Source organism: Hirundo rustica, chromosome 3 (genome assembly GCF_015227805.2).
Source record: "Hirundo rustica isolate bHirRus1 chromosome 3, bHirRus1.pri.v3, whole genome shotgun sequence".
Taxonomy (NCBI): domain Eukaryota; kingdom Metazoa; phylum Chordata; class Aves; order Passeriformes; family Hirundinidae; genus Hirundo; species Hirundo rustica.
In genome coordinates this window covers 116,718,912-116,789,677 of record NC_053452.1, presented here as the reverse complement: position 1 = coordinate 116,789,677, position 70,766 = coordinate 116,718,912, and the positions used below count along the sequence as shown (strand labels likewise).

Here is a 70,766-nt window from a genome sequence, read left to right as displayed (position 1 = left end):
CGTGGCTTGGGGGAAAAAAAAGGTCATGTCCTTGCCACATTTTTGGATTTGGGGGTTCACTAAATACAACTGGAAGGAATACAGGGGAGTTGACAAGTGCCGTGACCCAAGGCAAGAAAGGAGTTGCAGCACTTGTTTGGGCTGGGTGGCTGGGGTACTAGACACTAGACACCTTGGACTGAATATTTTTTCAAGACCAGACAGCGGTCATGTCATGGTAGGGACAGCAGGAGGCAGCAAAGCTTTAAAAAAGGAAAGGAGAAATGCAGGAATGCCCCACACTTACCCCTTCTAAACACAAAAAACTAAGTTCAACTCCATGCACATGTTAATCAGGGTCATTGCAAAGGAATTTTACCAAAAGAGGACTGGTGCTGCTCTTTCCAAAGCCTTACACCCGCAGGCCAGGGCTTGGCCCCAGCCTCTGCAAAACTCAGTGCCTGATCTGAACGCAGTTCTTACAAAATGATTCCTGCTTCATGGAACAGGACCATTTCAATTTTAAAATGGCCACAAGGCTTGAAACCATGCTCCTGCTCAAACCGCCCTGAAGAGGAAGGGGGGCAGGCAGGGAGAAAGCCAGCACTGCATTCAGCTACATCTCCACACCGGGGCTGCAAAAGAGGCAGCACACATGCCAGGGCCTGAGGGACAAAAGCTGGGCATGGATGGCCCTGCAAAGCTGCTACAAGGGAAACAATGGACAGCATCCTGTATCATAAATGAAATGCAACAAAAGGAGGGCGGGGAGAAGGGGGAAGGGGACCCTCCACCTGCTCAACTCAGAGGCCACAAGGAGAGGCACTCCTCACAGCCTCTCTAGGACACCACAATCAGACATGGAAATTTTTTTTTACTGACTCAAAGGAGGCAGATGGGGTGATTCGGGCATTCCATAACTCTGCATCTCTCACCTACTGGACGTGCTGATGGATCTTAGCAAAAAGGCGAGCTGTGACATATGGGAAATAAAAAGACACATACCCATCAGGAGACTCGGAGGAGGAAGCCGTAGGAAACCGACGGGCTGAAAAGCTCCCAAAGATGCACGGTGGCCCAGAAGCTCAAACATTCTCCCCTTCCTTCAAGGAATGGCATCACAGGCAGACAAACTCTCTTTTGCACACAATGAAAAAAAAAGTGGGGTTAGACACAGGAAAAACAACAGTCTTTGCTTTAAAAAGGATGGTAAGCTGTAGATGCAAAAAGCTCTGGCCTTACACTTCCTAAAACAACCCCATCCAGGGACTCCCTGGAGCTCCCAACGACACCCACAAGCCGCCCTCCAAATGCCTGCTGCCCTGGCTCTCTTCACCCTGCCAAAGCGAACTATGGAACAGGCTTAGACAGCTGCTAAAACCAGGAACACAGGGACAACACTGGCCAGGGAACTAGAGGCAGGCCTTGACCTACACGTGCCTTCTAGACGTGCCGGGTGCATTGTACCAAAAGGCCGCCAGTGACAAAGTTAAAACACCTTCTGGTCCTAGCATGTCAGTCCACAGGGTGGACAGAGGCATGGCCAGACATTTCGGCACCAAACACATGAGGGATCAAAGTAGTTCTGCAACAAATAAGCCGAGCTAGGGGATCATACAAGCCATGCACAGAGGTACAGGTACTCGTGGCACGAGAAAAATGCTACAAGGACTTAGGATAGCTCTAGGAAAAAAACACAACCTGCCTAGCCCCTGACATCCCCACAGTTACAGCCAGGGGCACAGGAGGAAGGGAGAAATCAAGAAACACCTTTGCAAGGGGCTTCTAGAAAGTAAGGGGCCGTGCGTACAGCTCTTGCCCCTGGCTTCGGCAAGGACAAGGGCTACACCCAGGGGACAGATGGAAGGATCTCCCTTGCAACAAAGGCTTGCACTTCCTTACCCTTATATTAGCCAGCCTGTTAGGGGGGGGAGAGGCAAGGGATGTCTCTTTCAAACCACAGCTAACCACCGTACTGTCTCTTCTCAAATCTCTTCCACAGCAACCTCAGCTGCCACACGTGCTACCCTGGCACCTTGCTCTTCAGCATCTCCAGCCACAACGTGGGGTCCTACTTGAGGTGCTGCAAAGAACCACCACTCCTGCTCAAGTGCCCTGCACCTGTCCGAGTGTGGGGGACCGCGGCAAGAGGCGTCGCCACGTCTGCACCCAGCACCCTCGGCACCAGGCCTCAGAAGCCCCGCAGATTGGGACGCCTCTGCTGAAAGGACAAGGGTGGTAAGCCGTGACTGCTGCTCAGCAGGAGTGGGCAGCATGACAAAACCTTCAAAAACGTAGCCTTGAAAATCACAACACACCGACACCAATACTCCATTCAAAACCAACCTCATCAACAGACAAACACAAAAGAAAGAAAAAAATAAACTTTATCCCTTCTCACGCACCCCTTACAAAGACAGGCAACACAAGGATTAAAAACCACCTCCAAACCGCTCCACAGAAAATACATAGAAAAAACCTGCAACAAAAAAAAAAGGGGAAACCTCCAGCAGCCACCCACGCTGGCCCCAATTCAAACACAAACACCTCCCAAGGATGCACAAGGGTGAAAGACATATGGCCGTCCAACAAACCAAACAAAGAAAACCCTAGCGTATCGTAGACAACAATCCAAGGACAAATAGGACAAAACCTGAACAAATGAAACACATCCTACCTCAAACACCACGTGCTCACCAGAATAAAAAAAATAAAACAACAAAAACTCTCATGCACCTCAAGCGACAGCCCGTTGCACCTTGCTAAACCTTAGAAAACATTCTTTGAAACAGAACACACCACCAAAAAAAAATTTTATATATACATATAATTAAAAAAATCTCACCAGCAAAACTCAATTCAGTAACAACCTGATTGACATGCAAACTAAGAAACACAAAATGAAGTCAATCAATAAACTTTATCCCTTCTCACACACCACTTACAATCAAAATAAAGAGACACAACGACAACAAATGAATGACATCACACCACCTCAAACACAAGAAAACACAACACAACGTACCAAACTGAATAAAAGGGACCGCTCCGTGAATAAAAACCTCTTACGCTTTAAGCGATGGCCCTTCACGCTGTCATAAACCTCAGAAAACAGCCTTGACAAACACCTGACACCACCAAAAAAAATTCAACAAAAAACTCAAAACCGACCTGACCGACATGGAACTTAAGAAAGGCAACAGGACGTACGCAAATAAACCCTATCCTTTCTCACACGCTGCTTGCAAACAAAATAAAGCAACACCCTTACTAAAGAACACAAAAAAGAGAAAACTTCCATTTAAAAAACATCACACTCCAGCGGCCAACGGGGATAGCCTCCCCCACGGAGCCCTAAAAAAGAGCTCCTAAAGCATGCGCAACAATAAAATACACACTGCAATCCAACAAAACAAAGAAATAAACCCATCTCCTGTCACAAACAAGAATACTAGTCTAAAGATTAGAAAACACGGCCAAATAAATGACAGGACACAACCTCGAACCCAATAAAAGAAATGCAACAGACTCAGCACAATAAAAGGGATCACCGAATGAAGAACCACCTCTCCTAGACATCAACATGTAGACCGTGCCACTGCAGTAAACCTTAGAAAATACGGCCCTTAAAAACAGGATACGCCACCAAAAACAAAATTCAACACCAAAACAACCACAAAACCCACCTCATTCACGTGGAACACGAGAAACACGACGTGAAAGAAATAAATCCCATCTCACTAAACATTTAAAACCACCTTCAAACCACTCAAGGGAAAAACTTAGACCTTTAGAAAAAAGCCATCTAACACGACACACAAGCCTCCACCGGCCAGCAACGCTGGCCCCGTTAGAAACAAACAGCTAGCCACCAAATTCTCCACAAGGATAAAATAGACACTGCAATCCAACAAGCCGAAGAAAGTAACCCCTATCACACGATAAACATCATGCTACCTCAAACCCACTAACACAAATGCTACACGCTCACCACAAGAAAAACGATCCACAAACACCTCTCCTACACCTCAAGCAACAGCATCCTGCAGCACGGTAAACCTTAGAAAAACACATCCTCTAAAAACAGAACACCCCACCAAAAAACCAGAAAGATACAGCACCAAAACTCAACTCAAAACCAATCGGATCAACAGGAAACATAAGAAATGCAACATGAAATAAACAAATAAATGAATAAGCCATATCCCTTATCACACACCATCCACAAAACATCATTTCAAAACCACCCTAACACCCCTCAACAAAAAAAAAAAAAAAAAAAAAAAATTAAAAAAAAATAAAATTAAAAAAAACCACAAACACCCACAACACACTGCATCTAACAAAACACCCTAGCTTCCACCAGACAGCCACGCTGGGGCCCTACCCCATCTCAATGCTCACATCCAAAAAACAAAAACAAAATCACAACACCTGCCAGACACCTATTCAAAGTAAGACTCAAATCCACTCCACCTCCAATACAAACACACCCACCCATCGAGTGATCCTCACTTTAAAAAAAAAAAAAAAATTGGACACAAGAAACAACATCAAAACACAACATACACCACCAAACAAGATCCTAGGGAATAGAAACCTTTCCCATGCTGGACAAGCTGGCCTTTCCTGCAATTTCAGCCCTCCAAGGAAAGGAAGCGGCAACAACGGGCATGAGCCCCACGTGAAACCCATCCCGTGGCAAAGGTACGTACGCTCCCCTTCTATTTACTCCCTGAGAACAACAAAAAAATAAACCAAAGCTCTCAAACGACGACAAAAGACAGCTTGACATCTTTTTATACAGACAATAACACAAGAGGTCTTCCTTCTCTCCAGTCAAGCCACTTGGATCCTCAAAACCTCATTTTTTCTTTCCAGGGCCATTGGGGAGGGAGGAATGACACAAAAATGCAAAGGAAAACACTCCCAAAAACCCACCCTTGCTGCTGCTGCTACCTGGCACAAAGGTCTCTGGCTTAGCACCTCCTTGAAGCCGTGCTAGGCGTGCAAGTGCATCCAGGGGCCCCCCCAGAACACTGGATATCGTCTCACAGCTATTCTGTGACACGTGCCATGGACACCCAAAAAGCCCCTCTCCTCCGGCAGCCCCACGCCAAAGTGAGCGGCCCTGGCACCGGCCACCCCTTCATCACCCACACGCTTCTCACCTGCCTCTGCTCTGGACCCGGGCTCTAACACCTCATCGTGCTGAGGCCTCACACCAGGCAGCTGGGAGGGCAGGGGCACGGCAGACCTGCTGCTCATGCCAGGGACAGCTCCTTGCCTACACCTGACACACTGGGCCACCAGCCTTCCCTTGCTAGCCACAAGAACCCCGCTTCCCCTGCATGTGCCCGAGGCTGAAATGGGGAGGCCACCTCCAAAAGGACACGGGCCTCAGGTTCACAACTCCAAAAATTCCCCAAACATCATTTCCCTTCATTCGCAATTCTGCCTTTGCCATCGTGAAGACCTTGACTTTCTCTGCAAAGATTTCAAACATCCCTTGACTGGGATGTTCATCAGCTGGCCTGCTGTGCTGTGCCTAGGGCTTAGCAGACAAGCCCGGCCTAAATCCAAACCCCCCACAAGTCTTGGGAAATACACAGACGCTTTACAAATACTCCCCTTCCTTCAACACCCCTGCACACATGCGCACCCTCCTTTTTTGCCCACACCGTCTCCCCGCCACAAATCCCACGTCTCACAAAACCAAACACAAATCCAATACCAGCGTTCGCTTCCAAAGGAAAATTATTGACGCGTCGGCCGACATCTGTAGGGCCTCGGGGACCCTGCCGCTTGTGAGCCCAAAGCTGATTTGAAAAGGGGCTGCAAGGAGCGGCTGCCTGAGGGGCTCCCTGGGAAGCTCTCCTGATCGGGGGTGTGCAGCTTCTCTAGCCTGTTTCGCTGCAGGGACAACGTGTTCGTGGATGCCTGGGAGCTGTAGCATGTGGGACTATGGAGGTGTCCAGAACATGGGACATGTGGATGGCACAACCTCTGCTGCAGCTGCAAGGCACCTGTTCTGGGACGCTCACAGTGGGTCTCACAATGCCAAAGCCTTTTCCTACCTGGGCTGGCGTGGCGTGGGGGAGCTTTTGCCTTCACACATTCTTCTACACATCACAGTGATGCTGGGCCCTGGTGCTTTTGGAGGGGGGAGACACCAGGCACTCTCGTGCAAAGTACACAGCCTTTCCTACCTTCGTTCTTCCCCCTTTCATCTCTTCTGCTCTACGTCTGCTTGGGACAGGACTGACTGGAGCACTTGTGCTCCACAGACACAAGCTGTTCCTGGCCTGGCACCTCTGGCCAGGGGGGATAGGGAGGCACCAGGGGGGTTTGGCATCATTTCAACTCCGGTGGAGGGAGGCCACTGGAAAACTCTTGCAGGGAAAGCTGCCTCACCTTTCAAACCTGCTTACGTGATGTGAGTGTGGGATAGGGCCGGGGACCTGGGCTGCATAGAACACGGAAAAGGATGGGTCCCCTTCAGCTTGCAAAAACCCGGGGCGAGAAGAACCGACAGGTGTCCTTTGTGCTCTTCGCAGATGGAGGAACACATTTCAAGAGGAAAATCTACAGGGAACTGGCCAGCAACTTGCTGAGACTTACTTATTGCACAAACACACCATTTTTCACTAAGGTCTATCACTTAGGCAACATCAAGCTCTCCTTTTCAAAGCATGCACAACTCCTAACACCGGGCCACACGCATGCTGCAGAAAGGGAAGGGAAGCAGGCTTATAGGGCTGGCAAAAGCAGGCAGACGCCTCACTACCACATCCAACTGAAACGCCCAAATGCCCCCTACTAAGGGGGGCAGGGGAAGCAGACTTTATTGGCCCACCAAAAAGGGCCGCTCTTCATCTCTAAGACCTCGTGCGCCAGGAAACACATTTCTGACAGATGAAATTTAAAACACAAACCATCGGCTGCTGAGACAAGTTCGGCATCTTGTCTAAAACTCATCACCCATAAGCGGCTTAAAAAACTCCTCCTAACAAAGTCACAAAAGCAAGCTTATCCAAGCGCTTGTTTTGAAAACACTTGAAAACCCACAAAAAAACTCTGCTAAGTGAGCCTTAAAATCCACAACGCTAAAAAATACTCTTCCCCTAATAAATGACAAAAAGACTAGGCTCAAACAATAAAAGGGACTAAAAAGGACAAGTTTGGGCTCTTGATGCTCTTTTGGAAAAAAGTCTTCTTCACATCCCCCATCAAACAAGGTTCAAATCCTTCCTGCTTCTCAAGTAAACCTTCCAAAAAATAAAACTCAATTCAAAAACCAAAGGCAGGCAAAGACACAAATTGGCAACGCTCAACCCGGCGCCGCCAACAGCAACGCCCTCATTTGCAACACAAAACCAGACAAAAGACTGCCTTCCAACCGAGCGGGGCTGGGCGCCCACCGGGGACCGCTCCGGCACCGCCCCGAACCGATAAGCACTCCAGGACAAAGGGACACGACACAGCCTTTTATCTCTGACCACAAACTCTTTCCTCAAGTCCACAGAAATCAAAACTGGCTGCGTCAAAAGCCCCAGGGAGCGAAAAACGAGCCTGACAAGACACCAAAAAAAAACCCCACTGCTCCATCCCTCACACCAAGCACAAGAAAATACCACAAAAGCCAAGCGCACGGCTTGCTTTGCTGCAGCCCGCCCTGGGAAAAACCTGCCTACCCCTACATCTGAAAGACAACAGGGTGCAACAGCCAACACACAAGGGAACAGCGTCTAAAGAAATCTCATAGCTAAAAAAAAAATATATATATATATATATATATATATATATACACACACACACACACACATAAATAAATTCAACACCAAAACTCAATTCAAAACCGAAAACATCGACCTGGAACTTAAGGAACGCAGGATTAAGAAAGAAATAAACCCGATCCCTTAGCACACAACATCGACAAACAAAGCAAAACCACACGTTTCTTCAAAACCACCTGAAAACCGCTCGACACAAAAAAAATTTGGAAAAATTAAAAAAAAAAAAAAAAGGCAGCGAACAAACACCCCAGCCTCCATGACACAGCCAGGCTGCTCCCCGTGAAATCCTAAAGCTCCCCAAAAGATTCCACAACCAGAAAATACACATTGCAATCCAATAAAACGAACAAAGAAACCCCTAGCCTACGAGAAACAAGGATACAATTCCAAAGATCACAAAATCCGAACAAATCAACGACATCGCGCCACCTCAAACCCACAAAAAACAAATGCCACAGACTCACCACCATCACAGCCGCTACTGAATAAAGAAAAACTTCTCCACGTACCTCAAGCGACAGGCACTTACACGGCGGCCAACCTGACAAAACCACCTTGCCGAAACGGCGCCTTTTTCAAAAAATTCAGAACGCCGCTCCTCCACCACCACAGGAGGGACGGGGAGCCCAGGACCTTGCACCCTCGGCCACGACTCGCTCGGCGCTGCCCTTTCAGTCCCGGGGACACCACGCCACCGAACACACGGGCGCTGCCCGGCCGGCCCCGGCTCCCCTGCCCCCCGCAAAGGGACCGCGACTCCCGGGGGCAGAGCCGCCCCCACACACACACACACACACACACACACAGCGCCGGGGAACCGACGAGCCATGAGCACCATGCGTACATACTGAGCAGTCAGCGCCGGCTTGCCACTCTTCCTACGCACCGCGGCAACAGGAAAACCATCCCCCCCCCCCCCACACACACACACACACCCCCTTCCCAGCGCCGGCAAACCCACCCGAAACGAGCCATGGGCACCACGTACCCACGGCGCCGAGCTACCCCGCTTCCTTCTCGCCAACACCACACAAACACGAGCCGCCGCACCGCCAGTCCCCAAAGGCATCCTCACTGCCGGCCCCAGACCCGCCCCCCCCCTTCCCCGCCCGTGCGCCATGTGGCCGGGGCAACCCGTAGCTCCTGCCGCACATTCACCCCCGCGGCGCCGCGCTTTATCGCTAGAATGGCAACTGGAAAACCACCCCCCCCTCCCCTTCCCAGCGCGCGAAAAGCCGCCCGACGCCATGCGGTATGGCCAACCCGTACCTTCACCTTCACCTCTACCGCGGCACCGCCAGCACCGGGCCACCGCAAACACCTACGCTCTCCAGGGCCGAGCTCGCCTCCCGCCGATGAACCCGCTCCTTCCCCAACACCCGCCCCCCCCGCCCCGCGCCTCCACGCTCGGGGAGCCCCGCCGCTGCCCGGCCTCTGTCCCCGGAACGCACGCGGCTGCCAGGACACGCACGGACCGCCCCACCTCCGGAAAAACGAAACGAACACACGCCCTCCCCACGAACCCACGCTCACTCAGCCGCGATGCTGCTGCTGCCTCACACAAAGTTCTGGTCCTACGGGCCGCGCCCGCTCCCCGCTCCAGCCCGGCTGCGGAGCCTCTTCGGGTGCTGCGACCATCCGGCAGCGGTCGCCTTGAAAAAGGCGCCCTCTGCTCCGGAGGGACACCGATCACCCTAGCGATCGCTCTTTTAGGAGAGCTGCCGCGGCAACTCAGCCACGAGGCTGTCCGAGCGCCTACAGGCACGGCTGCTCCATCGGCTCGGCTCGGCTGCTTCCTCACGGCGAGGTCTCTTCAGGCGGCGCACGCTCTGGAACCCACGCCCAACTGACCTCCCACAATCCCCTTTCACAGGGAACGAGGTGGCGGCCTTGGACACTCACACCAATGGGGTGAATGAATTTCAAAACGACCAATCGCAGCAAGGATCCAAAAGGGACCAATGGGGAAACGGGAAAACGACCGACTACACAAAGAACCCACGGTGCCGCACGTTTCCCTTGGCCTCATCTCAAAATCACAGGCATGCTGGCCCTTGCTGCTTTTGCAGGGCACAGGGACACAGGCGCTCTCACGGAAGGTACCAAGGCTTTCCTGCCCTCTCTTCTTACCCCTTCAGCTCTTCTCCAGGGGCCTGGGAAGGCTCTCTGTTTGGGACATCGTTTCAGGGGTGCTGCTGCCCCTGCATCCCTGCCTAGGGGGGAGACGGAGGCACCAGGGGGTTTTTACTTATTTTAGACACCTGCTCAGGGCTGCAACAGACAAACTAAAACTGTGCAGGGAAACTTGGCCCAGCTTTTATACGTGCTTACTTCATGGACTGTGGGATAGGCCAAAGGAGCTGCACAGCAGAGGGTACTGGAGCTTAGATTTCACCTACACCTTAAAAAAAACAGGACAGGCAGAAACACCTCTTGCCCTTTGTGTTCTTCACTCACGGGTGAACGGATTTCAATCATAAAATGTCTGGGAGAGTCCCCATCGAGTGGTGAAGAGTTCATGAATGAAAGAAGACACAGACACAATTGCTCAGCAATGTCCATGATTGATGCTAAATGAAACATTCGGTTGCAAAGCATGCACAAATTCTAAGACCAGGACAGACACATGCTGCAGAAAGGGAAGGGAAGCAGGCTTACAGGGCTGGCAAAAGCTGGCAGAGACAACACTTACATGTCTAACTTGGAGTGCCAAATGCCTCCTACAAAATCACATCAGGAACAGGGGAGGGTGAATTGGCATGCCCATGGAGAAGGGACACTGCTTCTGTCTAAGGCCATGGGCCAGCAAAGGGATGGCAGCCAGCTAAAATTCCAAACAGAAACCAGCACCTGGTTTGTGACAGAATCGTGTCATGCAAGCAGACCCCATAAAACACAAAAGGGGATGCTTAGACATGCATGATCAAGTAAGACTTCAGCAATAGCAACTGCTTCTCTCCAACAATCACGGTTCACCTGCTCCGCTTCACCTTGACAGATGACATCTACCATCACTTCCTGAAAGTAAAGAGAAAAAAAGAACTCTTACACAGTCATTATTTACACTACTCCAGCTAAGACAGTGACTTACACCTTCACAGAGGAACCCCCTCACCCAGGATGAGGCGCTCTGCCATGGATTGAATCCATCTGCATCTGAAACAAAGTCAGGAAAATAGTCACACTGCAGCACGGGAATTTGACAGCGACAGACACGTGCTGCCAACCTATGAATGCCCTCCACACCACAACTCCACCTGACATCACCCAGTTCAGGCCCCAGGGGCTTCTTCTATTACCCCTACACCCACCCATGTGGCAGGACAGAGCAGCTCCGGGACAAAGCCACACCAACACCCGTCACATCGGACACCACAAACCAGGGGACACCACAACAACAAAAAGCTCTCCGCACGAAGAACGACCGGGAGGACCGAGAGAACTCAGAATGAGATGACAAACGGAAGAAACAAGGTGAGCTGGCCAGGCTCACAGAATCCTACAAGAAGAGGATGCTAACAAGATGATGCCTTCCGAGAATCACAAAGATGGATGCCCGACGCTCCTCCGCTCACAAGCCAAGACCTAGCTTGGACTTCTAAACAAGTCCTAACCCGCCAAAATGGATCGTGGCGGGGCACAGCTGTCTGTACAGCTCAGAACAAGACCTCAAAAGACATCGCACTGGATGACTCTGAACAGAGATGAGGTTCACATCTAAGTCCCAGCTCTCCAGTCAAAGCCACTGGAGCCAGGAAGGCAGACATCAGAAATGCTAACAGTGATCCCAGGGTTCCCCACAGGCCCCTTGAGGGGCTATGGGAAAAGACGTGAAAGATGAGATGCCTGACACACACAGAGTGGACAACAGACACCACGTGCCTGGGACTGCTCTGCCCTGCCTGTCTCAGCATTACAATCAGAAATGACACTTGCCTTTCATGTGCCCTAAGCACTCACATCCTGCACATCTCCAGATCCATACTGAACTCAATCCCCGCCAGCAACTCCCAACCCAGCACCCTGCTCTCATCCCCTCTGTGCCTCGAGCCCTCCACTTAGCTCTGGGAGGTCCGGTGATCACCGTCCACATCAGTGCCAAGGAACGCCGCCTCGCCCTCTGGGAAAGTCCTGCCACCACCGGCCTGGTGTCTCTTCCTCAGCTACAACAAACAAAACCAAACATCAAAGCATGCACGTGGCAGCACATGGACCAAAACCTCACCATTAGGACACTCACCGTCTCCTAAGAATACCTACGTCCTCGCCCCGCACGCCTCGGCCGCGCTCCGAGCCCCCTGCCGTCGTCACGGGGTGGACCTGGCTTAAGAGGACAGCAGGTGATGTGGCACAGCTCAATCTTGACTGCACCCTCGCTCCTCCTCCCCGACTCACCTCAGCTCCCACTGGGCTGGTGTCTCTTCCTCAGCTACAACAAACAAAACCAAACATCAAAGCATGCACATGGCAGCACATGGACCAAAACCTCACCATTAGGACACTCACCGTCTCCTAAGAATACCCACGTCCTCACCCCGCACGCCTCGGCCGCGCTCCGAGCCCCCTGCCGTCGTCACGGGGTGGACCTGGCTTAAGAGGACGGCAGGTGATGTGGCACAGCTCAATCTTGACTGCACCCTCGCTCCTCCTCCCTGCCTCCCCGACTCACCTCAGCTCCCAGGCTCTTAACCAAAGCCTACCTGGATGGCACCTTCAAATGAAAAATAGCAAGGCTTCATCACACACTCCTCTTCTGCTCCCCACAGGTCTCAGGAGACAGGCAAACCGCATCCATCCTCTGCTTGCTGAGGGCAGCTCCGTGGAAAGTGACATCTCCTAAAAAACACAGTAATGGAGGATTAGAGTCACACCAGCAACTGACACTTCAGCAATACCAACTGCTTCTCTCCAGCAATCACAGCTCACCTGCTCCGCTTCACCTTGACAGATGACATCCCGCTTCAGTTCCTGAAAGGAAACACAAACAAAAATGCTGTCACATACTCGCCATGCACGTGACCCCTGCAAAGCCAAACGGTGACGCACCTCTTCTGGGGACACCCCCTCACCCGGCATGGGGCCCTCTGCCATCAAGTGAATCCATCCGCATCTGAAACACACACAGGAACAAAGTCACACTGCGGCACGGGAACTTGACAGCGACAGACACGTGCTGCCAACCTATGAATGCCCTCCACACCACAACTCCACCTGACATCACCTAGTTCAGGCCCCAGGGGCTTCTTCTATTACCCCTACACCCACCCATGCGGCAGGACAGAGCAGCTCCGGGACAAAGCCACACCAACACCCGTCACATCGGACACCACAACAACAAAAAGCTCTCTGCAAGAAGAACGACCGGGAGGACCGAGAGAACTCAGAATGAGATGACAAACGGAAGAAACAAGGTGAGCTGGCCAGGCTCACAGAACCCTGCAGGAAAAGGATGCTAACAAGATGAATCATTTCAAGAATCACAAAGATGGATGCCCGACACTCCTCCGGTCACAAGCCAAGACCTAGCTTGGACTTCTAACAAGTCCTAACCCGCCAAAATGGATCGTGGCGGGGCACGGCTCTCTGTACAGCTCAGAACAAGACCTCAAAAGACATCACACTGGATGAGTCTAAAGGGACACAAGATTCAGATCCAAGTCCCAGCTCTCCCGTCAAAGCTGCTGGGGCCACGAAGGCAGACATCAGAAATGCTAACCGTGATGCCGGGGTTCCCCATAGGACCCCTGGGGGACCATGGGAAAAGACGTGAAAGATGAGATGCCCGACACACACAGAGTGCGCGACACACGACAGACACCACGTGCCCGGGACTGCTCTGGCCTCCACAGCTCAGCATGGCCAGCAAAAATGACACTTGCCCTTCAGGTGCCCTAAGCGCTCACATGATGCACATCTCCCTAGCCAAACCAGACTCAATAATCCCCCCCCAGCAACTCCCAACCCAGCACCCTGCTCTCATGCCCTCTGCAGCTTGAGCCCTCCACTTAGCTCTGGGAGGTCCAGGGATCGCCATCCACATCCGGTGCCAAGGAATGCCGCCTCACCCTCTGGGAAAGTCCTGCTGTCACCAGCCTGGTGTCTCTTCCTCAGCTATAAAAAAGAAAACCAAACATTAAAGCATGAACTTTGCAGCACATCAGCCAAAAAAACACCGATCCTGGGGCTTCCCCTCTCTTAACAATGCCCAGAGTCTTGGGCAGCTTGCTTTGGCTTCGCTCACAGCCTGACACCTGCACGGACAAAGTCTTGGTGGCATGATGGATGCTAAGCCCACCCACCCACCCTGGCCTCCACTAGGGCTGTGACATCCCTGATTGCAGCAGGACAGAGATACCAGGGTGGGCATCCCACGCTCAACCCCAACCCAGTCGACTCTGCCCCCCCTCCTCATTTCCTGCCTAGCCCTAGCCCTACTGCCTGCCCCCTCAGCGCTTCTGCCACTGCCCTGACACAGCCTGGCTGCCTGCACCTGCTCTCAGGGAAACAGGACTGTTCTCAGGGCTCATACACCTGCACTCAAACTTGCATCCTAGCCTCTACACCTTACATTCATGGCCTGCTCTCCGGCCTGACGCTCCTTCACCTCTCGAGCCCTCCCTCAGCCTCGCTGGGTCTCTCTCAAGTGCCCTGCTTCACCCTACTTCTCTAAGGCCCTATGCTAGCAGTCGAGGATGCTCCTGATCCAGGGTCCCAAGGGTTGTCCTGCGGGCAGGACGAGTCATCCACAGTTTCTCCCTAGCCTAACTAACTTTGGCCCTGAGACAGGGCAGAGGCTGACAGAGCCGCGCTCTTGGCGGTGGCAAAGGCACGAAGCCTTACCAACCGCCGCCTCGAGGAATGGGAGGAGACATCCTCGACTGCGGGGAGACAGGAGATCCCAGGGTGGGCCGGGGCGGGAAACCCCCGGTTAGACCCGGCCCTGCGGACCCTGCTCCCCACTAACGCTTCCTGCCTGCCCCTCCCGGCTCTTCTGCCGCTGGCCTGCCGCAGCCTGGCTGCCTGCACCTGCTCTCAGGGAAACAGGACGCTTCTCAGGGCTCACACACCTGCGCTCAAATTTGCATCCTAGCCTCTACACCTTACTTTCACCACCTGCTCTCTGCCCTGACACTCTTTCACCTCTCAAGTCCTCCCTCAACCTCACTGGGTCTCTCTCAAGTGCCCCTGCTGGACCCTACTTCCTTACAACCCTACACCTTGCAGCTAGGGATGTTCCTGGCACAGGGATCCCAGGCTTGGCTGGGAATGTCTTCATGCACCCTAACCCTGTGAACTCTCAAACACTCAAAGAAGGCTCAAGACGTGAAGCTTGCCAGAACACAGACATGGCTTGGAATTGCCCTGCCCAGCCAAGGCTCTGGTGATGCTGGGGAGAAACCCTCGCCCTTTACTTCTGAGGGGTCTGGCCCTCTAGGGCCCTCTCCCCTAAGCTAGCTTTGAATTGCCTCCTGGCACTGAAAACCTTTTTCCTCTTCTCCTCACCCCCATCCCCGACACTTAGCTTTTGGGAGACGAGCCAACAAACTCTGTCCTGGATGGAAAACGATGCCTCGGCACCATGGACGTCCCGACAGTCTCTGCCTGCGGCTGCTTCCGTAGCCAAACCTGAAAGGGAGACCCGAGCGATAACAGCTGCTTCTGTCCACCGCTCGCCTCACTCTGACCTCTAGGGCAGGTACCCGGCTTTACTTCTGCTCAGAACAAACATACTGCCGCTAAGAAATACAGCCTTAAGTCAACAGACCGTATCCCTTACCATAGGCCATGGACATACAAAATAAAACTGCACCATCAATTGTTAAAGACCACTAAATAGAAAAAAAATCTAAAAAAATTGAATTGAACAAAACACCAAGCAGGATGAAATTGGGACCTTACCCTCCATTCAAACCCCTGATACAACCCTATTTCCCCCACCTTCCATTTAAAATACAACCCAGGGATTCCCTGTCAATGGATACTCTTCACACCCTAGAAAACCCAAGTTTTCCTTCAGTCAACACCCTGAAAATCCCAACAGAAGGGGAATTTCCCCCGCTTGAAACACAGACAACAAAGTGAAGGTTCTTCCCTCCATTTCAACTTTCTTTTCCCTGCCAACCCCCATTTTTTTTCTGAGGCAATCAGGGAGGGATGGACAAGACAAAATGGAAAACAACAAAAGTCTCCCTACACAAACCCACACAGACTCACCTGCTGCTGCTGCCTGGCACAAAGCTCTGTCCCTTGCCACCTCCTTAGAGCCCTGCTCTGCATCCAGGGGCTCCCCCAGACTCTATGACATACCCCATGGAAACTCACCGGCAGCCCCTCATCTCCACAAGCTCCAGACCAAAGTGACCTGAGGTTCCCCTCTTAAACCGGCCCTGGCAGGAGCCACCCCCTCCTTATCCTAACACCTCACATCTGGCTCTGCTCTTGAGCAGGGTTCTCAGCCCTCATCATGCTAACAGCTTACACCTACCCCTGCTCTCACCAGGGTTCTCAGCCCTCATCATGCTAACAGCTTACACCTAGCTCTGCTCTCACCAGGGTTCTGAGCCCTCATTAACATAACAGCTTACACCTGGCTCTGCCCTGAGCAGGACTCTGAGCCCTCATTAACGTAACAGCTTACACCTGGCAGCTGCTGCCATTCCCAGGGGCAGGGCAGGGGCACGGGGGACTTGCTGCTCATTCCCTGGACAGAGCCTTGGCTGCACCTGACACCCTGGCCCGCCGGCCTTTCCTTGCTGGGGATAAGGACCCCTCTTCTACTGCAGGTGCCCGAGGCTGAACTTGGGAATCCACCTGCTGATATCCGGTGGTTGGTGATTCCAGAGGCCTCAGCAGCGTTCTCAGTGACTTCCTAGGGAAAGGAATGAAGGCAGAGAGAGTCTCAGCCTGGTAGATCCAGGTTCCCACATCCCAGTGCAGCCACCCACACAGCAGGCACTCGCTTCTCCAGAGTGAATGCTCACTTGCAGCTAGGACTGACAGGGAGGCAGGAAGCTCAGGGCAAAGCCAAAATCCAAGTGCTGCATGCACGGCTCCTCTACCTGGTTTCCAACTAATAATCCATCACATCCAGTAGAGGAGAACATCACCCAGGAGTGCAAAGCTGTTGGCATAGCAGCCATCTGGGAATGACTCTCTGAAAGAAAGTGGAATAGGGGAACGGCAGCATCCGAAGGACTGGCAGTGGAGAAAGGTGCACAGTGAGAAGTCCTGGGAGAGGTCTGAGGAGCTCAGGACCAGGAACTGGGTGACACAGACCTCCCGGAGTCCAGCAGCTGAAGCAAGGTCAGGTGCCTCATCGTGTCCAGATATACAGCAATTACCCCACTCTCCATGGTAATGGAGCCATCCTCCTTGGGAAGAGGCCAGAAACAGGTGTCACAGACCCACACCTGCAGGAGCTGAGTGCCTCCGTTGCAAATTTAATATGTGGATTCCTGAGATTTCTCCTCAAACAACCTGTGATGTGGGGAACGCAGATCTGAGGAAATCTGCCTTGAGCTGACCTATTTCCTCACTACCACAGGCTGAGGAGGCACAGATGGCTCCTGCACTAGAGCATAGCCAATGCTGGGGACCGTCACCAGACCAGAGCAAGAAAGCAAAGGCATTCTGTCCCAGCTCTCGCCACAGACTGAACCCTAAGTCACACGATTGCTGTCCTGCTGCTCGTCTGTCACGTCTACCACCTCCTCCCACACCCTCCTCTTCTTCATGCATGCTTCAGGGGACTATATCCCCCCTCAAGCTGTCCAAAGGAAAAAAATCAAACACTTAATAAAACCCTCCCCAGGGCAGGAAGAGGCAGAATACTTCCCTGTTAGCTGTCTCTGCCCCTGTAAGGAATGCCGACACAAGAGCCCAATCAGACACATCCGAAGTCTCTGTTCCACCTGGCGCAGGCCTGGAGATGAGTCCCAGGGCAGCGTGGTTCAAACCCAGGCTGCTCCGGCTGCTCTACGCGTCCGGGTACGCTGCCCAGGGATTGCACAGCTTCCTCCTGCAGCTCAGCAAGGGGGCACGTCTCGCTCATGCGGCTCGAGGAGGGGGACCCCGGCTCACGACAATTCATTTCCCCGCTCCCCCTGCCGCCGATTCCGGTGTTTGACCGCAGGAACGGGAACGGGCCCGCGGAGCCCCCGGGCTGGGGGAGTGGGGCAGAGCTGGGGCCAGAGCCCCCGGGCTGAGAGCGTGGGGCAGGGCTGGGGCCGGAGCCTGGGGCTGGGCTCAGGGCACGGCCGGGCCAGGGGGAGGATCCCGGGCCGGGCCGGGGGCGTGGGGCAGGGCCGGGGCCCGCTCTCCAATCGGCGCTGCCGATTCCTCAGGGACCCTGCCGATCCCGAGCCGGGCGGGGATTCAAAAGGGTGCCAGAAGCCGCTGCTCTTCCACAAGCTTCGTGTGGAACTCTTCAGATGGTCTGTGTGGATCGGCAGTTTCTCCAGGCTGTTTTAGTGGGGAAAGAATGCATTAATCTGTTTTATTTATAAGGCATGGGATGTGGGACTGTATTTAGGCATCTATAACATGGTGGGTGGTAGGAGGTGAAGCTGTGCCGCAGCTGAGGGGTTGTTATTCTGAGGGTCTGTTGGAGTTTGCCTCAGAATTCCAAGGCCTGTTCCTGTGTGAGGTTGGGAGGCAAGCATTGTTTTAATTTGGCTTGGTTTGGGGGTTTTTTGATGCTGAATTAGGGGGTGTTTTGGGAGTTCTTTGTCAGTTTTCCCTTTTGCTTGTTATTTCCCATGACTCAGGTGGGCTGTGGGGAATTTTTGCCTTGAGAAGCTGTTCTATAAATCAGAGTTATCCGGAGCCTTGGTGTTTTTGCGGGCAGAGGGAGACCTGTACTCTCAGGGAAGGCACACAGGCTTTCCTGCCTTTGCTCTTCCCCCTTTAATCTCTTATGCTGTATGGACCTGGCTGGGATCTGTGTTTGGGACAGCACTTGAGGAGCTCTTTGCATCACTGCTGTCCTGTCTCTTTGTTCTGCTTTTCGTGTTAGGAGAGGGACTTATGCATTTGGGTTTTTCTTTGCAACCCCTGGGGGCTGAGGTGCTTTTGGCTCAACCCGGAGGAGAATTCCCAATAAGAGTTTCAGTGAGACCTGCTACTGGGTGTCCCAGAGTGGTTTGTTTAGTGTTGATTTCATGCAGTAAACAGTTGACCACAATGTTCTCTGAGAATTTTCCCAGGAGAATAAGAAAAATCCTTACCAAAGTCTGTCCTTTGTTTTGATTACTGGAAATGTTTCTGTTCCAGCTCCCTTAGTAGCTGGTGACTCCGAGGTGCCACGTGCTGTCGTCTGGCATTGCCAGTGGTGAGGTTTCCTTTAGGAAAGCAGCTCCTGTACGATGTGATTCAGCTGGAAAACGTCCTTGAGCCAAATGTCTGGGAGAGGTGTTGGGATGACAGTCTCAGTAATCTTTCATGCTTCCCAGGCTTTTTCACCCAGTTCCTTCCAGGCCCTTTCAGTGTGATGCAGAGCAGAACTGCTGCCGTTGGACTGTGAATAGAGTTCAGCCAGAATGGGTCTATGAGCTTCACCATCAGAGGTGTAAATGCTTGGGCACCTGTGAGTCTGCTGTAACTAGTGAAGTGCCAAGGCCTGAAAAAGAGCCCTGAGCTCAAGGTAACCTCGAGATGAAGGTTTAAACCAGGTGTTGTGTTTGTATTCCCTCAGCAGTGAAATAGCCAGGATCATTAATGTTCTGGATTAGGTCTGTGCTCATCAGTGGAACATTTCGGCATTTAGAGGCGGACAGGGCCCTGAAATCAGTCCTGTGGCCTTGCTGGGAGGCGCAGGGCCAAAGGCAGCTCCTGAAGCCCTGGCCAGGCTTTGGGCCCAATCCATGAGGAAGCTGAGCCTGGCTGTTGCCGCACTGGATGTTGTGTGAGCCTGTTGCTGGCTCCCAATTGTCCAAGCTGGGCCCTGTCCCAGCACAGTCGGAAGCGTCTTTGCCTGCGGGTGGACACACCCGTGGGAATTCCCACGGGTTGTGGGAGAGGCTCTCCAGTGCTTGGCTGGGACAGGGGGTTCCCAGCTCGCGGGCTGTGGCTCTGGAGGATGGTGAAGTCTCAGGGTCCCTGGTGCTGTGTCTCAGTCCCTGCTGGCGATCCCAGGTAGCAGAGCTGAGGGGCATTGCTGAGCTTCTCCTTGTGAGAGTCTTTGCTGCTTTGAGCAGTAGCAAGTGACAGGGAATTCCTGAGGCTGGTGTCTGTGTCTTTGGTGCTGACCCTGCCCGCTGGCACAACTGCTGGGAGGGCTTGAAGGGTTTAGGGCTGAGTTCCCTTTGGTCGGTTTGCTGCCAGCCTGGTGTACTCCTGGCAGTGCCACTGAGCTGCCAGGACCGAGGAGCTGCCGGCTGGGTGCTGGTTCTGTTCTGCAGCGGGCACTGGTATTCATCAGGAGGGCTTAGAGAGGAACCTGGAGATAGGCTGGGGGAGCCTGAGATGGGATCTTCTCCTTGGCTGACACTAGATACCAGGGCAGTAGGAAGATGCACATTTCCATCTAGCTCAGGATGGCTTGGGCAAATGAATGTGTGGGGGTTTTGTTCTAGTCCTGGTTTAGAAGCACCTTCTGCCTCAAAGGAAACAAGCAGCACTTGTTGCCACCGGGAGCCTTCAGTTCCTTTCCTTCCAAACGTTTGGGGTGCTCTGTAGCTGATGTGATGCCATCACCATGTGCAGGGTTCTTTGTCTTGGCAGCGTGTTTCATCGTATCCCACATGGACTCGAATGTCCCTGCAGTGGTTTGTGACCTGTTGAACTGTTTTAGGAACCAATGCTCTCACCCAGGAAGGAGATTGGCAGCTTCGGGGGCCTCGGAGCCTCGTGGCAGTTGTGCCCTTCTGACTGTGGAGTGCTCTGGGTGAGTCAGAGACTTGGAGATCTCTGTGGCTTTGCTTGTGCCAGGTAACAGCCACCAACGAGTTCACTTACAGCTTCAGCTGTGCTATTGCTTATCTAAAGCAATCAAGTGTTTTATGATCAACTGAGTCTCTCCTCTCTTCTATCTGGATCTCTCACATTGTTCATCAGAAATTCATCTTTAGTTGCTGAAACTGGAACTTCTTTGGAAATCCTCAGGGAAGAAATTGAAGTCATGGCCAAAACACTGAAGCGCTTGGGAGAGGCAAAGCAGAGCTTTTATATGCAAATCACGTCAAAGGAAAACATCAGACAGATCTGGTACAAGCCTCAAAAACCGTTCAAGTTTTTCTCTAAGGATGATGTCATGGAAATAAAGGAAAGGATTTGGTGGAACTTGGAGATGTAGTCTAGGAAGTACAAATTGCACAAAGTTATCTCAGCAAGGTGGAAGAAATGACTGCTTTTTCCTCAAGTCCCCCTTTTGGGTGAGGTGATTTTTTTTTTTTTTTTTTCGCAGCTTTTCAGGGTGAGTGTAAATGCGGGTGTCCCAGATATGCTGAGATCTGCTGTGACTGTTGGTAGCTCACAATGCCTACAAAATGACCAGCTGTTGCTTAACTATTTCCTTTCTGTTTTCTTAGGGAAGAAATGCCTGAAGTTGTTCTTGTCTCTGACCCTTGCAGGGCGGGCTTGAATCTCTGCTCCGGCTGCTGTGGTGCGTAGGATGGTGGGTTTTCAGGGATGTAAATGGTGGTGATCCCAGCCTGAAGCACTTGTGTGGCTGTGCTACCCGGTTGTAAGGGCCTGCTGGGTTCCTCCTCCGCTTCTGTCCCAGGGAAATTCTGGGTTCATGGAAGGAATGGAATTGGGGTTTCTGGAACTGAATTGGGATAGGTGCTGATCAGATCGTGGGATCATGGGGGTGGTTTGGCTTGGAAGGGACCACAAAGACTCTCTGGACTCCGTTGTCCCATCCTATGGCAAAGAGTGTGTCCAACACTGCCTCCTCACCCTCGTGGAATGGCAATGGCTGTGTTGTAAACCCTCCTGGCTCTCTGACAGAGCAAACCTTTCTGCAATCCCAGAAGATCTCTCTGAGAATCTGTGGAATCATAAGGTTTTCCAGGAAAAGAAAAAAGGACAGAGATGAGATGTTGTCAAACAAACATTCTTGTACGTTTGATGCTCCCCTTTTTGTTCCTGCAATATTTTAAAAATTATTCCTTTAACTTTAAAGTATATGAATTTGTTAACCTAACACATCAGAACAGCAATTAAGTAGAAATAAATTAACCTGGTTTTCTAAAGGTTAAAAATTTAATTTTTATTAAAATAACGTTGATATATTTTCTCATTGTGTATGGGGGTTTTTTTTTTGTTTGTTTGTTTGGAGGTTTTATTTTTGTCTTTTTTGGTTTGCTTCTCTTGGATTTTTTGTTAACAAACAATGAGGTTTGGAGAATTGCAAAATAAAATGTCTACTTTGTTTTATTGCTACCTCTGAAATACACCTCAATATCAAGTTACTGCTGGTAATACTGTAAAGGGGTAGAATGGGACCTATTAGGGGGTTAAAAGGAAGAAAATGGCACCATGGTGTTTACAGCTTTCTCCTTTCAGGTTTTTTTTTTTTATTTTAGCAGAAAATACAGTTGTTTTGCTAACTGCACTCTCAATTATATACAGACAGCCAGTGGACATGGATGTCATTTTTCAACTTTGTTCCCAACAGCCAAACTTCCATATACTCGGGGTAAGAAAGAGTTAAGGAAAAAAATAAAAAAAGGAACAAAGAAAACATGAAAAAAAATTAAAAATATACTAAAAAATAAATAAATAATAGAATTAAATATTAAAAAATTTAAAAATACAAAATAAATACAAAATAAAAATTAAATAAAGTAACATGAAAATAAAAAATAAGCAATAATATAAAAATGTTTTAAAATAACAAAATATTTCAAAGTAAATTTTTAAAAGTAAAAATAATAAAAAATAAATGAATTTGAAAGTAAAAAATAAAAACATCTTTAAAATACCCAACAAATGAAAAAAAAAATTATTAAAATAAACAATACATAAAATACCAAATTAAATAAATGCAGCTTTCACCTCATGCCGTTGTCTAACACAGCTCCAGCAGTAGCCTGGATTATGCAGGGATAGGGAAAACAAACCCAGTGGCTCCCAGAAAATAAGGTTTTCTAGACAATTCCCAGGTATTTTGCTCACTTGCTGGAGTGAGAAGCAGTGGAAGCTGTTTTGCTGTCTGCTTCTTTATCACCTTCACCACCCTCCCCTTGGGGCTGCAAGTAACCCCACCTCACCTTTGCTTTTCCAGTGATCTCTAATTTAAATCCAAATTTAATGCCACTTTGAGTGTGGTATTTCCTCACCGTGGGGCTGCAGGACGGGGTACTTGGCACCGGCTGGCAGCAGCGATTACACTCCCAGCCCAGATCTCAGGCTGTGTTTCACTGAGATAGAAAAAAACTCTGGATAGTCAGAGCTGTTTCTATTGCCTACACAGAGATAGTTTACTTCATGTTCAAGCCCTTTATTGTTTAATTTATAGATACAAAAGTTTTATTTGCTTTTTTAAACCCTGTATACTTATATTTAGAATTTTTTATCCTTCAAGGTCCTGTATATAATACACTAGATACAGGGTTCTATGAAATAAATTGTAATAATAATAAAAAAAATTATAAAGATAGTAAAAGCTGATTCCCCCCCCCCCCCCTCTAAACTTGCAAGCATTTTTGGATGTAACCTGCCTTTTTTGGGAGGATCCAGCTCACCCCTCTCATACCCTGTTCACCTTGTCCTCCACTGCATCTTCACTCTTCCAGTAACACTGGGGTGTCCGAAATGACATCATCATCTCACAGATTCCCACTCCGTTCCTTTTTCTTCGCCCACAAAGCCATTTCCATACATCGGTCCCCCCTCCCAAAGGGACATCTGCTCAAACAAGAAAGGAAAGGCAGCCCACCCCCACCCCCCAAGGGTTGAAGTCCCTCCCCCGCTCCTGTCTTGCAAGCTGGCGGCTGCCCCAGAGCAAAGGGGTAGTGTGTCCAAGGATGGTGCCTCGGCTCAGGCTCTCCTCTGCCTCTGTTCCTGCGCTCCAGCCGGTGCCGGGTGTCTCGTCCCTTCCCCATGACTCTGCTGCACGGAGATCAGCGTGACGCTGCGGGATGCGGCTGCGCCGCGATTGGAATCTGCGCTCACGGACCCACCGGGACAGCTCCGGCCCTCCCGGCGCTGCTGCGCGGCTCGCTCGCTCGGTCAATACAGCTGAAAGTCAAGCGTGTAAGTTCTCCGCTGCGTCATGTCCAATCGGTATGAAATGGCATGCTGACTGCACTTTAGACAATGCTATTGTGGCACTTTTACTTTCATACTACTGAGTAAAATTTTATTGTAATACTAGATCCGCGACAAACCCTGATGACTGGCTTTTCTCGGTGTTAAGTACGATGCCGTGTAGATGAGTCTTGTAGTCCTTTGCTTTTCATCCGGGAGGCGCGTCACCGTGCAAGCTCGCTTTTAGTCATGTAGCGTAAATGGAAATCATTGTGGTGTGGCATCTGGACTTGAGAGCGGCATTCCGCAGCAAATCTGACCCATCCGCTTGGCTGTCTTGGAACTAACTGGTTTCTGCCACTTGCAGGCATACTGGTGTACAATTGGCGTACTCTTCACGGGAAACTCTCAGCAGATGTCTGAAACGATGTCTTACTTTGACGTTTTCAAAGCCGGCATTCGGGAGGGGCGGTGCTGACCGAGGTCCCTCCCTGCACAGGGGCGAAGGACCCGTTCACTCCACTCGCGAGACTGCAGCTCCCGGGCGCGGGGTACAGACGGGTGGCTCGCAGCCCGAGACTACGACTCCCGGCGGGCCCTGCCGGCGGCGCAGCGGGTGACGCAACGACCGAAGCGCCGTGTGAGTGGTTGGCGGGCGGCGGCGGGCGCGCGGGATGTGCGCGGGGAGCTCCCGGCGCCTCTCCCGGGCGGGACGGAGCCGCAGGAGCGACGCCGGAGGGGTAAAGCCTCCGTCTGCCCGCCCGCATGGAGCTGAGCAGCGCGGAAGGGGCGTCCACCCCCTTCCTCGGCCTCACTCAACGGTACCGGAGGCGGGAGCTAAGCTCGGGCGGGGCGGGGCACTCTGCCGACCGGCGAGGGGGGCGGTGCTTTGCTTCTGCGGACCGGGGACCGGCAGCCAGGGCGAGCAGCGCTGGATGCTCCCGCGGTGTGCGGCGGCTGGCCCTCGGGCTAGCGGAGCGGCAGGAGCCGTGGGCGGAGTCAGACAAGCCTCTTCAGAGTCGGTTTCTCAGCGTATTCTGCGTTGCGCTCGTGCAAGCAGATAGCACTGGATGATATCGCTAGAATGACACGATTGCTGACTGCGTTAGTGCTCGTGACCCTTTCTTAAATGAAAACAGATTGACCTATACTGACAACATATAGATGATAAAGAGCATAGCAAGCCCGAGGGGCATGCGGGCTGTATCTTTCTCATCACACAGGTGCGATCTGCAAACTCACCCCCTTCTGCCACTACGCTCCCGACCCCCAAGTAAAGTGCTTTCCAGTGTCGAGCTTCTGAAAGACAAATCTTGTGATTCCACGCTAGGATCCTAAAAACGTAGGCGTTTAGATTAGAAGATGTATTTAGATGTGCTTCTTTGTTCATCTTTCTGGACTGTTTTGTAGGAGTTTCTGTTGAAATGGGAGGAAGCTAGTCCTCTCTCCTCTTTATCATTACTACTCATTTTTACAACTGCACCTGTCTTTCCAGGCACATGGGAAAGGGAGGTGGAGTATACTGGACAAATGCATGTAAACTGGGTAGGTATATTCATGTGAATAAAGGTGCATCTATATTTAAATACTTTGTAATGTAAGTAATTTTTAAATAATTGAGCCCAGCTAATCTGAGGCACCAGTGAACTAACCTCTTCAGTGCTGGCAGTTCATCTTAATAGGATGAAAACTACTCTAAAATTGTCATAACTGAAGCAGCTGTTTTTCTTATATAGGTCAGGACTGAGGAAGTATGTAATTCAATGAAGAAAATTAATATGAACGTTTGATTTTAATTACAGTGTATTTTTTTAAATTAGCAGATGAGATATGTCACAGAGTTGAGTACAAATCTTGGTGGTAACCGGGAATGGAGAGCCAAAGAGGTATGCAGGCAAGAATTCCTTAGGGAGTATACATGCTTACGCAAATAGCGTGATAATGTGAATCTTATCTGTGCCTAAACTGAAGCTAGGATGCCTAATTTTTTTTGAGGTTGTCTCTGTAGCATTTATGTTGGTGTGAGATTCTGCTTTACTGACAAAGTGGGTGACGTGATATAAAGTAGTTAGGTTGCGAAGAAGCAGAGATTAGCTCTTGGGTATAATTCTGATTTTTAAAAGGACTGCTAGAGTTTTCGAAGGTTAGGTATGTTTTAGGTAGTTTGAGTTGGGACATGAATGAGAATATTGATAGTAAAGCAGTCTTGTTTTAATCATTAGCTCAGATATACTCCTGGTTTTTTAGTTATTGAGAGTGCTGTCAGAAAAATGCTTTTAATACCTGTCCTGGTTTGGAGACAAATTTGGGGGAAAACCCCTGTATAGGATCCCTCTGGGAAGCAAACCCAAGTGGCCCCTCCCTCCAACCAGTCCGAAAAAAAACCCTCTTTGGAGAAAAGTGGAAAAAACTATTTTACTAAACAAATAAAGTGCATACAAGTATAAAGAATGAATAATATGAAACAATAAAACCTCTCCTTCTGAAGTGAGATGGCAAATTGAGAAAGTCCTTGCCATGGGTGGAGCTCGGCTCTCTCTCAGTCTCTCCTCAGTCCCAGTCCCTCCGGCGCTGCTGGAAAATGCCGAGCTCCAGGCCCCGGTGGGCTGCAGGTGCAGCCCCCAGTGCTCTCCTGGGTTTTCAGTCCCGAGCAGGTTTAAACAGTTCCAAGAAAAAGGAAAAAAAACAGTCCTGGGAACTTCCCTGCCCTAGCTAGCTGAAACTAACTAAAAGCAAAAAAGATCTCTGTCCTGCAGTCTCTCCAAGCCTCCACCGAACACGCTGTCCGCAGAAGAATGTGTAGGAGTCAGGCAGTTTTCTCAAAACAAACTCCGCGCTTCTCCTTGCTCTTAGAACCAGTCTTAAAGGCACAGGACTCAATATACAGCACAAACAGAACAGACGATTGGGGATACAAGCATAAAGTTACCCTAGGACAATACCAAAGGGTGTGGTTTGTGGTAAGATGGTCTGTGTCTTCAAATTATTGGAATGTAGCTTGTGAAGGGTTGATGCGTAATATGATACGATGGTGTGAGGTCAGGAGTGTCAGGTGGATGTTGAACTTTGTGTTCTAGGATTACTTTTGTTTGCTATCTTTGTTAAGGTGGTGGAGAGAAACCTCTGAAATGCTGTTGCTTTGTTATGCTCTTAAAGTACTGGTTTCATTTCTCGTTGTGTGTAGGCTGAAAAAAGACAGAAAAAATCAGTAGCAACCTACTAAGTGTGGTTTTACTGAGCTATATAGTGCAGTTGTCCTCTTTAAAGCATTAAGTTTACATTTCAAACACGGTTATGAGCTACCACCTGCTTTGGAATTCTGATTGCATCGTGCCTAAGTACTTAATTTAACCGTAGCTTTTGCTTCCAGTCAGGACAAGGACATTTCCTTTGGGAGTAACGTGAAAGCCGGACTGCGATGGCTGCTAGAAATTGTGCGTGCTGTGAGAAGTGTTCCCTGCAGCGATGAGTTTATATGCTGCAAACCTTGTTCGGCAGAAATTACATATTTTTTAACGGCGGGGTATAGCGTTGCGGGAAACGTAAGGCTGGTTGACTTGTGAACACTGATGAAGCGCTTCTATTCCAGCTCTTTCTCTGAAGATCTGGGTTGCAGAGGCAGAGAGTTTAGCAGAAAGCATTATGAATCTGTGGAGCTTGTAAGTATACATAGCCTATCCTTTAGTTTGTCAGCTTATATTGCAGAGCTCTAATCCTTTTCATTTCCAAGTAAAAAAATTGGATCTAGTTTGGAAAACATGCTTTCTCAGCTGGACTTGAAAGTTATAAGCTAATATAAAGCGGCTTCTGAATAGATATACGTCAGACCGGTGATAGGATGTCTTTTTACCACCTTATTAATTAATGTTTCATTGTAACAGGAAAGGAAGTGTTATATAAATACTGTGTTTACCTCCAGATGGAAATGGAGGTAAACATTTCCTCTTAGAAGCTGAAGATGGCAAAATATTAGGGTAGTAGTTAATGAAGTACTGCAGTGATGTAAGTTATAAACTGTATATATGATCACACGTGTACATATGCGTGTATGTAATTTTATATGTACGTGACCCATAATGGTGGGAGAGGGCTTAACATTGAATGAACTAGTCAGATATTAGGATTTCAAAAATGGTTCCCTAGAATCTATCCATTATTCTGCATTTTCTTGAAATTCAAAGGTTAAGTTGGCACTTCATTTTTCTCATATATAAATTTCTTCTCCACTGTGAAAATACATCAGTAGTTAAAACAGTGTCATTCTGATTACAGGGTCATAGTGAAATTACATAAATTTACTGTAGGGTAGCTGAAGTGGGGAGGAGTTAAGAAAATGAACTCCAGCTGTGTTACTGTGGGAAGAAATCACAAGTTTTCTAATACCTCTAGTTGTAATTTTAAACTTCTTGGGTAGTATATTTATCAATGCGTATAGAAATGGGGCATAAATTGGTGGCCTAGTTGCTGGAAGTTGCATTGCGGGAACGCCGGGTATCTTTCTTTCCTTTCCGTACATTGCATATGAAAGATGTGGTGTTTTAGTCCAAAAATGTGAGTAAACTGTTCTCTGGTAAGAAGCTGTTTTATTTCCTAGTACCTAGAGTCTTTTGCTGGAAAATAAAAAGTTATTTATAGCTATAAATTCACATTAAGTTCAAATGAATGGTCTTGTTTCTTGGTTGTTTTTCTTAATTCTGCTAGCATTTTATGAAAATGTGCCATTTTTGGAGTACAGATGTTTAAAGGTTCCTGTTGCCCTTTCAGTTTTCTATATGTTTAATACATGACTTTTCTTGCTTCATGTTTTCCACAGCAGCATGTCATTCATGCCTTGTTAGAGTTCTTACTGGGTCATTCGAAATCTTTAGTCAAATTGGTAATAGCTAGACTGATCCCTTCTCTGTGGGGAGTCACGATGCCTGGAACAAAAAGAAATGGTAGTAAGCTTTGGTGGCTGATCGTATGGCTATTTTTGGAAATAGAACCTCTATGTTAAACTCTCTTATAGCTTATATCTAGTGATGCTGATGGAGCCATTCAAAGAGCTGGATGGTTCCGGATGGAAAATGGCTCCTCTGGTGAGGTAAGTGTTCAAAAATATTCATAGAAAGCTGAAAAAATTGTTCAGCTTCAGTTATTTTTCACCTAGGGAAGATGCATTTGCAGTCATTTACTAAGGAAAAGGACTTTGAAAATTCTGGCATTTTTTTCATTTTGATAACATTTTTGCTCACTCGATCGTGTTAGGAGAAAAATACCTCTGAATGACACTCCCCGGTTTCTAGTTCATCGCTCTATATATATGCTCTCCTGTTGGTACTATGATGTTCAAGGTGACCTCTGTGCCTTAAAGTTTGCTCCTTGGCTTCATTTTTTTGACCCTTAGCTGTCTTTTGGCAGCTGTGTTTATCTTTAAATAAGAGAGAAAGAAGTTGAGCAGAGCCTCAGAGAGTCATTCCCTTCATCTTTCTTGCTGCTAAGCTCACTGTGTGTCCCTGCAGCTACTCCAGTGACGCTTAGGTTTCCACTGACCTTCGTGTTTTATCTTCCTTTGCAGAACTTTTTCATCTGTAAATACCATCTTACTATTGGAAGAAAGAAGACCTCATCTCCTAGAAATATTTGTAAGATCTTGGTAAAGTGCATATTGAACTAATAATCAACAAACTGTTCCTGACCATCTGCTTGCATCAGCACAGGCTGCAGAGTTGAAAGGAATCTGACTATTCTGCATTGATTCTTTGGGGAGTCATGTTTGGTCCTCTGTCTTTTTAGCTCAGTTTCATGCAGTGCAAAAGCTCGTATTGTGGAAAGATCTGTCGAGTGGGTGACGAACGGCCACATGGTGAATGGAGAATGAATATGGAGTATGGAGAACAGCTTTTTCTTTGCGTGTTAATTCATAGTGGGAAAGGACTTGAGGGATGCTTGGGAAGTTAATTTATGAGAAACAGCACTGAAGAACTTCCAAAGCATGCTTTGGTCAAGCAAGGAGACTTTGAGATCACTGAGGACCAGTGCTCCATGCAGCAGAGCAGCTCCGGAGCCACGACCGCTGCGGGCACGGCGCCGTGGTCAGGGTAGCGCGCTGGCAGGCAGCTAGATGCGCTCAGGGTCCTTGATTTTTCCTGCCCTTTTTGCCACCATCTTTAGAAGGTCAGGCACGTTGCGATGAGCTGCCATCTTGGGAGTGGCACCCCTAAGGCACCCCCCGGCTCATCCTTTAGGCGCTGGACTAAATCAACTGCTGAAACTTGCCCCCAGCCCGTGCCCGCGCACTTCAAAACGCCGCGGAAAATCGCGCCCAGGTGGCGTCGGGGTCGCATGCAGGCAGCCGGCTAGACACACCCAGGGTCCTTGCCCTTTTCCCGCCCTTTTTTGCCGACAGCTTTGGAAGGTCCAGCGGCAGCATTGCCCCCGAACTCACAGTTGGGGGCTCCCACACACGGGTGGAGCTGCAGTACCGCGCTATGTCCACGGGGTGGCAGCACTGCACCGAGCTCACAGCCCGGGGCTCCCACGCAAGGTGGGGACGGGCACGGGGGGAGCTGCAGTACCGCTCTCTGTCCACACGGTGGCAGCACTGTCCCGAAGCTCAGCCCGGGCTCGGGGACAGGCAGAGAACGGAGGCAAAAAAGAACGTGCCCAAAAATACCCGACCAAAAATCCTCTAAAAGAAATGCCCCAAAAGACCCCCAAGCTCAACTACCAGAACCCTGCTACTCACCAAATTCAAACCAAAAAAGCCTTGACTGTAGACTATATATCAAATTTTTAGTACTTCTTATGTTTATCATTACAATTTATTTTTTATTCATATCTATGTATGTTATATATATTTGAATACACATAGCATGTCATAATATAGATTGTATTTATTTATATTACTGATATTTTTGTATTTTACATTTTTATTATTTATACTTTCCTATTTTTGTGTTGATTTTTAAATTTTGTGTTTATTTCTTTATATTTCAAATGATATTTTAAATTATGGGAATTTATTAACCTAACACATCAGAACAACAATTAATTAGAATTAAATTAGCCTGGTTTTCTAAAGGGTAAAGATTTCATTCTCATTAAAATAATATTGGCAGATTTTCTCTTTCTGTGGTTTTTTGCAGGGGGGTTGTTTGTGGGGGGTTTTGTTTTGTTTTTGGGTTTTTTTGTTTGCTTTGCTTTGGATTTCTTTGTTACTAAACAATGAGGTTTGGAGACTTACAGAATAAAAAATCTACTTTCTTTTATTGCTGTCTCTGAAATACACCCCAACATCAAGTGACTGCTGCTAACACTGTTCATGGGTAGAATGAGATCAGTTAGGGGGTAAAAAGGAAAAAACGGCACCATGGCATTTACAGCTTTCTCCATTAGAGTTCTTCAATTGAGCAGAAAATACAGAGGTTTTGCTCTCACTCCCATTTATATCCAGACCTTCAGTGGCCACAGATGTCATTTTTCAAATTCTTTGTTGCCAACAGCCAATCTGCCACATATTTGGGGTAAGAAAGGGTAAGGAAAAAAAAAAAAAGGAAAAAGGAAAACATGAAAAAAAATATTTAAATTGTCATGGGTTAGTACAGTTTGGTTTTTTAGTTATAAAAGAATGTAGAATAATTCTCCAGGTCAGGATCTGGGAATTGCTTTGGAAGAGACAGAGACCTATCAGAGAGTTAGTTGAAATATTGGCATCTATTCTGACCACTGAAATTGTTAGCTGCCACTTTGGGAGGTACCATATAAAACCCCATGAATTTCCTGTAGGTGGGTCTTTTTTCTTCTTCCCTTTGGCTTGAGAGAGACAGGTAACATCGAGCTGGGCCTGCTGCTCCTGCCTTTTGTGGGGGAGCTGGCCTGAGGCCTGGCCGGATTCCATCAGCTCCCGGGTGAAGGGGGGGGAAGTAGAGGTTGCTGTTTTGCAACAGCTACTTTGTCTAAATTTCCCTGGAGCAGGGAGAGATCTCTGCTGGGCCCCTGATAAGAGCTATGGGCACCATTTGGGCCGAAGCCACCCCGGTTTGCACCGAGGGGTGGGCTGAGAAGGCATTGATGATCCTGTCTGGGGTTTTTTGTGATTCCAGACTGCCCGGGTGCTCTGATCTCTGATGTTTCTGTGAGTTCTTCCTCCCTCACCAGTGCAGCCTTGAAACATCTAACACCACGAGCTACAGAGGGAGAGACAAAGACTCCAAGCAGATTTAACTCTTTCTTAGCAACATGAAGCTTCCAGAGCTTAGCCCTTCTCTGAGAGAGTAAGAAAGGACAGCGTGAACATAAAGAACAATAACATGAAGTCAGTAAAGCAAGAGTGAAAAGACTATTGGGACAGAGGGTTGAAGTGTTGGTTGTTCTATTCTTACTTGAGCCATGAAAATGAACTCTATATTTAGATTATTCCTTTAAATCATGGGAAAATTATGCATTTGGGGAGATGATTGTTTTAATTTGTGTGTAGATTTGAGCAAAGGTGTTTGTGATGAACTAAGTAATATCCTATAAGATGCTTGAACAGAGATAAAGATGAGAAGCCCCCTGCGCCAGTGAAGAAGTGAGAAGATATCTCTGTACCTTGAGGTGAAGAATCCTTTGCTTTGGAGTTGTTCATCTTTCAAAAGTGACACCCCAGTATGCAAAAGTCTAAGACCCATGACCCATAAGCAGCTCGGGAAACTGCTCCTGGAAGGGTCACAAAGGCAAGTTTCTCTGGGACGTTGTTTTTTTGACAGTTTAAAACCCACAAGAGAACTGTTCTAAGTTGTCAGTGGGATCCATGACTCTAAAAGATGCTCTTCCCCTAATGAATCGATGAAATGCTATTGTCAGATGGTGAAACTGACTGAAAATTGCAAGTTTTGTATCTTTATCTTGTTTTGTAAGAAAGTGAACAGTTTGTAAGGGGAGGGAAGAGTGGTTTTGAAGTTTCATTCTGTTTTAGGGGTTTTTTCCAACTTTCTTTTCTTCTTTCTTTTAGTGTATGTTAATAAAATATTTGTTAATTTTAAGGTTGAGCCTGCTTTGTTTTTCTCCTAGTATCTCTCCCACAGAAAGAGTAGGTACCAAGACCAAAATTTAGTGAACGTGAAACCACTACATTAATTGGCGTTTCTGCCCGGTTTGAAATTAAAACTATGACAAATAAAAGTAACAAAAAAGTAAAAAATAAAGAAAAATATATTTTAAAAATAACAATAAAAAACCCAATATAAAAATAAAATAACATGAAAATAAAAATAAAATAACATTTTAAAAATTAAAAGTAATTAATTAAAATATAAATATAGAAGAAATAAAATACAAAACCTGTGCAAAAATACAAAAACATTAACATAAAAAATAAAACTCAATAAAATAAAAGAGAATGAAAAAAATTACAAAAAATAAAAAAGTAAAAAATAAAATTAAAAAATAAAATATATTAAAAAAAATAAATAAATGCAGGTCTCCCCTCCTGCCACTGCTTAACACAGCTCCGGGAGTATCCTGGACTATGAAGGGATAGGGAAAACAAACCCAGTGCCTCCCAGCAAAGGTTTTTAGACAATTTCCAGTTTTGCTTGGAAACAAATTCTATTTTAGCTGGTTTTTGCCAGGCTGAGCTGAGCCTCGTAAGGAGCCGGGAGGGGATTTGGGCCCGAAGCGGCACCGAAGGCGGCAGCAGCCGCTGCCGGGAGCACCGCGGGCACGGCGCCGAACGGGGCTCTCCGTACGCGGTGCTGCCCTCCTGCGGGCAGCGCCCGGTACTGCAGCCCCGGCGGCGGGCGGGGCCCTGCGGAGCGCGCGGAGCGACTGCGCAGCAGAGAACGCGCCGGAAACCGGCCCGGGTCAGGGGACGCGGAGCTCGTCTAGCCTCTCCGCCGCGGTGAACTCCCCGGAAAACGACATTGCTGACGGCCCGGGCCCGCCTGTGGCTGCTGCGACAGCGGAGAGGCGGATGCCGAAGTTCCTTTGGGATAATGGAGCGGTGCTGATCATGGACGCGAGGTCCGAAGGACTGCGTTCACCTGTGGCTTTCCAGGTCAGCAGGAACAAGAGGAAATGTGGAGGCAGGTTTTGGGGGCTGTGAAGATTCCTCCCCGGAGCAGGGTCACCCCGTGCGGATGAGCCAGACAGCTTCGGTTGTTGGAGCGGGTGAGGATCTATTTCTACTCAGTAATTGTTTTTGCCGGCGTGGAAAAGGGGTGGTACGGGAGAAGGGAAAGCGTTCTGTTGCGCCGAGGTTGTTGTTGCAGGGGGACCCGGTCCTTTATGTGGGAAGTTTTACTGAGGATGCTGTGCAAGGTAAATGGCCCTTTATGGCCGAGGTTCTGCTGCCGCTCCTGTAACGAGGGACCTGCTTCTTTCTCTCTGTGGAACGTGTTACCGAGGATGTTACAAATACCTGGGCTTAACCTGGGAAGTTTCAGGGAGGATATTGTTGCAAGGGAAATTGATGTGCCCAGTTTTGCTTTCCTGTCAAAAAGCCTTGGGAATGCTCAGGAACGCAGCCTGGGATATTTGACCTCTGAAATGGGTCCTGTTTCGTATAAAACACCCATTTGTTAGTGGTTCCTGTTTTTTCTGACCGCAGAGGATGTGAGGCTGGCTGGTCAGCCTGGTGTCTAAGAAGGGGAGGGTGTTCTCGGTCCCAGGGCTGCTGCTTTGGGGCGTGACGCAGAGCCCAGCGATATTCCTGCTGTGCAAATGTGGGAGGGAGTGGAACAGCAAGTGGCAAAGCTGGGTTTTTGCTCCTTAAATCCCACAACACCTGGGTTTGAGTTCCATCAGCCAGAGGAGGGAGTGAACCCTGGTGCCAGCCATCCTCGGGGCTTTGGACGGCTCTTACTGTCTCCTCTATTACCATTTGCATTGTGTGGGTCTCCCTCAATCACAAAAGGCAGCAAATGAAGCAGGAGGGGGAGCTCATTTTGTTTCTGCAAACTCCAGGCTTGGAGCAGCTGCAGAGCAGTTTGGTTTCAAATAATCCTGCCCAAATACAGTCAGCTTGAAGCTGTCAGAAAACAAGAAAATTTTCATTTTGCCTTTCTCACCTTGTTTCCAGGTGCTGCCCAGGATGGACATATGTGGTTTCAGACAGTGATTCCCCAGGAGAAAGGGGAGCCTTGGCCTCGCCTGCACAGCACAGGTGGGTGTGACCTAACCCTAACACCTAGCCCTACCCCAACCCTACCCCAAAATCCTAAAACCCTAAAACTCTAAAATCCTAAAATGCTAAAACTGCAAAACGCTAAAACCCTAAAATCCTAAAACCCAAAAACCCTAAAAACCAAAAACCCTAATCCTAAAATCCTAATACCCTAAAACCCTAAACCTAAAGACCCTAAAACCCTAACCCTCAAATACTAAAATCTTAATATCCTAAAACCCTAAAATCCTAAAACCCAAAAAGTCTAAAATCCTAAAACTCTAAAATCCTAAAACCCTAAAATCCTAGAATCCTAAAACCTTAAAACTGTAAAACCCTAAAACCGTAACCCTAACCCTAACTCTAATTCAAGATGGCAGCCCACATGCTGCCATGCAACAAGATGGAGACCTCCATGTCGCCATACCGCAAAATGGCAGTACCCATGAGATCACATAGTACCGGAATAAGATGGCCATCTACTGGAAGTGATATCATACCGTAACAAAATGGCGGCCACCAATCTGCCGAATAATTTAGAGCCGAAAAAGGGGTTTCCTGCCGGTTTTTCGGGCAAATAAAGGGTGCACCCACGCCTCTAGGGGTGCCCAACACGGGGCGGGGTGTTGGCGCGCGTGCAGCTGGGCACTAAGTGTTTTTCGGAACTGTTTATTTTTCGTATGGTAATGAGGCAAAATGGCCACCGCCGGAAGTCCGGTGTTCCCGGAAGCAAGATGGACATCACCAGAAGGGATGTCACACCGGAAAAAGACGGCAGCCCCCATGCTGCCGTACACAACGATGGCGGGCCCCGTTCTTCCATACAGATAGATAGTGGTGCCATTGGGGTCACATGGTACCAGAAAAAATATGCCCACCAAACAGAAGTGATGTCATACTGGGGAAAAATTGCAGCTGCCGATCTGCCGAACTATTTAGGGCAGAAAAAGGGGTTTCCAGCCATTTCTTCAGGCAAATAAAAGGCGCCCCCACATCTCTAGAGATGCCCGACACAGGGAGGAGTGTCAGTGCGCGCACAGCTGTGCTAAAAGTGTATTTTTCAGGACTGTTTATTTCGGGTATGATAATGAGGCAAAATGGCGCTGGCCAGAAGTCATGGGGTCCTGGAACCAAGATGATGGCTGCCACAGGGCCGATATATTTTGGGTTAAAAAGCAAGCTTTTGGGGGTTCTTTGCAATAAAAATCACAGTGTCCGCCTCTATACAGGTGTGCAATGGGGGTGGGGGTGTTTGGATGTGGGTAATTACGTGGAAATCAGCTTTTCAAGGGGAGCGCCCACATGGTATACAAATGAGGCAGGATGGCGGCTGACCAGAAGTCAGGTGGTCCTGGAACCAAAATGGCGGCCACCGTGCTGCCGATGGATTTCGGGCTCAAAAAGGGGCTTTTTCGCGGTTTTTCTGATAAATAAAGGGTGCAACTGACTCGCCTGCATCACACGACAGCAGTTCACAAATAGAAGTCTTCGTGCATGCTTCCATGCAAGTTTCTTTATGCTGTTTCTTCCAAATCTTCTATTTGTGAAGGTCTCATTCATTTGGGTTGCTTTTTCTCTGGCATTTCATCCGCACATCTTGCATGAAGTTTCTGAAGGCTGGTTCTTCATGACTCTCCTCAGTCACTGGGGGAAGAGACAACAGTTCAGCACTATTCTACTTTCGTTACTGACAAAAGCTAGAGTCAGGATAGTCAGAACAACATTGAACATCTCTTGGATCTTCAACTACATTACAGGGCAAATAAGTGATCCTAAACGTCAGTGGAACAAGAAAAGAATGAAGATTAAGTCTGTGAGCTAGGCAAGAGAAAAATCACCCTTTAAGAACTTAGAAGATTGCTCCAAGACCATAGTCACAACAAAAGCAAAGAGAGCCAGGGGCAGAAACTGTAATTGTCAAAAAGATGATAAAACAGCTGTGCATCATTCAGAGGTCATTGCGTGCCTCAAGCCTAATAAGTTCTCCGGTTTCTGTGTGTTATACATCTATTAATTGCTTAAATAGAAAATTTACAACTGAACTCTCACAAAGGTTGGAAAGCGATAACCCTGGACCAAACACTGCACCTGGGCTTTGGTATGGTATCACATGCATTTAGGTGACTGAATGTTTGCTTGTTTTCTAATCTCTCTTTACAGTCCACCCAGGTAATGAAATACAGAGGGGATTTCCTGACCAGACGGGCAGCTTTCGGGCCTCAGTCCCTTACCTTCGTGGTCAATATCATCAGTATCACTCTCCCTCTCTTCTTCCTCTTCATTTAGAGTCCCTCGTGTTAGGATTAGCTCAGAGGGACCCATTGCAGAAGCATCATCAGGTCCTTGAAGGGAAAAGAAATGGTTGTACACAAACCAGCTTGCTAAAGGTAAGGTATTGTTAAAACTGACAACTTTTATCTGCACATAAACACTTACACTTGCTCTGAAAGGACAGAAAACTGCTTGTGGATCCCAAAGACACGGGACAGACTTAATCAGCACACACCTCACGTAAGGAACTGTGCAACCAACAGCACAGCTTTCCCGTATTCTAATCTGTTTCACCTTTTCTAAAGTATTTAATTATTCTTAGTGTGTCTGCTGCTTCAGTTACACAGAAGGATTTCTTCCACGTCCATGACTGACACAGGAAGAGCTAAGTGTGGTCAATCCCACAGGAACTAAAGCCCCACTCCTCTAACATGGAGATGATTTCACACTTCTGCTGTGTGAACAGAGAAGCACTTCTCAAAGCAAACTCTTCAAAAAACTCCTGTAGTAAACCTAATCTTTCTGGTGAGGTACCTGCCGGTGTGTTGCCCTGCACACACACATTGCCCATGTCCTTCCACAAGTGTTCAAGCTGCTCTCTCTTTTGTTTCTCTTGAGCTTCCTCCTGTAGATAAAGAGTTACATGTGGATTCTGAGAACATTTAAAACATCAGTAGAAAAGTAACCTCACCCAAACCCAGCAGTCTGTCCCCATGCCAGAGTGCAAGTCACTAAGCAGATCTTACATTATAACTAAGGTTACACAGAACTTTTGACCAAATATGGACAGCAACCTCCAGTATTGCGGACTTCTAGAAGATTTTCAGAAGCATCAGGAAGCCAAACACAGTACAGCCATGCCTGCAGAGAACTGTCCTTTGGACAGCCAGGACTCAAGGTAAGCAGAGCTACCGATTTTGGTACTGCAGATCAGTCTCTGTTTCTGTCTAAGTCAAACCAGTACACTTCACTGGTACAGGAAGATACAAAGATATCAACAAATCACTTGAGAATTTATTTTCAAGAACTCTCTTGTCCTTCTGAATGGAAGATACAAAAATATTTCCCAATCATTTTCTCACAACTAGTTCAAATACTAGCACTAAAGCAGCAAACAATATGTGTTTATAAAACATCTTTACTCTTGTAAAGATATGCTCCACCCCATCTAAGAAAAAAAGGCAGATAGCAGACTGAGCATGACTAATAAATGAAATGTTAGACCCTCTCAATATAAAGATAATTGTGTGCATAGAAGTGCCCTCAAGATACACTGTCTGGGTGTACAATAGCTGAAAACACTTACTAATGTTTTTCGCAGGCGCTCATATTCTGGACGATACTCTCTGAAAAGAGAGAGTGCATTCAGTCTGAATCAACACATGATTTATATTAAGTAAGGATCATCTCAGAGGCTTCCTTCTACCCCCAAAAAAGTTTTCTCTAGGCTTTCATGTTTCAGAGACATATCAGAAGGACTTTTCACCCAGCTTTGGATTCTGAAACCAATGGATACAAAATAAGTGAACGTACTTCACTGAAAGAGCAGGAGTTCAAACCTTGATCACTGTATGGAATTAGAGAAAAAAATATTACTTCACGTATTTGATGGCACAGATAACTTTCGCTTTTTCACTGACCAGTGAACATAAAAATTCGCTCTGAATAGTTCCTTTACACTGTCACTTTTTATGCTGATGCTTGAAGTTTATTAGAAACCCTAAACTACCTTGGCTAAGGGTAGTGTAGAATCTTTCAAATCAAAGGAGTTACAAATCAATAGCTTCAGGAAGTGTTCACTGGGTTAACTATCCCCTTACCTCTCATATTCATCTACAGCTTTAGAAAGCTGGATAAAAAACTCATCCAGTCCTGTGCCGAGCACTGCAGAAACACCAACCACCTGCAAAAGAAACCAGATACCAGAACTGCAGAGTGACCGAACCAGTTTCTAACAAAAACCCAAAATCCAACAAATAATTACTAGTCTAAACTTAATGATAGCCATTTAATCAGCACAGTGACATAGGAACATGAAGTAACACTTCTGCTTCTATCCATCCTGCTTTCAAACTCTTTCTCCACTCTTGCTCCACTTCATGTTTGTTATCTCTGGTTTTTGATTGTTGCTGGTTTTCTATTTGGTGAGTTGCTGCAGTATTTTGGGGGGGTGTTTCTTTGGGGAAGGGGGTTTGGTTTTTTTTTAACAAATTGAGCATTTCAAGAGAAAGTCAGGTCTTTCTGTTGCTTACTTTTTATTGTTAATTATCCAATCTGCATCTAGGGTTATAAGTAGTTAGTATTTATCAGTGTACTTGAATCAGACAGCAAAATAGACAACTGACCTTCTGGCTCTGAAATCACAACTAATACTTTGTATTTAGCCCCACATCACATTTTAAAAAGTCGGCAGTCCAGCCCCAGAACAGTAAGAGGTGGAGAATTTAATCAGTTACTGTGGCAACACATTCAACATGCACATCTCCTTCCTAATTAGAATTTGTCTATCATTACACTTCTGGCCATTTGTTCTGCCTGTATTAAATCAATTACCTAAAAATACATTCCATTAGGACTATTACCAGTCAGAATTGATCATCTTCTAACAAAAATTCTTCCTCTTTTTGAAAAGCAAGACAGTCTCAACTACTCACTTTCAAATGCAAGACTTTTTGCAATACAGCCTTGCACTTGATCATTAATACAGCAAACATGAGACAGCTTTCCAAAGGAATTTAAGTATTAACATATGCTGACATATGTTAATACTTATACTCTCCCTGCATTTAAATACAAGCTGCAGTCTATGATACAATCATCATATGACCTGCTCTCCAGGTCAGCATTCTGACATGCAGAGAAATGTGACCTAATTAACAAATAAGGAACAGGAAGTACTTTAGTTCTGTATATGGCACTACTACAAACCCTTCTGAAATTCTGTATATTGTTCCACATAGAACACTTACAATATTTTTGTTCTGGCTACATTATCATTATCTATCTGAATAGATCAGGTATCAGGAATCACTTATTTTCATTGTCTTTATTTTAATACCCATAAATCCAAGAAGGCTTGCTTTTTCTTTAGTAAGAGCTGATGACAAACACAATTAGCTGAAAGCTTTAGCTTGACTAGCAGACTATGGGAACAGTAATGCATAGGGTTTCGTGAGTGTAGTGCTTTCACGTTCGCTAAATTCTGGTTGCCAAATTTAGTGTAGTGGTCTTAGTGTTCGTTGTCTTTTTCTGGGAGAAGATCAGGAGAAAGAAAAGTAGGCTTAAGCTTAAAAATAAATAGTTTTAATAACACACACTAAAAGAATGGAAAAGTTGGAAAACAAACTGAAACAAAACGGAATGAAACTTCAAAATGCTCTTCCCTCCCCCTACAAACTGTTAACTTTTCTACAAAACAACACAGAGAGACACAAACCTCTGATTTTCAGCCAGTTTCACCATTTAAACACTTTCTTTCATCACTTTGGGAGAGGAGTCTCTCTAGAGTACCATGGAGACACTCACCACAAGACTACAACAGTCTTGCACCTCCCAATGTCACAAATCTGCAACCGCCCAGAATTTTTTTGCACGTTGGGCAGTCCCACCCATTAGCAGCCTTTCCTCTGGCTACTCAAGGGCCTCTCAGTGTATGTGGGGTACTGTTTAAGAATGCTTCTTCTAGTACAAAACAAGGATTTTTTTCTTCTATCTCTAAAATCGTCTCTATCTCAAAAGAAACAGAGACCTCCATTTACCCCAGGAGCGAGGGGCTTTGAGATTCTCACTTAAATCTCAATCATATCAATCCCTAACTTGATTAGAACCAGCATTCCCCAAACAACATCAAGATGTTACAAGGAACAGTCCATTTCTCCATAGTTTACCCCAGAGAAGTCCGGTTAAAAATGTCCACATCCTCAATCCCTCTTCTAATAATATTTATCACTTCTTTCACTCTTGCTTCACTGACTTCATGCTGTGTCTTTTCTACGTCCACTCTGTCTCTTTTCTCTCTCAGGGAAGGGTTAGGCCTTGGAAGCTTCATGTTGCCAGGAAAGGGTTAAATCTGCCCAGGCCTGCAGTGGCCATGTGAATTCCGCGCAGGGCAGCAGTCTCCCCCCATGCATCTCAGGCCGGTTTCCTCCTTCCACTCTTTTCCTTTCTCCATCTAGCTCTGCCCACCCCTCGGTGACAATGGGGGCAGCCTCGGCCCAACCAGGCCCAGAGCTGTTATCAGGGGCCTGGCAGAGATCCCTCCCTGCTCTGGGGGTTCCAGGGAACTTGAAAAAGTAGTTGATGTTAAGCTGCAACCTTTCCTCCCCACCCAGGAGCCGATGGAGCCCGGCCAGGCCTCGGGGCCAGCTCCCCTCCAAAGGCGGGGGGAAGCAGCAAGCCTGACTTGATGTTACCTGTTCAGCTGACTCGGAGGAAAAGGGCCTGACCTGCACAAAATCAGGGTTTATATGGGTACTTTCCAAAGTTGCATTTAGTATCCCCAGTGGTCAAAACAGATGCCAATATCCCAAACTAGCCTTCTGATAGGTCCCTCTCCTTTCTAAAACAATTCCAAGGTCCTGACAGGGAAAAACACTCTACATTCCTCCCTAACTAAAAACCAAACTGTGCCAACCTATGACAATGAGCAACTGGATTACTTTGTCCTCTCAAAACCTGGTTAAGTGAGAAAAAAAACAAAACAACCCCAACTTCTTCTTGCCCAACCAAATATGGGGGAGGGGGTGAGGAGGAGAGTGTGTTTGTTTGGGTTTAAGATTCTTTCCATTCTTCCTGTGTGCTAAATTGCACAACTCTACTGGACACTTTCTGAACAAGGAAAATTTTCTCAGACAGGAAATGCTGCAACAAAGTTGCCTCTTACCAGCCTATCCTAGCTTTCTTCTCATGATTAACCACAATTCAGTATTAAATAATTCAAGGCTGCCTCTCAGCATGAAAAGTTACTAAAGTTACTGTGTTCAAATTGGCAAATCCTCAACATGGCTCATCAACAGATTACAGTTCAAAAGGGGAGTGCTAAGACCCTTTACAGAAGGACAGAATGGTTAGGATTGGATGATACCTCTGGAGAGTCCAACTTCTCTGCTCAAAAAGCAGAATTAAATAGGACAGGTTGCTCATGGACTTTGTCTGTCTCCAAGGATGGAGACCTCACAATTTCTCTGGACCATCTGTTCCAGTGCTCAATCAGTAAAAATGAAGTAATTTTTCCACTTCTGTTTAAATATAGTTTCTTGAATTTCACTTTGTGTCTATTGCCTCTTTTCCTTTCCCTGAGCACCAGAGAACAGTCTGCCTTTTGCCTTCCTTACACTCTACTCCCACCCTACATCAAAAACATTATTCCTGAGCTTTCTCTTCTCCAGGCTTTTATGAGAGGTAATAAATAAAAAGAAGATTCTTACCTTCAGTGAACTGTAAAATTCATCCAACACTAAACTCATAGAACGAGTCAGGTTACTGACATAGGAGGTCTCTTGATTCAGGGCATCCTGAAAAGTCTCGAAGTCCTGCATCCATTCCACTGCAAAACTGTGGTCGATTATGTCAGTCTGGAAGGAGAAGGGAAAATATTCAGAAGTAAGAATCTTAGCCGTAGACTGTTAAGTGGACAAATTTTAAAAAATCCATGTTATGCTTATTTTCAAAACGTTAATCTTTTCAAAATTCTCAGCCCTGGTCTGAAGTTTCACAAGTTCTGTTTTTATCAAACCAACTACGTGAATACCTGAAAAGAAGACAAATGACCACACAGGCTTAAGAAGGCAACAACTGTTTAAGGAAACAATCACAGGTCTAAAGCCTTCTATGATTTACTGCACAAGAACATTCAAAAACTGCATACTGTACAATAAAGTTTACAGTGTAACTAGTAGATCAAGTGAATGAGGCCAGACAAGAGCAGCCCTCACTGAAATCCCAAGTTTTCCTGATTGCTTGGGGGGTGGGAGAGCAAGTGCCACTTCCACGCTGGGTAGCAGCCCATGGATGGGGTCTCTATAAACATGAGCTGTGTTCTGACCCAAAGAAGTTACAATCCAAACTCAGTGCAAGAAAATGGACACAAACAGGCGAGATGGTTTCACAATTTTACATGGATTCATATGCAAACACTCTATTAAAAAGCTCCATTAACATCTTACCACAGGCATATCCATTCTTAGCACAATACGAGGTGCCTAAAACTCTTAATATATTTCATTTCCCTGCACCAGTGGAAGGAGAAAGATGAAGTTCTTCCTAGCATTGCTCACAAGATTTGAGACAGAAGTGAACCCACCAAGGGCCAAAGCCTCAGTACTTACAATTCTATAAATAAAATAAAATTGCTTCTACAAATTGCCTTTTTTTCCCCTCTGCAAACCTTGAAATTCTAAAATCTGTTAGGCACTGCACATGTATCAGTTGCCCAGGATTCTTCCATTCTTATCGAGAGTCAATTTTAAAAAAATAAATTTAATTACATTTTGTTAAAAATTCTTAAAATGCTGTTGCCTTTACTCTTTAGCTAAGGCAAAGATGAAATTAAAATGAGGTTTGAAGTTATGAATCCTAAGCCTCAGGTCTACCTTTCCTTACATATATTGATCAAGTCCCACTTTCAGTCTTTCAAAAGGTGTATTTTCTTAAGAGAGAATTACCTCGTGTGGTTTTTCTATGGGGAAAAAAAAAAAAAAACAACTTAGTAGCTTATTCTAAAACTACTGACTAGAGTTAGAGAGAGAACAGCATAGAAAAACCTTGCTCAGTAAACAAGCAGGTCAAAACATGGTTTGGGTCGCTGGGCAGATGGGTGGCATTGGGGCACTAATATCACTTGGAAACGGTGTGTAAGATTCCGTAATAACCTCCCTCTTACGTTATAGGGTCAAGTTTCCTTATAGTCCAGGCTTAAGGTCCCAAATGTCTTTCGAAGTGTTGCTGTCCTCTCTGACTTGAGGGTTTGGGTGCATCTGCCCATCCCTGATTATGCTTGTGCATTTGGATACCAGATTAAAGACCCGTTTTAGATTCAGTTGTCAGCCTGCAGCCCCCTCCCAGTCTCTCTTTTCTAGAAAAACCTATTATTGTGGTAAAACAAAGACACCACACCAAAGAAGCTAAGCAGAACAATGTTCCATCAGGAAATGGAAACCAGAGCTTTAACTTACTTTGTTCATAACTACGATGAAAGGTAGCTTTGTCTTGTACAGGATACTGGGCAAGGAGACACAAAATGAAAATTTAACATGAATTTAAAACTCGCTAGACTAGAAAGCAAGTTAAGCATAAGGCAGACAAGACTTGTGCAAAACTGAATACATTTGACATCAAAAGAATTATTTTCTTCTGCACCAATCAGAATGTAATTTTCACCCAGTTCCTGCTTACAATCATTGAATAAAATATGCCTCTCCAAGATATAAGCACATATCTGTGAGAGAAAATCTCTGACACACCCAGTTGATTTTGGTTATCATTTTCTATGACTCTCAGATCCCAGTTTTTAACTTCCTTTGCATTTGACTCGGACCTCAGGTTCTGGGAGATTGTGAACGGAACAATGAATTCAAATAACACAGATCTATAAAGAAAAACTACCTTGACATAGCTCATACATTCATTTCACTGTATATGTGCTATCACCTTTTGCTCAAACTAATGTCAGAAAATGCAGCACGCAATAAGACACATTTTGTACGCTATTACAGTGATACAGTTCCTGACCTTGATACAAGGATTGCAAGGATTTTTGACAACCTTTTACCAACATTTACCAGGAATTATTACAGCTCCAGCTCTGCTGATCATTCTATAGGTATTTAGTCCCTGATTTAACATGAAAGAAATCAGATACATTCATGTATGAAAAAGAATACATTAAATCAAGAACTCCTTGCTGTGCTGAACTCAAATCTTGAAAAATCTCCTAAAGTATCAGTAATATTAAAAAACTGAATAAGAAACTATGTGTTTACAAGAAGGAACTCAAACTAGGCTATCTTGATACATCTTAGATAAATGGGTTTGTAATCAATAGGCAATGTTAAATCTACTGTAACCAGCATTCATCACACCAAGGTCTCATGGGTTACTGAACGTTTTCAGTGAGAGTTTTCACCCAGCGACCTCCAGATGATTGGCACCTAAATTATTCTGTTTTTTCAATGAGGAAATCACTAAGAGAATAATTGTGTCAGTAGATTAAGTGGATATGAGGCGTCCAAGTGCAAAACTAACCATACCCTGGGCTGCATCAAAAGCAGCATGGGCAGGAGGGTGAGGAAAGTGATTCTCCCTTTTTACTCTGTTCTCATCCCACCTGGAGCACTGCATCCAGCTCTGGAAATCATGGTACAAGAAAGACATGTAGCTGTAAAGTGGGCTCACAGGAGGTCATGCAAACCATTAGAGGAGTGGAAGGACTCTCCTGTGGAAACAGGCCAGAGAATTGGGAGTGTTCAGCCTGGAGAAGGTTTCAGGGAAGCTTTACTGCAGCTTTTCAGTAAAAAAAGAGGTTTATAAGAAAAATGGAGAGTAACTTTTTACCAAGGCTTGCAGTGACAGGAACAAGGGATAATGGTTTTAAGCTGAAAGGGACATGCTGAAAAAATTTTTTCATGACAGTGGAGAGATACTGGAGCACACTGCACAGGGAAGCTGTGGCTGCCCCATCCCTGGAAGTGTTCAAGGCCCTCTTGGATGGGGCTTGGACCAATCTGGTGTGGTGGAAGTTGTCCCTGCCCATGGAAGAGAGCATGGACTAGATGGCTTTTAAACCCAAACCATTCCATGATTCCCCTTAAAAATAATTATTGAAGAGACACAGCAATTGAAGCAGATGGGCTGCATTTACAGCTTTTCTTACCTGCAGGCATACAGCATGTTGGACATAAAAGTGATAGGGTTAGTACTGCGAGAGGTGTCCATCACATAGACAACGACCGAAGGAAAAGAGGAAGCCTGGGAACACAACGTAAAAGACAGTTTAATTAGAACCTCACTGCTCAACAGCCAGGCCATTCACACAACTTCACTATCCAGTCATGTCAAAAGCACTTACCAAGGCCTCAGTTATGATGGTTCCTGATGCTGACCAAGTAAATACCTCAATTTGCCCTGGTGTGTCAATAATAACATACCTAGTAAGAAGTTATCCCCAAACAACAAGGGAAAATTAGTTAGGCACAAGGTCCAGTTCTGACTAGATTTACACCAGCGTACAAAGGCAAATGACATGATTATTCTACAACAGGTGAGAAAAGCTTCTCCCAACCACTAATGAAATTTATGGGCATGCCTGAAAATCTCCTGTGTGAATTTTGTAACAAAGAAGTATGTACTCTCTTGACTTGAAGGCATCAATTTGACAGACAGTTAGTAGTGCAAAATCTTCAGAAAAAGAATTAATTGCTGCCTATTTGAACAGTGTGTGAGAGAAAATGAAAGTTTAATGGAAGACAAGAGAAGCAGGACTGTAATAAGGAGGGGTTTTTTTGATGTATCCAAAGAAAAAATCTAGTTTAGCCGTTCTATGCCCTTTTCCACATAAAATTTACACCAAGGCAGAAAAAACCAACTAGAAAACATTCAGAGAAGCTTTTTAGAATTTTTCAATTTTCCCACAATGATCCTGAAAAAAGCACAACTCAGTAGACTGTACTCACTTGGATGCATTTTGCCTTTTTTCAATAAACTTCATCACCTGATTGAAAAGGCAGAAACATATTTTGTATTTAGACTCACAACAGGAAGCTTTCATCTTCATTTCATAGCAGAAACATTAACTTGCACAACTGCAGGTGATCATCAAAAGTTTAAAGCCTTTATGCTTTTCAGGGTGTGAAAATGCCCTACTAAGGAGGGGTGAAAAATGTTCAGACCCTGCATAGGTCAAAGACAACCTTGATGTTGTTGTGTGTGTTCTAGTACCTGTCTAAAGAAATTAGTACCTGACTAAATGCAGTTGTTCCCTGCCTTTTCTCCAAGAGATGGTCTCAATATCTGACATCAGTCCCCACCCCACAGCTGATTTAGTGCTATGATTTTGGATGCTGTCAACCATCAAACAACCCCGAGAAAATTTAATGGGTTTCCAGAAGTGAGCTTCCCTACTTCAAAACAAGAGCATTCCCCTGAAAGATTTTGTAGGAAACAGTGCAGCAACAGTCCTATGCAAAGACTGAATAATGTTCCGTATGTGTGGCTTCTTAATTTTACTTTAAAAAAACCTGAAAAACTGAAATCTCTCATATAACCACCACCACACCCCTCCCCCCTGCCCCGTCTCCAGCACAGCATCATAGGAACAGCACACAGAAACAACCTTGTTGTACCTGGTCAAATCTTGTGGCAAAGAGATTGAGAGAGGTCACTATTCCACCATTTGGGCCCAGTCCATATCTGATGCCTCATTTAGGAAAGCAGATGGTTATACAGACCCCAGAGGTCATCTTTGTCAACTGACAACAGATGCACACTCGATACCTTGAGATCAAGAGACAATAGCCCTAATACACGATTACATCTTCTAAGTCATTCAGCAGGGTAACAAATACTCTCTTACCCAAACACATGTGATTGACAGAAGGTGGATTCTTGCTATTTTTGCTTTAACTGCACAAGAACCAGCATTGAATCATAACACAATGTCTTCTCCATCACTGCTCTCAATATCCAAACATGAGGGCAAACATCCTCCTGAGGCCCTTATTAACAAGGCAGAGAAACTCCAATAATGGCTAACAGGTGCAGGGAAGCAAACAATGCACTTATATATTAACTGGAAACTTATATTTAGGATGTTTTGCTGGTAACCCCAAATCAAACAACAGCCAAAATCAAGAATCCTATCCCCCCCCACCTTTTTTCCAGTCTAAAATATTACATTTAAGAGTCAAATACTTGCAGGTCAAAACCAAAGACTGTGTATCGCCTCCATCTGCACAAGCTATTAACTAAGAGACCAAGGACCTCCACAGCCCTCTAGAAGTGCAGCCACTTTAGGGTGACGTTACTGCACTACAGTCATGAACACTGAGAGCAAGAGCAAACATCCTGATGTCTCTGAGATTCAGAGTGCTTTGATTATGGTCAAATGGAGAGAGAGTTTTCTCCATCAACTACAGGAAAGTTATTTGTTTATGACAAATAAATTCAGACTGGTTAACATGGTGAAAAGGCTGCTGGCTGCCACAAAAACCAAACACACACAAAAACCAAACCAAAACCAAACCAACAGAAGATACAAGTTCTTCGAAAGAAAAAAAATAAAAAAGAAAAAATCTACATGGGCAGAGTCCCTATTCCTTATTAAAAATTACTGTTAGGCAGAATCATTTTTAGCACAGGAGAAAATTACCTAAGAAGTACTAAATCTTAGTAGAACACACTTTCCTAATATCACATGCAAGAAATAGAGTCAAAATCTCTTGATCTTCATGCAACACTCTGCATTACTGCAATCCCCCCACACCCTGCCTCTTCACCACAGTGTGCACACAACAAATTATTTTCAAAAACTTGAAATTTCAAATATCATTATTTAGACAAAAAAAAGGATACTGTTTCATGACTTCTTTGTAGTTCACGGTGTCCCTGATATCTAGAGGAGAAAGACACACAAGCAGTTTTTCAAACTCCAGCTGGTCACCATCAACTAATAAAGCATACCTACCTATGTCTGTATTACTAGAGATCCAGCACTGGAACAGATACTCCAGTCATTCTTCTGACATCAGTGAAACAACTTGCGTACCCACACTGTCTTTCCTATCCCTTGGAGAGGCCGGGTAGCATACTTCACAGAATGTAAGAGACAGGATTGTCACAAAACTAGGGACTGGTATGCTCCTTAGAACAGCTAACATCTGTTCTATTGCTAAAATGTTTTCTCTAAAATTCGGGTCTTTTAAAGTGCTTTAAAGCTCTTTGTTCATAGCATATGATAGCATAGCATAGCATAGCATAGCAGATCATCTGCTAATCCTTTCATTACTGACAAAAACAAAGCCTCCAGAACTCAAACACCTCCACTCACACCAGATGGTACAAAAAAATGTACAAACGGATTGGAAGAATGGCTTTGGTTCTAAGAATATCCATATTAACGACTATTTGGAGAAAAGAGCCACAATTTTTAAAAAATTGTCTAGAGTCCTTCTTTTATTCGAACTTGGACTCTCTTAAGGGAATACAAGCAGCTCAGCTTGCATTCCCTCACGTATTCACTTCCGCGGCACATATGAAAAGCACTCTCCGCGAACCAGTTCCGTCTCTTTGTTTAAGGCCCTACGTACCCGCTCTCTCTTGGCGGACTCCAGGCCGCTCCTCCGGCCCGGGCCCACCCGCCCCGCAGGGCGCAGCACTCACCGATGTTGGCGGGGAAAGGCAGGCTGTGAACGGCGGGGTCCAGGTTGATCACGTACGGAGGGCAGCGCTGTCCGTGCAAGTGGGCGGCCAGGCGCTGCGGAGACACGGGAAGGCGTCAGACCCCGCTGGGCACGGGGGTAGCCCCGGGGGCAGCCAGCTACTCCCCGCGGCCCCTCGCGACTCCCGCAGCCGCTCACCTGCACGAAGGTGGTTTTTCCGGAGCCGGCCATGCCCAGCACTAGCACGCACACCGGGGCCCCCGCCGCGGCTCCCGCCGCCGCTGCCATCTTCCCAGAGCCCACTTGTCCTTCCGGGGCGGGGGGCGGCCGCGGCCCCGACGTGACGCGCACGCACCCAGTCGTGGCCCCGCTGCCGCTCGGGACGCACCGCGGGCCCGCGCGGCCTCCTGGCGCTGCACGGCCCGGCACGGCCCCGGGCAGACGCAACAGCGCGGCGGGGCCTGAGGTGGCGGCGCTGCCAGGGCCGGCCGGAAGCGGCGGGCGAGACCGCGCGAGCAGGCGTGGCGCTGACGTGGCGGCGGCACCGGCACCATGCGGGGCGGCGGCGGCGGCTCGGTGAGTGTCCACAGTTTTTTCACCGGTGCCGCCGGCGGCTGCCCCGGGGAGCCTGACTGGTCCGCGGGTTACCGCGAGATGGGCTCCGACGTCGGGATCGCGGGAACGAGGCGGCTTCCCCGGGGCCGCCGGGGGGTCTGTGCGGCCCGGGCCGGCGCGGTGGGCGGCCCTGAACGGGCTGCGAGCGGGACGCGCTCCGGGCTCCCGGGGAGCGGCGGCGGGAGCGGCTCTTCTCCGCCCGAAGGCCAGACCGACCCCCGAGGCCTCGGACCGGGTCCGGTTTTGTTCGGCCCAGAACCGGGAAGGAACCCGGAGCAGGGCGCTGTTGGCGCCGGTGGTGCGCTTTGTCCGAAAGGCCTTCGTTGCAGGAGGATGTAGTTCATGGAGTGTGCGGTAGGAAAGAGAATGTGGGGCTGAACAGGGAGCTCCCCAAAGGATATGAGCCCTCCCGTGCCTCGCGGGGACTGTCGGGGCCCGCAGGATGCCCGGTGGCCCTGCTAGCACTTTCATCACTTTCAGCTTTCGTATCAGCCTCCTCACCTCGGGGAGTTTCTGTGCTGTGCTCATGCACCGTCTTGCCGGGCTGGATGCTGTAGAGTAGCAGCCGTGTTCCAGCTCACCGGAATGGCCGACAATCCATCAGCAGACAGAATCCACCACTCCATCTTTTCGGGATCTGGGCCGCTGTTTCACTTTTTCTCAGCTGTGCGAGGAACGTGGCATTTTTGTTTCACTTATGTCCAGCCGTTGGGCATTCCTGCATACCTTAGGTCTCTGCTCTTTAAGTAGGAAGTAAACTGTATAAATGAAAAAACACACGTAACTTAAACACCACTTTCTGTAGATGTTTCCTTCATAATTGCTGTTATTAATTTCTCAGAAAACCTGACAGATCATTTTCACTCTCCTTTCGTGTTGCAGATCCTTAACTGCCACAAAAATTCTTCATACTAATCTTCACTCTTATGCTAAATGTTTTGGTTATAAAAACTCCATGAATCTTGAAACACATGCCATGTTTGTCAGTCATTTCAGTTCTTCTAATCGTAGATTAAGCCAGTGATTTGCAGCAGACTTTGCCTGCCTGTTTATTCATTTTTATCATTGTAATCTCATAGCCCTGATTTTTTCTGGCTGCTGCTCAGTGAGGCTTATACACATTTCTAATATGGAGATTTCCCAGACAGTGCTGTTGACACTAGTGTTTGGGTATAAATAATGCAAACACAAACTTCCAGATGATTTTACTTCTGAAGGAGATGAGATTTGAGTGTGAAGTCACTGTGAAGCAGTTGTGAATTTTCTCGTGCTGCTTCTCTAACTTTTCCATGAGAAGACTCTGGGTCTGGAGGCTCAAGGACAGCCTGACACTCCATAGACACAGTTTAATCATTCATATATTGGTATCAGTGCCTGCTACTGAACTTCTTAGCTGATGGTTGCAGTGTCTCTCACCATTGATAGTGTGCATCATATTTTTCTATAAAGAAGACAGGTAATTTAGTCATAATTTCTTTTTTCTTCTGTTTTCTTTTCTAGTGTGTTTGTTTTGTTTTGTTTGATTTTTTTTGTTTTGTTTTGTTTTGTTTTTTGGGTTTTTTTCTGGGTTTTTTATTGGTTGGTTGATTGTTGGTTTTTTTTTCTTCCAGTTTCTTAGCCAGTTCCTGTACATGGCAAAATGCTACCTTTGTTCCCTAGGTTACAGTTTTGATATTATCTATACTTCCACTGGGCGATGATTTTTATTTTCTAGTCTTTATAACTACTATTTTTGTCATGAGTTTTCTAACAAAGAATGGCAATCTGTCATGATTAGTACTTGGAAGAAGGTGGTGGTATGTTATTGTTCACACACTAGGAGAAACGTACAGCAATTGAGTTGTTCATACCAACTTGTAAATGTACTTTTACGAATATGTGTTAAATTTCATGTCTTAAAAGGAGCATAGCAAGTGATAAGTGACAAAAAATAAGAAAAAGGGTTCTGTGATAGGGATAAAGTGAACATCTGGGCAGCTGATGGAGTATGATAAAGCAAGATATATAATGAGGGCATGAAGGAGACTAGGGAGAGCAAGAATTACTTCATTAAGGAAAAATAAGTACTGTGTAAAAACTAGCAAATTGATATCTAAAATATTTGTCATTAAATGGTAAAGTATAGGCACAAAACATAGATGGGTGAATGTACTGGGGATAAAGAACATCCCATCCCTTTGCAAGGGGAAGGATTTGCTTTCATATGGGGAGTGTGGAGGGACTCAACCTTGTTTTGATTTCAGTTCCAGTTCAGCTGGAGTTGGAAAGGTTAAGCATTTCCAGTTGCAGAAAACAGTGGCTTGTTTTTCAAAGGGTGGCGTATGCACATCCTCAAAGTGCAGGTGGTTGTGCTTGGCTGCATAGTGAAACATGCTAAAAGGAAACAAATTATGCTGCTAATGTGAATTGTTCTGCCTTGTTAGGACACCAGGACTGGACATCACAGACAGCAGAAGCTCAAGAAGCCCTTGGCAAATAAAAAGTATGTGAATGGTTTTTTGTCTAATTTGATTGCAGGCAAGAAAAAACCTGAGGGAATCCTAGTGGAAAACTATAACTGATCTTTATAAATATTCTGACTTTTAAGAGTTGCTGCAATTTTAATTAGTGTGTTGAGAGTCTCAGCTGACTTCACTTACTGGTTTCTAGGAAAAGTGCTTTTCTGACATTTCAGTGTGTATTAGCGCCTTTCTTTTTTTTTTTTTTTTTTTTAAGGATTTTAACATTGTCAAGATAAATCTTTTAAGTGCAATAACAAATGGTGATCTGAAATCTATGTATTTTGGGTGTGAGTGCAACTGTAATGTGAGAAATCCTCTCCCCATGCTTCTGCAGTACCTCCTTAAACATAGTATGTAATGACCTGACCTGATGCCAACAGTGTTCCCCCCTTATTAATTCCTGGATTGACATGTTAAAAGGTGAGCTCTACAGCTCAGAGTATTAATAGAATGGCCATCAGTCATCACTCGAGTGATCTAGTTATTTCAGTTGGTAATTGTAGTAGCAATGGGATACATTGCAAAGTGTTTCTGTTCCTCTTTCCTCTTTACATAAATGCATATACATATAAATGCAAATAAACATATTTGCCCAGAGAGTAGATATTTTGTGTTTCTTTGACACCTCATTCAATTTGCTGTCCTGGACAGGAATGCAGATGTCCAGGAATTTCAAGGCCTGAGAGAAATACTTTGGAAGAGTGAAGCAAAGTTCCATCTGATCTTTAGGAAAAAAATTCAGTGCTGCTGATTAGTCTAAAGTAGTCTTACTGTAGTGTGATTTGTAGGATATACTGGAAGGTTGTCTTCACTGCTGAAACCCTTGCTAGTTAAAATTCTTACTGGCATGAAATCTTTAATGGTGTAGTGCCAGCCCTGATTCTGGGAATAGAGACTGAAGGAGATCTTGACCTTTGTGGGATAGAAAATGTCTCTTTTGTAATGGTGGGTTGCAGAAATATTCTTATATTCCAATGATAAATGCATATTTTTAAGCTAAGATTCACTTGCACCTGCTTCTAAAGTTGAAAGTTTGAGGTAGGAAGAATATTTTCTTCTGTTTCTCTTGAGAACTTAATAATGTCATTATCAAAAAGATATACTGAAAAACAACACTGAGGATGTTTTCTCTTGCTGGCACTTTACAGTTCCCAAAACTCAGGAGATTCAGTGAACAGTGAGATTAATTTTTAGAATACTTGGGAAGATGAAAAGGATGTTATCTGTCAAGTTTATTGTGATTGTGTGTATATGTATCTGTATACACAGGAATTCAACTTGATGTTTTCCAGGTCTAAGCAACTTGAGGAGGTGGAAACTTCTGTTCTAGAAGTGAACAGTAACTGTGATGACACAGTCACCAACATTTCCTCTGCCTCATCGAAGGGCCCAGTGAATGGGAGTGTGGAGCCCAGGAGCAAGCGGACTATTCGCAGGCCTGCTTACTGGTTAGAAATGAGAGGAATGAAAAACAGTGTCAACAAATCTTCAGAAAAAAAAGGTATTTATCACTGTTGATCCAAGGCAAACTGATTTTTTCTCTTGTTCGTCAGTGAGAGATTAGTTTGCTCCTGAAAGACATGCTGCAATTCAACCAAAAATTACAAGCTTGCTAGTGCTGTTCACATATAGAAAGAAATTAACTTCTGCCACTGCACAAATACAGATACAGTTCTCTGACATTACACAGTTCTTTTTTGAGTGACTTGTCTATTAATCATTCTGTGGCTGAAATCAGTTCTATCTGTAGAAGAGATAAGTATAAGAGTTACACCAATCATATCAGAAATAAGCTTCACGAGCTTTAAATATAGAACCATCAACACTAAAGATGTAGCAAAGGCGACCATTCAGCAGAATTTGGGATTAGACACAGCTTTTGTGGTTGGTAGATTATTATTTTTAAGTATATCTTTATTTTCTCATGTTTGTCAATTATAATTTTCTGATTTGGAATGGTTTAGGTTCTTAGGTTGTTGTAAGAACATTCAGATTTTCCTGGCCTAGGAGCTGTTTTCCAAACTTCTTGTGTGGCAGAGTGTCAAAACTTCAGTCTTCTTTAATGCACTTTCTTCTTACCTCTAAGTCAGGATCCATACTCAGTTCTGTTGTGGGGAGAGGCAAATTTGGTAGATTGATAGAAGCGAGATTGCTGTAGCTGCACACCCCCAGGTCCAGCCAGTAGCAAGAGTGTGTAAGTATTCCTGTAGGAGCAAACACGGACGTACAACAAAAACAGTAGCCATGCAGATCAGCATTCACACAAACAGCACCAACAGCCTCCATCCTTAAATACTCAATCTCCCCAGTACCTGACCTTTGGATCCCAGTCTCCTCAGTTGCTGGTCCATGGATGTACTGGTCCCTGAGGCCCACAGAGCCGTGCCAGTGGCTCCTTACAGAGAGGCTCATACTCACAGACCCTGGTGTCAGACATGACAAGATTTGAATACTGACCAGTCACCTCTTTACAAGCAAGTGTTCTCTGCTATCCTTTTACTCCTGTATTTTCCCACACTTGATCAACCCCAAATGAGGTATTTCTCTCCCTTTCCCTCCCTTTGATACCACTCCTAAAACACCCTAGTCTTGTGTAATCCTGATCTGTTCTCCACTCAGATCCCGGGTGCTGCATAACCCCAGGCAGTAACACCACGCTCTGCCTTCTCACTGTTCTCCCCTTCCCCCTTCCAAAGGGTGCTTCAGAGAGGGGGTTCCCACTCTCCTTATCCTTGTGAGTCTCCCAGGACAGACCCAGGAAGAAGATGTCTGTTTCTTAAAGTCTGTAATTGGTGTTCCCTGCTTACCATTGTGCTTCTGTGCTCATCTGTATTCATGGAGATAAGACTTGGATAGGCTTGGAGATATTCAGGGCAGGCATGATATTATTTGGCTTTCTGTATGCTTCTTTTTGTGTGAGTCAGGTGAGGTTTTTATGACATAACCTAGCACTTTCTGTCTCTTTTCCTGAGGATTATTTTTCAGGCCATACTGTGGCACTGTTTCTTCCATACCTGTTGTATCAGAGTATTGTGGGCTATGGGGTGCCTAAATATGTCTGGTTCACTGGTGTCCAGGTGCCTCACAAGAACTACTTTTGGTTTTTTTGACTAAGTATTGAATACGAGGATAAGATGAGGCAGCAGTAGACTCACTCAAAGCTGTTATCCAGACTGAATACCAAGACTGAAGCATATCTGTTCTTACTTATCAGGAGAAGTACTCTTGAAAGGCAAGAGGAAATCTGAGCAAAGGGAAGGCAGAGATGTTAAAGACTCTCCCAAGAAGAAGCAGAAGATTTCGGGTAATACAAATAACTTGTCATTCCTAATTACAAGCCTCCAGGTACTTCAGACTTCTCTGCCCAAATGACATCTGGAGTCTTCAAATTCTGTTTCTGATTCTGAATGTTTTGTTCTAGGAAACCATTGACTAGTGTCTGCTTACTCAGTGGGAGGTGATCTAATTTCAGTCTGTCTTAGAAGTCCAGCAAAGGGAGGGAGGAAGGGAATTATGGGAAGTATAGGCCAGTCTGCATCATTTCAACTTCCCAAAAGATTATCGACTAAATAATCAGACACATTACTTGTAAACATCTGGAGGCTGAGTAGCTGATAACCGCAATAAGCGTTTATTAAGAAGAAATCAAACCCAAGCACTTTTTTTTTTTGCCAGAAAGACCAAGGGGGAAAATGCTTGACATCATAGGTCTTTCACTCCTTCAAAAGGTTTGTCCATCAGTGGTTAGGTGCAAAGGAAGGTGTACAAGTGGTGAAAGTAGGAGCAGGTGACACGTAAGTGTACAGATGCCATCCAGTCTTGCAAGGATGAGGTTAGGAAAGCCAAATCCAGCCTGGAGTTGAATCTGGCAAAGGATGTGAACAGCAGCAAGAAAAGATTCTACAAGTACATCAACAGCAAAGGGAAGACCAGGGGAGGTGTGAGTGCACTGCTCATCAGAGCAGGGGAGCTGGTGACAAATGACACAGAAAAGGCTGAGGTACTCAATGTTTTTGGTGACTTGATCTTTATCAGTTAAAAGAATCCTTCAGGAATCCCAGGAGCCTGAGACCACACAGAGGAAGGGTCTGGAACAAGGAAACTCTACACTCAGTGAAGGAGGTCAAGCTTAAAGCACTTGAACAAACTGGATTTACCAAATTATTTGCCAGTAGTCTTGATTAAGTGGGAAGGTCTGAGAGGATTGGAGGTTAGCCTGTGTGACACACATCTGCAGGAAGGGTCAGAAGGAGGATCCAGGAAACTACAGACATGTTGCTCTGGCCTTAGTGCCAGGCAGGGTCATGAAGCAGATTATCTTGGGTACTATCATGTGATATCTACCAGACAACATGGTGATCAGGCCCAGGCAGATTGAGTTTAGGAATGGCAGGTACTGCTTGACTAACCTGATGTCCTTCTGTGACAAGGTGATGCACTTAACAGATGAAAGAAAGGCTGTGGATGTTATTTACCTGGATTTTAGTAAAGCATTCTGACATAATTTCCCACATCATTCTTCTGGAGAAACTGGATGCTCATAGCTTACCCACTCTTTGCGGGGTAGAAAATTGGCTGGATGGCTGGGACTAGAGAGTCCTGGGGAATGGAGTGACATCCGTCTGGGGCCGGTCAACAGTTGTCTTCCCCAGTGCCCCATATTTGGCCAGTCCAGTTTAATATCTTTATTGATGATCTAGATGAGGGGATTGAACACACCTTCAGTGAGTTCGTAGGTGACACCAAGTGGGATTGGATGTGGATCTGCTAGAGAGCAAGAAGTTTCTGCAGAGGAAACGGAACAGGCTGGAATGATGGGCCAAGGCCAACAGTGTGAGGGTCAACAAGGCCAAGTGCCAGGTCCTGCCTCTGGGTCGCTGTAACCCCATTAAGCACTCCAGGCTGGGGCAGAGGGGCTGGAAAAAGCCCTGTGAGTGTTGGTCAAGAGTGGTTCAACACAAGCCCAGCTGTGCCCAGGTAGGCAAGAGGCCAGCCAGTGGCACCTGGGCTGTGCCAGCTCTGGGGCAGCAGCAGGGCCAAGGCAGTGCCCTCCTCCTGTGCTGGCACTGCTGGGGCACCTCCAGTGCTGGGGGCAGATCTGGAACCCTCCTGACAAGAGAGACCTGCAGGGGCTGGAGCGTGTCCAGGGAAGAGAACAGAGCTGGGGAAGGGATTGGAGCCCCAGGAGAGGCTGAGGGAGCTAGGAAAGGGGCTCAGCCTGGAGAAGAGGAGGCTCAGGGGGGAGCTTGTGGCTCTTCACAACTCCCTGACAGGAGGGTGGAGCCAGGTGGGTGTCAGGCTCTGCTTCCACAGAACAAGTGAGAGGACAAGGGAGAACGGCCTCAAGTTGCAGCAGGTTTAGATGTGATACTGGGAGCAATTTTTTGCCCCCAAAGGACTGTCCAACCTGGGCGCAGCTGCCCAGAGCAGTGGTGGCAACCCCATTTGAGGAGGGATTTGAAAGGTGTCTACACTTTTCTTGGGGACGTGGGTTAGTGGTGGCCTTGGTGGCGCTGGGGGAACTGTTGAACTTGATGGTCTTAGAGGGCTTTTCCAGCCTCAACCATCTATGATTCTAAGTTTCATGGGGCCTGACAGGTTGCACTGAGAGCTGAGAGCTGGCTGATGTCATTGCAAGGCCACTCTTATCTTCGAAAGGTTATGGCGACTGGCAGAGGTTCCTGGAGGCTGGAAGAGAGAAAATATCACTCGTATCTTCAAAGACAGAAAGAAGGAAAATCTGGGGAACTACAGGCCAGTCAGCCTCACCTCAGTCCCTGGGAAGCTGATCATCCTGGAAAGTATTTCCGAACACATAAAGGACAAGATGGGGAATTGGAGTAGTCAACATGGATTCATGCAGGGCAAATCATGCTTAAATGAACCTGATAACCTTTTACAATGAGGTCACTAGCTTGGTGAAATAGGAGTATAGAAAGATGGTTCATCCTCTGTCCCTACATTCAATTCTAACTATTATTTTCGTCACCAAGGACTTAAAAGGATATAGATAGCACAAAGCTGAAAGTGACAGCAAGTGTATTGGAGAACAGGCTAAAAGTTAAAGTGGTCTTGACAATAGAAAAGCAATTTACAAATAGGACAGAGAACAGTGTACAATTAAAGATTATATAGTTTGGGAAGAAATACTGTTTTTCACAGCTGAAAAACAAAGAGCAGCCTCCCAGGAGTCAATGCTTCAGAAGAGGCTTCAAGATCTATAACAGATCAAAAGCTGACTATGGACCAGCAACATCATAGTTATTTTTAAAAAGGCAGATGTTAGCCTGAGAGCTTTGAGCAGGAATGTAAACTTTGTGAAGTCATTAGACATGTGAAGTAATTCTTTTGCTCTAAGGCACAGTCACCATGGGGTGCTGTTCCAGGAGTAGGTACTCCCATTCAGGAAATGTGTGGGACGACTGAAGAGGACCAGGGAGATGAGAGCAAAAAGCATAATCCATACTGAAACAGTAAGAGTTTTTTGGTCTAAGGAAGATGGGAATGAGTAGAGAAATGAGGCTCCATTTTGATTGTCATCAGATGTACTCAGCGAAACTGTGCACAGATGATGTTTCAGTGTGAAGACTTCCCATCACCTGAACTTTGTGTATGAACAGCCATAGAACTTACAAATATTTGGGTGGGACTGATGCCTGCCACTATAAATAGATTTTGAAAGAGAGTAGGAAACATAATCTTGACATTGCTTTAAAAAAAAACAAAGCACTGAACATTTCTGAATAATTTTTATACAGCAGACTAAATAGCAGCCTTCTAGCAAAAGAAATCTGATTTTTATTGTAACAGAACTAAGTCTTCTGGCTTGTCTTGTTTGTGTTACAACAGGGAAAAAACAGCCAACTGGAACAAAACAAAACACCAGAACGAAAGGCCACTGTGTTCAAAAAGAGCCAGAAACCTATGACACAGGTAAGAAGAGGCAGTAGCTAAACGTCGTTAATGAAGCAGATAAAAGATAAATGTGAATCTAGATTTGAATCTGAGAAACAGCTGTGTTTCTGGTGTTTCCATTCAGTAGTTCACTTCACTTTACTGTTGACAAAGAAAAGCTGGCTGCTGTTCTGGTGCTGTGTTAGTACTGCAGAGCAGGACTGAAGGAACTGCACCCTGCCTGAGTGTAGTTCCATGTGCTCTTGCCATTGCATAATGTGATAGTGAAGGGGGATTCACTTTATGAACTGAACAAAAAGCCTACAAAAATAGTAACAGCATTAGACTCATAAAAATATTTACAGTTTTTACTCAGCAGAATATGTTTTCAGGAAAAAACTTGGTAGCTGTTGCTGCCAGATCACCTTTTCTGGTAACCAGAGACCCAAGCAATCTAGAAAAGTCGTGTAAAAATAAAATTAGCCTTGATTCAGTCACTTGGTATTTGTAGATCACAGTAGTCATTAAACACGCCAGTTTTCTGCCAAGTGCTGTTTGATTCACAAATTTTTCACCAGCCTGGGCATGTTATTATTGGGATAAGAGAACAGGCTTTGGATCTTGTATGGGCAAGAATTCAGGTGGGTGGTTGCTAAACCACTTTCTTCCCAGAACCCATTTCAGTAATTTATAATCCTTGTGGGTTATGCCAAACTTTTGCTTGAGATTTCATAAAGAGGCCAGAAACTGGAAATCATGCCACACAGAGTGCTTTTCCCTGGCTGTTGATTAACTTGACCTGGTGGTCTGTGACTGCTTTTACTATGATAAAACTTTTGCCAGAAGAAGAGCATGCTAAAGTAATTGTGCGACAGAAATTAACAAAGGAAAATGTCCGCTGGTCAAGCAGAAGAAAGAAGAATGGTCCTTACTTGGGAATGGTAGGTTAAAGAGTGTTTGTAAAATGCTCTTTGAAAAGCAGTGATGTGTGCTGTGTGACATTGCATACCCAAGGCTGTAAATAAGCTACACGCACTGAAGTGCAGCTGGACTCAAGTTTGTGACCTGTTTCATTTTAGAGCTCTCTGTGCACATCGAAGGAGAAAAAAAAAAGATGTTGTGTTAGCACTGGTATTCTAAATACTGTGTTTTGACAGGTAGTATGGAAGAGCAATGGTCTTTAGAGATTCAGGACAAAGGCCGAGTTACCTGTCCAACATGCCGGGCTGTGGTGAGAAAGACTGTAGAAGGACTGAAGAAACATATGGTAAATTGCAGGAAGGTAAGAACACAAGAGATGAGCAATGGTTTCTTTACTCCTCTTCAGCTTACTGATAGAAATGCCTGCTTGTTTTGTATTGTATTTAAAACCAGTTTCATCTCATCATCATGTCCCTAAGCAAGAGTCCTTTATACATCTGTAAGAATAGTGCTTGGTGCTTCTTGCCCAGCCTTTTGGCAGAGGTTTGGGATAGTGAACAAAGGTGCAGTTACTTCATTGGTCCACTAAATTTTAGATTCCATAAAATCTGTTCTTAGAAGACGGTTACCAGGCCCAGATAAATTGTTCTGCTCTCCTGCTCCTTTGCCCCAAAGAGTTTTCCACTGCTTTGGTTAGTTTACAGTTAAATGCACCGTGTCCTTGTTTATTTCTAGGAAATGTTCACATGTCATCACTGCGGGAAGCAGCTGAAGTCTTTAGCAGGGATGAAATACCATGTCATGGCAGACCATAACAATCAGGTAACACAACTACTGTGCATCTGAAACGCCTGCAGGCAGAACAGGCTTTGGTCCTTTCCTGGTACACACAGAAACAGAACATGGAGTGTTTTTTTCAAGTGTTGTAGCTGTTCGAATCTATTATTTTTCCAGTGAGATTCGACATCTGAAAAACAGTAGAAATGTTACCAGAGATGGCATGCAACATCATAGAAAGAGAGATCAATTTCTGTTTAGGCTAGTAATAAGTCACACATAAAAGGCATTCACAATCAGAAGTAAAAAGATTAGGCTGCAATTTTCAGTCCTTTGCTAGAAAGGAGGAGGTTTTTCTACATCCAGAGCAGACTAGATTTGAGGTAAAATAGCAGAAGTAGCAATTAGTTCTCATCTCTCTTCTGTAAAAATACTAATCTAACACTAGATTAGTACTGATACTACAGTCTGCTTCTCCTCTTTGTTCTTATTTTAAAGAAGGCAATGTCTCCTCTTGTAGTTTTGAAGAATTAGAACTTTTGAAAATGTCATTTGGAAGTTTGTGTAAAATTCAGATAATGCACTCTGAATTTTTTTGCACAATTCCCAGTACTGCAGTTTCTGAACCAACAGCTGTATTAGTAAATTATGCGGGTCTGGGATTGTGTTCTGGCCATGAAGATTAGGTCTGTCACTGAGTTCTATCTTTTTACTCAGTTTAGGTGTAATATTAGGTAAAGTAGGAAAAAATATACAGTAACTATCAGAGAGAGAATAAGGAACTTGAGCTATAGTTTAGCACAGATGAATAACTGTTAGATGCAGTCTGCTTCACTTTAGTCAGGCTAAGTGGAAACAGTAGGGCCAATAAATGTTTAATATGCATCATTTTATGTCAGTTTACTCCTTTTAAAGATAATTCCTCTTTGGTTTAACCCCAGCCAGCAGCCAAGCCCCATGCAGCCCCTTCACTCTCTCCCCGCCCCGCAGGACAGGGGAGATAATCAAAGTGAGAAAACTCATGGGTTGAGATAAAGGCAGTTCAATAGATAAAGCACCCAAGCAAAGCAAAACAAAGAATTCATTTGCCACGTGGGCAGGAAGGTCCAGACGTCTCCAGGACCACAGGGCTCCATCACTCATAATAGTGGCTTGGGACAATAAACACCATGACTCTGAATGTCTGCCCCCTTCCTCCTTCTTGCCCCAGCTTTATATGCTGAGCATGATACTGTATGGTCTGGAATATCCTTGTGATCAGTTGGGGTCAGCTGTCCCAGCAATGTCGCCTCCCAACTGCTTGTGCAACCCCAGACCACTCGATGGCAGAGCAGTACGAGAAAAGCCCTTAGCGCTGTGCAAGGGCTGCTCAGCAATATCAAAACCATCTCTATGCTATCAACCCAGTTCTGAGCACAGATCAAAAACACAGTCCCATACCAATCGTCGCTTCAGCCATAAACAGCACAGATATAGAAAGTGATCATTATAGTAAATAAAATACACATCTGTAAAATCATACGTTGCAGAGATTTAATTATTTTAGAAGCTTTCCTGTGATCGCAACACGCAAAGCAACCACACGGAGATAAGAGATTTGCAGGGCAGAGGTGTTCCTCAGAGATAGCCTATGGCTGAACCAAGGCCGAGAGCCTCTCTGCCTGTTTATTTCTTACTTTTTATACATTTGTGGGTCTGGCTGTGGATTGGCTTCTGGAGTTATCACGTCCCAGCCGAATGGCTAGACCAACTGTCAGTTACAATTGTTTTCAGGTGAGAAATATGCAAACAAAGGACAGGGAATGAAAAACAAAGGATTTGTTTATGTTACATGTGTAGGAAAAGGCAAAAACTGCTCCTAATATTGTACAGAAGCTAAAAAGACTGACTCCATCTTACGAACAATCAAAAGGCTTTAAAAAACTCAGAAAAACCAAGGTGACACTTTCCTGCCCCAGTGTGTTGACTAGTGAATTCCCTTTGAGAAGAACTGTAAATGCTAAGCATCTTGTGTTTTTCATTCATCTTCCTGCTGTGCTTTAGCCAGTTGTGAAGGAGGGTGAAGAATTGGACGAGCAGCTTGAGCGAGACCGCCTTCGGAAGGTTTTAAAGCGAATGGGAAAACTAAAGTGTACAAGGGAGGTAAGCTGCCTTGTGCAGAGTGTGACTTAAACAGGAGTGAATGTATAAACATAAAACATGAGAGTGCTGTCAAGTACACTCTGGTGCTGGCCAGAGCAAGATATTTTTCAAGATCCCAACTATGCTTTTAGGACAGAGTAGCATAGAATCATAGAACAGTTCGGGTTAAAAGACACCTTTAATAGTCATCTCAATGCCAATTCTTTGTTGCGGATTTTGTCTGTCTGAATAGACTAACATTAAAGTTTTCTACCTGCCTGTCTGCTCTGTCAGAATAAGCAGTAGTGCTTTGGTTAGCAAACTGTGGATCCTGTTCACACTGGTTGTGTAATCCCTTGAGGAACAGTTTTCTTCCATGTATTTTTCTTCTGTGTTGACAGGGGTGCACAGGCAGCTTCACCAGCATAATGGGATACCTATATCATGTTAAAAAATGTGGGAAGGCTGCTTCCGAGCTGGAGAAAATGGCTATGAAGTGCCATCACTGTGGAAAAGCATACAGATCAAAGGCAGGACTTGTCTACCACCTCCGATCTAAGCACGGGCCGGTGAGTGCGCCCTGCAGTGCTTATCAGGGTACTGTGATGGGACTTCAGCCACTCAGATTTGAAACACGTGTAGGCTTTTGTCTGTTACTTTGTTGGGGAATTAGAGATCACAGATCTTTTTATTTTTCCTGCCCCTGGATTATTTTGTCCTTGATAGTTTCCTCCTAGCAGCAGCTGTTGCTTGTCTGTGACTAGGATGAAATTTTTAATAGTAAATCAGCATGGCAGCAGTAAATGACCTGACTTTTGCTCCATGAAAGAGTGATTCTAACATAACTTATGAGGTGCTTTCCTTTGCTCTTAGAAGACACCATTGGAGCAGAACAGGCAGTCTTGTTGTCCATGAGGGTTTTACAGTGAATGATGGAATACCTTTCAAGACTAGCAACTGCATGAAGCTCTCTGCTTGAGCCTCATTGCTGTGATCCCTGTAAGAAGATCTGGGGGTCTATCTGACTAGTGGGATGCATTTCTGTCTTGTGTCTGTGACAGTAAACCATAGCTGCTGCAGCCTCTTTATGAGGGATTTGGCAAAACATTTATTCCCAGTATTTAGTTGTAACTGAAATAGGAAGTAATGAAAGAGGCTCACATGTTTGCATCTTCATTGCAGGTCACTTTCCTCCATGAGGAGAGAAAAACAGAGAACGTGAAAGAAATGAAACGGGAGCAAAACAACACAGGCAGAGTTCAGAGGAGATCTGCAAAGGTGGCAATCTACTATCTCCATGAGCTGGCAGGAGAAGAACTGGCCAAAGAGTGGCCTAAAAGAAAAGTTCTGCAGGACTTGATTCCAGATGACCGGAAGGTACAAGGCCTTGAAAATGCTTTATATGGTTCAAGTTCATACCTCCACATCTGATGAGTGTTGTACTGCCTCTTAGCCCATGTTTTTGGCATATGGAAAGCAGTATGTTGTGTGGGGGATTGGGTTCTGCTCTCTCTCAGTTTAGATTACAGTATTTCTGCAGCAGCAATTGCTGTGGTGCGAGTGTTTTGTTCGGGCAGGCTGTAATGACTATAAAGTCCTACTGCTGGAATTCTCAGTGGGCACAAGGAACATGGCCAGTTAGGGGCATGATGTTGCTCACAGGTGATAGGTTCAAGATCACTCCTGACATGCTTTAAGGCCCCATCAATCCTTCCAGTCTCTCATACATGCTGTGGTATTTCACAGTGTTTTAGGCTCTAGAGTTTCCAGTAGTCTTTTGGGCTGTGAGTGAAACCCAAGGGCAAATGATGCTTAATGATTTCAGTGGGGTAGGTACATTTAGAGGAATTGTTGTAGTCAAGGCAATGGGAAGTTTCAGGTTCTGATATTGTGGGGGTTTTCCAGATTCAGTTATGTTTCTAGAGAATTGGTGACAGGAAAACATTGATTATTGGGAGTTTGCCTGTTAGAGTAGGAGAAGAGATAGCACTTTTGTTGCGGTCTAGAAGAGGAAATTCTGCATAGCCAGCATTACTTCCAGCTCACAATCCGATCTTTGTCTCAGCTGAAATACACTCGTCCCGGACTGCCCACATTTAGTCAAGATGTGCTGTGCAAATGGAAAACGGAGATAAAAATGTACCGAAGAGTCCACTGCCCAAATCAGGTAATCCTTAACTGTTTCTAAAGTCCCAAAGGGGACAGATTTCAGTCCCATATGAGCCAACCTTGAAAGAGCTGTTGGTCTCCCTGTGGGAGACAAATCCTGCTCCATCTCAATATGATTGTTTCATGTAATCAAGACCCTGTTTAGTCTTGGGGATGTCTGGGGATGCTCCTTTTGTCGTTTGCATCAAAATGACCTGAGGATCATCCTTTTTGGAGTGTGTGAACACTTGAGAGCCAGTAACTTGGTGTGGGGCTGGTACAGTTTTCTCATCCTGGTGGGCAGTTGGTCCATTTGGATGTTTGAATAGTGGAAAAATATCATGCCCCTGCCTTTCTATCTAAATCTAATCATAGAAGGAAGGAGTAGAGGTGGAAATACAAGAGTAATGAGACTTTGTCTGGCACAGCACTTAAGTTTTCTTCATTGCTCTAGACAAGTTTTAAGCCCTTTTCAACCTGGCCTTGAGCATTTCCAGGCATGGGGCAGCCACAGCTTCTCTGGGCAACCTCCTCCAAGGCCTCCCCACTCCACCCACGGAAGAATTCCTTCCCAGTATCCCACTGCCCTCTGGCAGTGGGAAGATATTCCCCCTTGTCCTGTCATTCCAGGCCCTTGTTCAAAGTCCTTCTCTGGCTCACTTGGGCCCCTTTAGGCACGGGAAAGCTTAGTTTCTTACAATGCCTTACAGCAATCACCAGTCAGATCCAGTGAGAGCAAATGGCCCCATTGGGGGAGGTGGTGGTAGAACATCCCCATGTGATGCATACTGTCAGAGAGCCAAGGGTCAGTGGCAGCTGCCCGCTGGTTTTGGTGTATAGATGCCGCCTTCCCCCTGCCCTACTCTACCCCACCTCCAGCACTCTCTCCCCAGTATTCAGGCTAGCATAATTTTCAAGTATCAGAATGGCAGAACCATGTTGTATGTGGAGCTGTCTCAAGAGAGCAGCTGTCCTATGTCACCAACCAGTAACCCAGCAGCATGTCTTGCTCCTGCTTCCCGTTCTGCAACCTGGGTTGAGGGCCAAGCACAATGTGGTACCCGAAGACTGATGCTCCCCATGGGACAGGCCTCTAAAGCTGCCCTTTAACTGGGACCAGGGATGTTGGATGCTGTACTCCTGCCCTGTGCCACTAGAGACATAAGCAGTGCAGGAGGGAGAAGTTGTCTTGTACCTGCCCCGTGTACTCCATTTGAATTTTTCCTCTGTTGCACTTCAGGCAGAAAGCAAACTATCAGTTTAGTCAGGCTGTTGATAGAGCATGAGTGTAACCATCGCAGGAGTCTCTTTATTATGTCCAAGTGTGCTCTGAAACTGGAAATATAAATACTAAGCTTAATGAAAACTTAACTCTTCTAATGGTCTTTTTACCAGAAGCTTTCTGGCTTCTACCTCTCTTTTGTACTTTTGGGATTGTCCTCCAGACATAATAATGCTTTATTTTCCAGGAAGAAGTGATTTCTTGCTAGCATGTTCACAGGTTTGTTTTTCTTTACTGTTTCAGGGTTGTGAATCTGTGTATGGCAGTGTCTCAGGACTCAAGTCTCACCTTGGCACATGTACCTTGGTTGGTAGCCTTCCTCTTAATGACCCCACTCTCCCTGTCCCTCTGATAACTCTTAGTTCTTGTCTTGCCATCTGCTAATCTGAGATCCTCACAGTTTCATGGATTCACAGGATGGTTTGGGTTAGAGGGGATCTTAAAGATCATCTCATTCCAGCCCCAAATTTAGATGCTCCCCTATGTGCTAAGGAGGTTGCCATTGCAAACAACACTTGAGACCAGGAGGAAGTACCTTAATGGCATTCCTTTTAATGACACAGCAATTCTACTTGTAGATACACAGCTACAAGAGCAGTTTTTCCAGGTGCACTGCTGGAGACCTTATGACATCTCAGAGAGCAGGCCTATGCTTTGTGGGCACAACTGCTTGCTCCTGTCAGTGCGCCTGACAGCTAAAGCTGTCTGGTGTGAATGAGAGTTCCTAGTTTTTATTGCTGGGTTCTATCTGAGCAAGATTCAAATGAAATATATAGGTTTAACACCTTCTTGATCCAGCAACTCTTGTTGATTTTTTTTTTTTTTTATTTGTTTGTTTTGATGCCAGGGAGACTTTGTGGCTGGTAAATACAAGTGTCTCCTGTGTGAGAAGGAGTTCATTTCAGAGAGTGGGGTCAAGTATCACATCAACTCTGTGCACGCTGAGGTAAGGCAGGCACAGTGGAACCTCAAACCCCAGGCTGCTGGGGGTGGGGAGAATGTCTTAAGAAAATGCTGTATGTATGCCATGTTTTACTTTTTCCTTGCTCACTGTTGGGTACAGGGTCCTTAAACATAGCTGGTCTAATGTGTTAGTCTGGGGAGAAAGTGTTGTGTCATGTCACGTGCCTTGTCCCAAGCTGCTGCTGCTCTGTTCAGCTCTGCAGCATTTCCTGTGCCTTCAACTAGGCAAATGTCAAATCAAATGTGAATCCTCTGAGACAGAGTGGCACCTGAAGAGACACATCAAAGAACAGAGCATTGTTAGGCAGTTGCCTTTCCAGATCTCACATTTCAGGGGAACCTTGTCCCACGACACAGCTATATTGTAAACCCTGATAGGCTTTATTTGGTGTTTCCACCACCATCAGTACCAACCTGTTGCCTTCTAAATCTGCAGGACTGGTTTGATGTGAATACAACGACTACCAAAAGTTTTGAGAAGCTAATGAAAATTCGCCGAAGGGAAGAGCAGAGGAAGCAACGGAAGAAACGTCCTTTGACCAGGGGCAAAAAGAAGAGAGCTGGCACCCTGGCTGCCAAGAAGCTCCCCGCTGTTGGAGTTGAAAAAATGAGGAGAAGTAAGAGAGGTTGTCCACAACGAGTGGACAACGAGAGTGCAAGCAGTGAGGAAGGGACACCCCAAGTCGCACAGAGAGCTGAAGTTCCAAAAACCAGCCGCAAGCGAGGCCGAAGCAAATCCCTAGAAGTTGAGAAGGAATAATTCTAAGGCTTTTCAGTTACAAGCCCCACTTCTGTCAGGCTCATAACCCGCAGCACTAATATAAGCAACTGAATGTCTTTGGGACTGTGACTCAATTCTGCAGGTGACTTTGATACTGAAACTTCTGTATCTGGTCAGTTGTAAGGAATACAAACCAAAGCTGTGGTGCAGAGGCTCCTTCTGCTGGTGTAGTTCCTTTGGACAGTGGCACTAACAGTGTACCAGTGTGATTCCCTCCAGGTGCAGTCTCAGTTTGGTCATACTAGTTGCTTGTTTAGTGGTTTCCAGTACAGCAGGTGTCTGTTTTGTCTTCTTCCTCTGATGTGTGAGATCAAGGTTCTTTTTTACAATTCTTCTCATAAGGGACTGACTAGCAGAATGTTTAGGTCTCTTCAAGGTGGAAATCTTTTCTTGCACAGAATGCACACAAACTAAATATGAAAACAGTGCTGTGCGGAATGCAAAGACTCCAGCTTGCCCTGTCATTCTCTCATTTGTTGTCAGCTAGGCTGCCACAAAAGAGACCTTCTCAGTGTTTGCTGTATCCTGTTGCACAAGGCTCTGTTTCATACACCGGTGTTTAGGCTCAGCACCCGACAGCAGTGTGTCTACTTGGATGGGATGGAAGGTCATTATTACCCTTGTCAGGAACCCACTGTTCCCTGGCATCTGTTTCCTGTAATGCTGGACATTAAAGATATGTAGAAAGTCTTCCAGTGCTGCAAGGACTGAATTCTTCCAAGCCCTTTGGAGATTCAGTGGCCTTTCAGAGACGCCGGTAACTAATGTACTGAGATGGCCTTTGTGTGCTCTCTGAAGCCCACTTGTTTCATGCTTACCTGGGAAACATACTGCAAGACCGTGCATACCTACATGAGCAGCCTGCTAGTGCTGGGACCAGATTCCATGAAGCTGCCATGCCAGCTTGTGGTTCTTTGTCGTGCCAGTGCTCCCACAGTGTCCTTTTTCCCTGCTTGGCAGATACCACCTTCACTGTCTTACATAACCCGTTTTTTTCAGTATCACCTCTCTGTGCAAAAGAGGTGTATTAGCAGTGGCTTCCCTGTTTAAAAAAGGTTAAAAGAAGAGGGGTCATTATTTTAAGTCATGTGTTGGCATTGTCTCTGGATCATGAGGAATATCTTCCTGTGCTCAATCATCGAATGGTAAGGGGTCAAAATGAACCTTAGAGGTCATTTAGTCTCACCCCCTGCTGCCACAAGAAGGGACTCATCCCACTAGACCAGGTTGCTCAAGGCCTTCTCCAACCCGGCTTTGAACACTACCAGGGCTGGGGCATCCACAGCCTCCCTGGACAGCCTGTTCCAGTGTCTAAATGCAGCAGATGGCATGGAAGCTAGCAGGAAGCATCAGCACAGGCAGTCCTATTTTTCAAAGAATGGGTTCTCCAGAATCTCTGTTATTCAAAGACCCAGTGTACCAGAAAATTGCAAAATTTGCACTGTCTGATAAAGTTGCTGGTGCTGAAATTCACAGGGAAGCCTTTGCAGTGTCTGGGGAGCAGGCAGGTTTGTACATGTGTGTTAGTATCAGCATGATCACATTGTTCTTGACCGTGGGGAATACTGTGGGTCAAGGTGGTCTCAGAAACTGCCTTTGGCACCAGGTGCTACTGCATTTGCAGTGCTGTGCTGAAAGCAGATGTGTGGACTGTGCAGAGTGCGTAAAGTCTGCAGTGAGATTGGCAAGATCAAAAGACAACAAAATAAAATGTCACCAGTGCAAGAATGTGGTTTCTTGTCTGTTCGGTGTGTGGTGTTCTTGGTACCATCCTTCATACAAGACACCCCAGCCTGCCTGCAGGGTTGTCCTGCATGCACTGGTGCTGTTCAGTTGTCTTTGCAGTTTCTCTTCAGAACTCCACAGTGCTGTATTTGGAGTAAACATTCACTATGTTCCCACAGTTCAATAAACCCAGGAATTAAAGAAGGTTCTTCATAGTGGTTTTCAGTCTAGAGTCCAGTTTCCTGTCATTTATGAGTTACTAACTAGACCTGCTCTCTAAACATGGATACTTTTGTGGTTAGTCG

The 70,766-nt window shown here is 46.1% G+C and overlaps 2 protein-coding genes and 2 long non-coding RNA genes across 4 annotated transcripts; 2 read left to right on the top strand and 2 right to left on the bottom strand.

The window, feature by feature from the left end:
* Positions 1 to 13,862: 13,862 nt before the first annotated feature.
* LOC131378516 (uncharacterized) lies at positions 13,863 to 17,917 on the bottom strand. The gene is made up of 3 exons (XR_009207661.1): positions 16,757 to 17,917; positions 16,587 to 16,644; positions 13,863 to 15,401 (listed from the first exon to the last, which is right to left on the bottom strand). It is a non-coding gene; the product is annotated as an uncharacterized LOC131378516 (long non-coding RNA).
* Positions 17,918 to 20,582: 2,665 nt separating this feature from the next.
* On the top strand, positions 20,583 to 21,892 carry LOC120750616 (uncharacterized). The gene is made up of 3 exons (XR_005700073.2): positions 20,583 to 20,658; positions 20,829 to 21,150; positions 21,302 to 21,892. It is a non-coding gene; the product is annotated as an uncharacterized LOC120750616 (long non-coding RNA).
* Positions 21,893 to 35,643: 13,751 nt separating this feature from the next.
* Positions 35,644 to 50,043, bottom strand: GPN1 (GPN-loop GTPase 1). The gene is made up of 14 exons (XM_040059583.2): positions 49,932 to 50,043; positions 49,735 to 49,828; positions 48,928 to 48,967; positions 47,700 to 47,766; positions 47,031 to 47,068; positions 46,427 to 46,505; positions 46,232 to 46,326; positions 44,535 to 44,580; positions 42,789 to 42,935; positions 39,183 to 39,265; positions 38,669 to 38,708; positions 37,897 to 37,987; positions 37,323 to 37,433; positions 35,644 to 36,735 (listed from the first exon to the last, which is right to left on the bottom strand). The coding sequence occupies exons 1-14, from the start codon at positions 50,019 to 50,021 to the stop codon at positions 36,644 to 36,646; spliced, it is 1,113 nt and encodes a 370-aa protein (XP_039915517.1). The 5' UTR covers positions 50,022 to 50,043; the 3' UTR covers positions 35,644 to 36,643.
* Positions 50,044 to 50,226: 183 nt separating this feature from the next.
* On the top strand, positions 50,227 to 70,464 carry ZNF512 (zinc finger protein 512). The gene is made up of 14 exons (XM_040058922.2): positions 50,227 to 50,309; positions 52,772 to 52,830; positions 54,142 to 54,350; positions 56,064 to 56,153; positions 59,699 to 59,782; positions 60,901 to 61,025; positions 61,400 to 61,486; positions 63,485 to 63,583; positions 63,964 to 64,131; positions 64,745 to 64,939; positions 65,628 to 65,729; positions 67,236 to 67,298; positions 67,840 to 67,938; positions 68,392 to 70,464. The coding sequence occupies exons 1-14, from the start codon at positions 50,286 to 50,288 to the stop codon at positions 68,713 to 68,715; spliced, it is 1,728 nt and encodes a 575-aa protein (XP_039914856.1). The 5' UTR covers positions 50,227 to 50,285; the 3' UTR covers positions 68,716 to 70,464.
* Positions 70,465 to 70,766: the final 302 nt, after the last annotated feature.

What these genes read in the sequence shown, in the direction of transcription:
- GPN1 (XM_040059583.2), bottom strand. Translation starts at nt 50,021, where the DNA reads ATGGCAGCGGCGGCGGGAGCCGCGGCGGGGGCCCCGGTGTGCGTGCTA. An exon ending in GCAGGGCAACACACCGGCAG is followed by an intron (nt 37,434 to 37,896) that starts GTACCTCACCAG and finishes TTTCCCTTCAAG; the next exon opens with GACCTGATGATGCTTCTGCA. An exon ending in TGATGATATTGACCACGAAG is followed by an intron (nt 36,736 to 37,322) that starts GTAAGGGACTGA and finishes CTCTTCCCCCAG; the next exon opens with TGACTGAGGAGAGTCATGAA.
- ZNF512 (XM_040058922.2), top strand. Translation starts at nt 50,286, where the DNA reads ATGCGGGGCGGCGGCGGCGGCTCG. An exon ending in GCCAGAAACCTATGACACAG is followed by an intron (nt 59,783 to 60,900) that starts GTAAGAAGAGGC and finishes GTGTTTTGACAG; the next exon opens with GTAGTATGGAAGAGCAATGG. An exon ending in ATATGGTAAATTGCAGGAAG is followed by an intron (nt 61,026 to 61,399) that starts GTAAGAACACAA and finishes GTTTATTTCTAG; the next exon opens with GAAATGTTCACATGTCATCA.